At 38.6% G+C, this 70,828-nt stretch overlaps 5 protein-coding genes across 8 annotated transcripts in view; 4 read left to right on the forward strand and 1 right to left on the reverse strand.

The window, feature by feature from the left end:
• The first annotated feature begins 19,351 nt into the window (after positions 1 to 19,351).
• cyp27b1 (cytochrome P450, family 27, subfamily B, polypeptide 1) lies at positions 19,352 to 30,018 on the forward strand. The gene is made up of 9 exons (XM_028001748.1): positions 19,352 to 19,750; positions 22,306 to 22,496; positions 22,834 to 23,024; positions 23,204 to 23,404; positions 23,842 to 24,005; positions 24,099 to 24,265; positions 24,338 to 24,419; positions 25,759 to 25,956; positions 29,055 to 30,018. Exons 1-9 carry the CDS (start codon positions 19,523 to 19,525, stop codon positions 29,166 to 29,168), a joined length of 1,536 nt encoding a protein of 511 aa, XP_027857549.1. The 5' UTR covers positions 19,352 to 19,522; the 3' UTR covers positions 29,169 to 30,018.
• Positions 30,019 to 33,284: 3,266 nt separating this feature from the next.
• mcrs1 (microspherule protein 1) lies at positions 33,285 to 40,672 on the forward strand. Its single transcript, XM_028003812.1, has 14 exons — positions 33,285 to 33,458; positions 34,913 to 35,078; positions 35,166 to 35,304; positions 35,399 to 35,563; positions 35,699 to 35,808; positions 35,897 to 36,005; positions 36,916 to 37,054; positions 37,371 to 37,446; positions 37,559 to 37,587; positions 38,223 to 38,315; positions 38,795 to 38,877; positions 38,953 to 39,040; positions 39,285 to 39,412; positions 40,364 to 40,672. The coding sequence occupies exons 2-14, from the start codon at positions 34,924 to 34,926 to the stop codon at positions 40,448 to 40,450; spliced, it is 1,401 nt and encodes a 466-aa protein (XP_027859613.1). The 5' UTR covers positions 33,285 to 33,458; positions 34,913 to 34,923; the 3' UTR covers positions 40,451 to 40,672.
• A 5,259-nt stretch (positions 40,673 to 45,931) lies between these two features.
• On the forward strand, positions 45,932 to 57,329 carry suox (sulfite oxidase). 2 transcript variants are annotated; one of them, XM_028002351.1, is made up of 5 exons: positions 45,932 to 46,116; positions 49,082 to 49,152; positions 49,317 to 49,488; positions 51,684 to 51,953; positions 53,446 to 57,329. In XM_028002351.1, the coding sequence occupies exons 2-5, from the start codon at positions 49,094 to 49,096 to the stop codon at positions 54,655 to 54,657; spliced, it is 1,713 nt and encodes a 570-aa protein (XP_027858152.1). In that variant the 5' UTR covers positions 45,932 to 46,116; positions 49,082 to 49,093; the 3' UTR covers positions 54,658 to 57,329. The 2 variants fall into 2 exon arrangements, with proteins under 2 accessions (XP_027858152.1, XP_027858153.1); XM_028002352.1 differs by lacking the exon at positions 45,932 to 46,116 and adding an exon at positions 48,373 to 48,954.
• Positions 57,330 to 61,534: 4,205 nt separating this feature from the next.
• On the forward strand, positions 61,535 to 67,589 carry mmp19 (matrix metallopeptidase 19). The gene is made up of 9 exons (XM_028002353.1): positions 61,535 to 61,786; positions 61,881 to 61,966; positions 62,115 to 62,245; positions 63,007 to 63,219; positions 63,347 to 63,592; positions 64,335 to 64,442; positions 64,659 to 64,823; positions 64,927 to 65,054; positions 66,369 to 67,589. The coding sequence occupies exons 1-9, from the start codon at positions 61,697 to 61,699 to the stop codon at positions 66,594 to 66,596; spliced, it is 1,395 nt and encodes a 464-aa protein (XP_027858154.1). The 5' UTR covers positions 61,535 to 61,696; the 3' UTR covers positions 66,597 to 67,589.
• Positions 67,590 to 69,270: 1,681 nt separating this feature from the next.
• LOC114135251 (transmembrane protein 198-like) overlaps positions 69,271 to 70,828 on the reverse strand; it is a 15,897-nt gene continuing 14,339 nt past the window's right edge. The window contains exons 4-5 of one of the 3 annotated variants that reach the window (XM_028002357.1): positions 70,013 to 70,090; positions 69,271 to 69,786 (exon numbers count right to left, since the gene is read on the reverse strand). In XM_028002357.1, coding sequence (XP_027858158.1) covers positions 69,734 to 69,786; positions 70,013 to 70,090 — 131 coding nt within the window. In that variant the 3' untranslated portion in view covers positions 69,271 to 69,733. Of the gene's footprint in view, positions 69,787 to 69,922; positions 70,091 to 70,828 lie in introns of all 3 variants that reach the window. The other 2 variants (XM_028002354.1, XM_028002355.1) reach the window with 2 other exon arrangements.

Here is a 70,828-nt window from a genome sequence, read left to right on the forward strand (position 1 = left end):
CAAACAATGTGCTAAAGGAATGCTGTTCTGCTACATTTTAAGCTAATGTAATAACATCAAATGTTTTTCTTTGATTGAATTTGTTTGTTTATTTGCGTCTTTCAAGGTATTTCTAATATCGCAGCAAAAGGCTTGAATAAAAAATCTGCAGAATGTGCATATATTTATACAATTAATCAATTAATTGTCAGGATAATTGATAGGCTAATCGATTATTAAAATAATCACTAGTTACAGCTTTAAACCATCCACCGGCCACTTTGTTTGGTACACCATCCCAGTACTTGATAACACCTCCTCTTGCATTCACACTCAGAAATTTGTTCTGTATTGACATGATAGTGTCCTAAACAGCACTTTAAAAGTCTGATGTGTTACTATAATGATAGCGTCACACAGATTAGCTGCACATTTGTTAGCGGCTCATCCATGATGCGATGCTATTGGGCTGATCAGTAGATCACCTTTGGATCCATCCTACCACTAAATGTTGCAGCTGAAATCAAGACGGGTAAAACCCAGCAACGTCTTTCCCGTTTGTTATTGTCCAGTTTTGGTGAGTCTGTGTGACCTGTAGCCTGGGTTTCCTGTTTTCAACGAACAGGACGTGGCCTCTGTTGTGGTCTTCTGCTGCTGTAGCTCATCTGCTTCAAGGTTCATCATGCTGACCCCTCAGCGATGCTGATATGATATTCCTTTATCTCAAACCGCTCTGCTCTTTCTCCTCTGACACCAGCAAGGCTTTTAATCCACACAACTGCAGCTCCCCCCTTGTTTCTGGACCGTCTTCTAAAACCCAAGCGACGGCTGTACTTGAACGTCTGTAATATTTTGAAACCAGCCAATCTGACGCCAACAACTGCACCACATTCAGAGTCACTTAAACTCCCTTTCTTCCCCATTCTGATGCTCAGTTTGGACTTGAGCAAGTGGATGTAAACTCCATCTACTTAATAAGGTCATGAAATATCACTAATGAATGGAAACATCAGGATTTTATGCCGTGAGCAGGGATTTCCTGTTTCTTTCAAACATTTAAATGCCACCAGTCACCATATGGTTTGCTAATTACAGGATGTATTCACCAGATTGCTTTTACAATGCGAACATTAATCGCTCCAATAAAGCACTGATGCAGATGAGGACATGCTCTTCTTTATTTCACTTATTGCTACCACGTGGCAACAAAGCCCTTTCAGCGTGCCAAAACGGCATCATGCAGCAACAACACTTAGTCATCACGCAGGATTTTACGGGGCGAACGAGCGAGTGGCGGCTGCGAATGTTGCCTCTGCGGAGAATTCATTACATCTGGATGTCTGAATGTTGTGGAGGTCAGGGGTTAATCCTTCTCTGAATGTGTTGAAAGGTGGCAGCTGCCTGCTGTTATCATTACATAATCATAACAGCTCCACTGTGCCATTTTTTTTACTCCTCAGGTTACCACACATTCTTCGCTGTCCGTGGAAAACCAGCTAACCAAATAGCTTTGTTTTAGCTTGATATTTCTCCCTTGTCTTCACCACAGCTGGGTAAAGTCTGACCTTTTGGAAAATTTGCTTTCATAGTTATTTTTTTATTTTTGGCAAGAGTTGGATAATAATTCATGGGTTTCTTGCACGATCAGCTAAAACTACGTGCCCTTTGTAGTATTTATCTAGCTTCATTTTTAGATTTTAATTGTTTGGAAACAGTAATTTTTTTGGATAATTTAGCATCTTCTTTTATTTTTTTTTTACAGCTTTCAAGATCTGAACATTCTTGGAAATGCACTGCTCTTTTTTCCCACTATGACAGGATTTTTCAGGTTCAGGAACTGTGAAAGTCACAGCGACCTTTTGACTAGAGCTGGTTGGAGAAATAAAGGTTTAATGTCCAGTTCTTCACTGATACAAGTGTGTATGATCAAGATAGGACAGTTTATGATCCTTTATTCATCCAAAAGCAGTAAAAAAAATAGTAACTTAATAAGTGGCTCACTTTGAATATATTATTTTATAATAATATAATATTTATAATATTATTTCAGTTTCCCCCCTTTTAATGTAAAGAGTTTCAGTGAAAACTGCAATGAGGCAGTTCAGCAAAAGAGACACAGGAAGTTAGATCAAACCTTGGTTTCATTTACCTGGAAGTTCAAATGTTGGAAGGAAAAACAGGTCAGTGAATTAAGATTACTCAGAAAAGTGATTCCCCTGAACTGCCGGAACAACCCGACCCAACACTGCGACACAGAGTTGGCCTTTATTTAGTGGTCTTTTCACCTCAATGACTAACAGAGGCTGAGGACAGGATGGGCGTCAATAATATTAAGAAATACACAAAATAAACTTGAGCAGAATTACACGGCTGGCTCCGAAGTTCACTGTCAAATCCTTTTTGCTTCACCAAACGGACCATTAATGGCCCTTCATTGTTGCCATATCAGCAGTCAAGACTTTTGTCACATATCCTAAAATTAAATGAAATCAGTTATAAGATGGAAAATCAAAGATGGAAGATGCAAACCTTATTTCTTTGATGAATAACATTGAAATAATGTCTAACCTAATGACTTTCTGTTCTGTGAAATAAATTATTTAAAATCCTTTTGATGTATTTTTAAATCCTTTCCCAGATTCATAAGTTGCCATGGTTTTTGTGTTTACTTCAACTATAACAATTAAATTATTGTGAGGTTTAAACAGGACAAACCTTGAAAATGTAATTTTTTTATCCATTTACAAACAATGTGATACACTTGTGTGTGATTTTAATCATCGTAAGTTGGACTAAACGTGTGGGCGTCCTAATTTATTCCTCAACAGAAACATTTATTTTTATTTTACTAAAAATGCAGGTCTTCCTTAGTTTAAAATGGTTATAATGCTTAAAGTATTGATCAAATTTATATGTGTGAATCTGTTTTAAAAAAGCACATGACGACCTTTACCGCATGTCTTCCACCCTCCTTCTTGTCTGCCTACTGTACAAAAAATACGAGCCACTAGCGCCGCAAAAACTCTTCGGAGAAAAAAAAAAAAAAAAGCGTATGTGTTTGGTTCCTGGACAGGGCTGACTGACGCTTGGTGGAGACGGCATCCTCTATGCACCGGTGTAGAGCAGTAAGCATGACGCCTTTATATACAAGTCAAGCTTTTGTATAGCACATTTCATGGCATGGCAGTTCAAACTGCTTTACACAACAACAAGAAATAAGCATCACATTTTGTTAAATACCATCATCAACATCATCATTAAACATCAAAAATACTGATCAATGTTCCAGTTGTTGTGAAGCAATGGCAACTATAAGCAGGTGGGGGTTTAGCTTATATTTAAAGGAACTCTGTTTCGGCTATTTTACAGTTTTATGTAAATTTGCTCCAGATTTGTGTTGCATAGAAGCTGAATGCTGCTCCTCCATGTTGGTTCTGAGGAGGCAGTTTGGGCCAGAACCAGAAGACCTGGGTGGTCTGGTCTCGAAGTTTTCCTCTCTGGGTGGAAACACAGAGAATAATCACATGAATTAAATATTAAAATTTTTCATTTTTCTAAAAGTATGTTAAGCAGGTTATCATTATTGTACCATTTTCTAGATTATCCTCATAAAATCGTCTTTATGTGAAGAAAAAAATTTGGCTTTAGCTTCAGAATCCCACAAAACGTCTCCAGTGTCACCATCACCCTCGACTGGAAGTCCTCTCAACCAATTAGGGCTTAATCCTGTTTTACACCAAGCTACTTTTTATCATTTTTTGCTATAAATTTATTTCAAAATACCCAAAATTCTGTCATAATTTAATAAAAATAGTTTTTTGCATGTTGGCTGACATTATAATGTATCTTAAGAAAGACTTAATTCATCTTGATGTTTGGTCAAGACTGTTTGTGATTTATTTAATTAAGACAGATTTAAAGGATCTTTACTGCTCACTTTTTTCAACATAAAAGTAGTAGGAGATATAGAATTAATTGATGATTTGTCCTAGGGGGCAACAATAAGAAATGGGCCCAAAACAGAGTCCTGGGGAAACGGATGATGTGGTTCATTTACTGAATGTGGCTGGTCAAAGGCCTTCACAGGTAGGTGTGGGTGCATAACTCATAAAACATCTTTTGAGGATCCGTGTTCTCTGATGCTGAAAGAAACCATTTCTTATCCTTCACAGCGGGTGAAGACAAGTTGACAAATGATTGCAGAAAATGTCCAGTTTGCCAGCAGCAGAGGAAGTGGTGGGAACTGTGGCTCTAAGAAGACATGGATGGTGGTTGTGTAAAACGAGGGCTGTAGGTGGTGCTGGAGTTTGGAGCGGTAGAGTGAACAGCAGCCAAAAAAAGGAGAGAGGCGTCTATCTGGATGTAAACAGTCGAGGTGGTGAGCAGGATTGTACATCATATCTAATCTCAGCTGTTAGCTTACAGTTAGCAATGCTCTTTAGACAGATGGAGAAAAAATGCTCCGAGATAAAGCTGAATTGTCATTAAACCTGAAGTTGAGAGAGAGAGCAGGTGACTGAAGTGATTAGATCCAAACCTACCAGTGAGATAAAAACAGATATTCTTCTGCTCTGCTGCATGAACAGCAGGGTTGTCTGTATAGATCTGTAAAGGATCTGTGATCAGATCTGGTCCTGACACTTTGGCAGACTGTTTCATCCAGGGTGAGATGATTATGTGTTCAATAACTTTGTATTTTTATGATGTGAAACACCTTGAAATGCCTTGTTGCTGAGATGTGCTACACAAATAAACTTGACTGATTGATTAATTTTCATATTTTGTGACTAGGTTTTCCTTTGTGTCATTTAATTAATGTTTATATATATTGACATTTTGCACAACTCTGTGAATGAGCCATGAGTTTATGACACAGCTCAAATTTTGACCTCTGGCCATTAAGAGCAGAAAATCATCTGGACCATTTCATGTTCAGCCAGTGATAAATCTGAGAGCATCCTGCTCAATTTAGGCAATATTAGCTGTTCCTATTGATCTGTTGGGGGGTTTTACAAATAAAAAAAATGTTAGAAGTTATTTAACATGGTTATTTTGTTTTATCTGAGCATGACTGAGCATACGTAAATCTGAATTGTTTTAATTTTATAAACATGAACACACAGATATACAGATTTATTGGTGATGTTAGAGATGTTTTTTTAAATGCTGAAAAATTCTGTTTATTTTCTGTGTTTTTGCACAGTTTTTGTGTTTTTCTGTGTTTATTCCTTTTTGCACAATTTCTACATAGATCATCCCCACTTCTTCTTGACCATGCAGGTTTTCTGCAGTATTGAGGTCTTAGTGACTAAAATGGCCTTATTTCATTATATCTGGTGAAGCAATTTATCATTATCCAAGAAAAATTGATCAAACTTCAACTTGATGAAGGACAGAAAAGACTCTTTCAAAAACAGTTGCCTGGCATACAGAGAGGAGGATCTACTGGTTGTAATGGAGACGTGTTGATCCAGATATCTCTCTTGGCTGCAGCTCTCCGACAGTGAACTTTGGAAACCTTTTTTTTTAAATCCTGTTCACTGTGTTTGGTCTCGGTGTCAGTGACAAAAGGAAATAGTTGCCATTTTAATACATGTGGGAAGCAGAGAAGTTCATTGACACTCAGCAAAAGCCAACTAAATAAATAAACATGCATTTAAATGATACTTGAGTTGCGTTAGTTTTAAACGTATTGTTGGGTATTTGAGAAATGTGCATGCTTTAAAGGTTTGATTTTTCTGAAACGTTCAGTGCGAGCCACAGTACCGTACCAAAAGATTCATTTATTTTGAGAGTTTTTACTCATCTTTTTTCAGGGTTGCTAACCAATTTATACACATCTGTGAATTATATAATAACATAACATAGTACCTTGTTAAATCTTCCAACTATTACAAAAGTCAAATTTTTTAACACATGCTTTTTCCGCCTGTAGTCAAAAACTCAATATGCTTTTTACACCAGCCTATTCTTAGCTACACTGGTTCATGTCTGGCTGTAAAACAAGAAGTGTTATGTCACAAAGTGTGCCGGTACATAAATGTGTTAAAGCGACGATTAAATTGTGCACAGACGAGCTTTGAATTTAGTCCCAGCCGTTTGATGTCAGGCTCTGTCTTTACGGCTAAAAGTTTAAAGTAGCAGCAGGCTGGAGCACACGCTGTGTGTCGAAGGCTGCAGATTTGGGTTTAGGGCTCAAGGTCGAGGAGCAAATTAGGTGAAGAGACGGTTGTGCAGCAATGAGGCAAAGAATCAGAGAGGATAAAGTCGTCGATGAGCATGAATGTAGTCATAATGATTCAGTGGTGGAATAAATGTTAAATCTTTCCAACTATGCAAGCGGTTCTACGTCAACTAGCCATATAGAACTACATTTTCATGATGTTTTCCCGATGTTTACGATGTTTTCATGTTTCCTAGTTACCCAGTTTAACTCAGTCCATGTCCAGCTGTGTCCAGCTGACACACATCAGGGCAGAAAGTGGCTCCTGTTCTGAAATGTTCATGGTAAATGTTGCTGCTGCACCTATAGGAAGAAGCATCTGTGGGCAGCTTAGTGAATGTTTATACCTGCTGGGCATGACCTCAGTGCTAACAGCATGCATGATCACTGAAACACATGGCCAAGTGGTCATCAGTCATGTCTAGACAGCTGCGTGCTGGTAAAATCTTTATTTAGGCATTTTTTGTGACAAAAACAAAATGTTTGGCCCTAAATGTCTTCTTATGTGTTTTTTTAAATTTTGTTTTATACCTTTTGTGACTTTCTGATGATTCAGAAAGTCCAGATGTGAAATCCTTTCTGTTTTTAGTCGTCCGTACGTTCAGCAGCTGTGTGGTTCTCCAATCAAAAACTGCACATTGAATGTTGCGCTTCTTCTAGCAATGTAATTGAGTTTTTTGGGTGGGGGTCATGGAATATAAAATCTATACAAAAACTAGAAAAACGGTAATAGAAAAACAAAATATATCACCCTAATTATTTCTTTTAAATGAAATTGCCCTTAATTTGAGTACAAGTGATGCGTCTGATATTTAAAAGTTGTGAATCCAGACTATCATGCTTTAGGTCACTATTGACAAGTTATTTTAGGGTTCAGTTTATATAAAGCCCAACTCAATATTCCCACCTTAAACAAATCCGTCACGTTTCACCCACTCTTTTCTGAATTTGATTGATTTACAGTGAATGAAAATGACTGAATCTGAATGTAAATGTATGGCTGTTTGTGATTTAATGCATCGATTTGAGCAGAATATTGAATAAATTGAATTTTACAAGACAATATGTGTAGGTGCTATTTAATTAAACTGAACTGTGTTAAACTGAAGAGTCTCTCCAGTGAGGTCTGGGTTTGCTTCCTGATCAGATGGTTGAGCTGTCTTAAATTAACCTGTTTGTTTTATAGAATATAATCCTTGAGTCACATTCTGGTTCACGCTCCACACCAGTCGGTGGCGGAAAAGCACCAGTTCCTTGTTGGTCAGCTTTCAACATGTCTTCTTTCTAATACAGCTTCAGTTATCAAAACCAAACAAGAGTTGAAGGCACAAAGAAATTTTCAGTTGAGAAGTTTAAGCAAGTTTTTTTTTAATGGAAAGTGGTAAATAAGTGGGCAATAAATACTGTCCAATCATATACAAATTATGGCTAAGAAGTATTGTTACAGAAATTGACCACATTTCAGCTTTTTGAACTAAGATACTCACAGTGTTTCTGGCCTGTTTCCCATTGAATCAATGCTGACGACAAAGAATTATAAATAAAAATAAATTTTTATTTAGTCTCATTAGTTTACATTATTGTAACTCTACAACTTTATACATATGTTTGGTCTTTCAATGTATGTTTTATGACACTAGACTGTTTTACTAACACCTGCTCAGACACTACAGTACAGATGGAAACTAGCTTAAGCTAAATCTGGGGGAAAGCATCTTTTCTTGATGCAGATAGTCTCTGTTTTAAATAAACTAATAAATGAAATTTATCTAAGCCTCCTCAGCATGTCAAATCTCTGCAGAGGCCTGCTAATGAACCATTATTTCATTCAGGTATGTTGAACCAGAAAACAAACTAAAACCTATTGGATACCAGCCTTTGAGGATTGGCTTTGGACACCACTGGCTTACACTAAAATGTGAGTTTATTAATATTTGTATGATAAAATGTTTTAATTATGTTCCAGCTTAGCAGAACATCTTGTTTTCCTCCATTGTGAGCTGTGGTTTTGTTACAACCAGCCAGAACAAAGATGTCTGGACTAATGAGGAGAACAGGCCAATAGCTAAAATTAAATATGTGGTGCTTCATACCTAAAATGCGATGCCATGTCAGGGTTGTACAGGGTTCAAAAAATACAACATACAAGATATTAATTATAATAAATATGAGTAAACCACAGTTAAAGTTGATACATTTGTTCAACCACAGACAATATAGAGGTCAAATATCTGTTCATCCTGTGCAGCTTGGCGAAGAAGGAGAGGATGCTTCAAGTTCATCCACATCTTAGTCTTCTGCCGTTGTGACTCGTTTTCACAGATTTAATTGAAAGGAAGAAAGAATAATTTTCTTTGTGATCACTCCCAGCCTTAGCGGGTTAATGTCTCACGTCAAGCTCAAACGTGAAGACGGATCATTACCCGCTGCACGTGTGCACTCGCTGCAGCACGTCATATAGAACCCAAATGAACAACTCTTTCTCTTATGTCAGACACATCTGCTGCCCAGATGTGTTCTTAGCCCAACAGATGTCTATTTCCACACCTTAAACACCTATTTTACATCCAGTACATGAAAGTGTTATTTTTCTTAACTACACAGTCTTCATGAATTACCACATATGTACCAGTAAAAGTCTTTATTTAGACATTTCATTGCTCTTTTTGTCCCTTTTTGTCTTCATTTCCACATCTTCGTATCCTGTGTGCTCTCAAAACACTGTTGGGCGTTTGGCAAATGGTCAATTTAACTTAATTTATCTGACTGGTTTCAACCGTACGCACGTAAAAGAGCAGAAATGGTTTGCAAAAAGCACAAATGTTGGGAAGAAGTATATTGTACTGGGTAAAATGATACAAAATAGTGAATAGCATGCACTCATAGAGCATAAAGAGAATGGAAAGGAAAAATGCAGTTCACAAATTTTACTGTTTTAACCAATTTAACTTTTCTGCCATCGTGCTGCGCAATACTTTGGAGAAAGCAAACAATCCACTTCACATTGAACACTATCCCCAAGGTGAAACATGGCAGTGGAGGCATCATGCTGTGGGGATGCCATTCTTCAGTGGAGACAGTGAAGGTGGTTGGAGCTGATGGTAAGATGGATGGAGCTAATTCTGGATAAATAAATGTTTGAGTCCACAAGAGACTTTAAACTGGAGGAATAACCCTAAACGAGACAATATAAGACAATAAGATGGAGTTAGATCAAAAAACGTGTGTGAGCCAAGTTAATGTAGTTTATATTTAAAATATTTGTTTTCCTGTAAAGACTTATTTTGCTTAATTAGAAATTTAAGTGAATTCATGCTTTAAATTGGTGCAAAAGTGTTATATACCATTTGTGTTGACTTGATGAACTCTTATTGCGGATACTGTCATGAAACTGCGGTGTGAGGTGGTGAGGCAGACGCAGTGGACCCAGTTGCTGAGAGAAATGATGACGGTGAAGAATGCACAAATAACCTCAAAGTCCAGGCAGCACAGTTTGAGCGGAAAGGCTAAGGCTCACCACTGGTAGCACTGGTAACAAAAACCAAGACACGACAGGAACAAGACAGAATCGACAGCAGACAAGGCGCCAAACGAGACGAGGACCCGACAAAGAACATGCAACACAGGTGACATTAAATAAGACATTAAGAAAAAGTGTAATCAGGGAACGAGACACACCTGGGAACAATCAAGGGGTAGACATGACAACACGGAGACTCAAAAGACACAGGAACCTAAAATAAACACACTGAAAAACTCAAATCCTCACAGATACATTTTCTTTAAAAGTTGGTCTGTAGTTTAAAAAGCCTCTTCGTAGTTTGTTTGTTGTTGAGGAAAACTTAGGCTGGTTGCTCCTGTAAGAAAATGCTGCAAACTGTAGAATAACAACATTTGTTTTGTATGTTTTTATACAGGAGTCCTGTGGAAGTTTTTTCTCCTTGAAAAACACAAGTGAGATTTAGGAAACTAACACAGCATGATCATTTGTTAAACTGACCTAAATCTAGTTGAGAATTTGTTCAAACTTTTGAAATTAATGTCTACAAACACTTTCCATCCAGTCTGGTTGAGCTTGAGGTATTTTACACAGACAAACAAACGACTTAACTTTAGCACATTTACTCTCTGTTTTGGTACGACTCGTTGATAATTTGGCTAGAAACATATTTCAGTGTGGCTTGCTTTAAATGAACTAAAATTTAGTGTTTCAGCCCCAATTTGTCCTCATGTTACCAGGTAACAACAGGTAGAGCAGGAGCTGCAGCAGCCAATACAGTCACTTTTATGACGTCAGTGTCATTATAATATTTGAACAGCTCTTTGTTAGATCAGTAAAATCAGCCACAATACATAAAAAAACAGCATGTGAATAAAATTAGACTGTAATTTAAAAAAAAATAAAACTAGAGAAGTAAACTACTGCATCACCGTTCCCTGGGCGGTGTGGCTGACAAATTCTGCAGAGACTTCAATACAACAAGCAGGAGGAGTCAAGTTAGTGACTAATTTGTACGATTATAAATGCCTTAGTCTGGACTTTAAAGTAAATGAGATATCATGAGATCACCTTCACTTGCGACATTTTTAGTTATTGATCAGGCTTTAAATCAAAAGGCAAGTTTAGGTGAGCTATTTCCTGTCCAAAACTATTCATACCCTTGATAGATTTAAATGTAAAGTTTTTAGGAAATGAGACAGGAATCACTCAAAACACAATGAAACAAAATAAAAAGGTCGTAAATATTATAAAAAAATAATAATTTAGCTATTTTTGTGCAGTTTATTTAATTTCTTTTAATAAATAGAAAAATTGTGTGTCATTATTTCAATCAAACTGTTCTTTTAATTGCTGACCAGCTTTTTGTTTGTTTCCAGTCTGGAATCTATAGACCGCTCCAAAATGGTAATATTACTTCCAGAAGAAATATTGAATTGTATGAAAGTTTGGTTGGTTGTCTTTAAGTAGAGAAAACTTTGGTACATTGACTTAAATTAATTAAATGTGGATTTTATGACAAACAAGTCATTATAGATTGTTAAGCATGACCGTGGAAAATCAAAGTCAATAGGAGAATTTCTCCCAAAAGTTATAGTCACCCTGTCTCTTTTTAAGGTACAAATAAAACACAAACAGCTTACCATAATTTACATTGCTACGTTTTTTTAATGCAATGACGTAGAAATTTATTATATAACTTTTTAGAAACGTTCAACAATAAATGTGGAAGTTGGTGTTAATTCAAACTGCAAAAACCTGCAAACCAACAAATGTAATCTAAACAATGTCTGACAGATTTAATTTGAGACATACATGAACCTAAAAACTGTTCATTTCCAGCCTTGAGGTGAGATTGTCATCAGGTTCACTTGAAGGTGAGTCGAGGTGATTTTCTGACTCCAACCAATCAGTATTGGTGCCTTGAATTAAGAAACCAAATTAGCGCTCCATGTCACCTGTCCACCATCTCAGACGAAGAGAAGCGATTCATTATAAATCCAGTCCCCTCTTTCTCTAAACCCAAACAAGCAAATTTGTTTTCATCCTACATCTGGTTCTCACTCTGGTTTCTCCTATTCTCCCTCCATCCTAAACTTTCCAAAATAAGGTTCTGTCATCATCTGACGTTGGCGTACCAGGGGTTGACATCAGAGCCAAAGGACATCAGTGATGTCGGGAGCTCTGGTTTCCGGGGGAGTTCCTGCCTAATGGAGCAAGACTGGAGGCAAAAACCAGGCCCCTCCAGATGTGTCATTCCAACGTGTTTGTTGCTCGCTGACAGCAGAAAACCTCCTGTAGGCATAGATCTGTGTAGGTGTGTGAAGCTTAATCGAGAGATTAGATAAGTCACCATCTGTGACGTTGTAAAACATTATGTTCTACAACAGGACTGTTAAGAGACACATAAATTAACTAAAAAAAATAATTAATTAATTAAAACCACTGATCTAATGCACGATTGTCTCAGTGCAACCCAAACTCTGCTGCAGCGGCAGAGGAGGTGCAACGGGAGATCCTACGTAGCTCCCCTCAGGACGAGCCTGCAGAGTGAGAAAAAAAGAGACAAATGGACATTCATGTGCACCTGGGAGCACAGACACACATCTCTGTGTGTACAAAGATACTCTTCTCTTGACACTCAGGCATGCAGACTGCAGACATGAACTTTAACACACTAGCCTGAGAGTAAAGCAGACCTCCCCTCAGCCCCCACCCCTGGGCACGCCGCCAATACAGCATGGGGGAAATACCTCTGCCGCACCCTGAAGCATGGCCTACAACACCACTGCATCAATGTACCCCAGCACAATAAAGCCATTATGGAAGAGTATTCATGTTTCTTATAATCAGTACTAAAGACGCCATTTTATTTGCAGGTGAATTAAAATATCAGATTTATTCAGGTTTTTACGTGCCTACAAACTATTTTGTGTTACTTTCAAGAAATGAAAAAAAGAAAGAAAAAAACCTGAACTTTTGCACATTTTCTTCAGCTGCAACCACAAAGTTCAATGTGTGTTATTTGGATTTTATGTGACAGACCAACGCAAAGTCGTGTATTTGAATTCATTCTGCCTGAGTCAGTTGCAAGTGTTTTAGGGTCTACTGTATGTCTAACAGCCTGACACATCCAGAGACTGAAGCTTCGCCAGTTTTTCATTGTAAAACAGCTCAGTCTCACTTACTTTGGATAGAGACCATCTGTGAACCAGGAATTATAGGCCCTGCTACAGATTCTCAATTGAAAATAGGTCTGGGCTTTGACTGGGCCGTTCTAACAAATGAATATGCTTTGATCAAAACCATTAATTTCAGCGCATTTTACTGATGGACATGTCTTTTGCAGCCTCTGTTTTTTTTATTGTTTGTTTATACCAGAGTTGTCCTGTTCTTAGCTCCATTCATTATTAGACATCTTAATAATTGGTGTGGTGTGTTCAGGGTGCAGTGTTAGTTCTTCTCCTCATTCAGCGTTTTCCACGTATGGCAGAAGATCGGCTCTGGTCTGAGCTGACTAGGGAACCTTCTTCCATGCTGTTTCCCCTGCATTACTTTGAGAAATGTGCAAAGAAATTGTTGTTCTGTCAACAGATTTACCCACCTGAGCCGAGGACTTCTGCACATCCTCTAGAGATACAGTGGGCTTCTTGGCTGCTGTAGTTTAGGTGGATGAGTGAGTTTCTAGTCACGTCAGTTTTTCCATCTTCAGACAATGACCAGTGATGTGTTTAGGATGTTGATTTATAGCTTAACCCTGCTTTAAAGGGGCAGTAAAGTGTAAAATTGGCTTTTTGCATCACATTATTCCCTCATCAAAAACATACCTGGAGTGTTGCCTTGATTTTTTCATGCATGTTTGAGAAATCCTTTAGTCTCCATGCCAACCACTGAACTGTGCAAAACGCCGGGTTGGACTTAGCTCCGCCTTTAAGACACAGTTCCTCCTCAGAGCTGCAGTTTTCAAGCTTTCGAACAAAGCGCCCTTCCTTCCACTACTCCCCCACTCAGCTCCTTCAGACTGGCCAGCAGCAATTAGCAAACAGCTGGTGGAACTGAGCATCGTCTGGACTCGTTATAGAAGCTACATCTCAGTGCAACGCTGGTCAAAATGCTGTTAAAGGGTAAAATAATAAAGGAGCCATGTTGTGATGACTTACTGAAGGCAGCGTTTCAGAAAAAGTAGGCGTTTTTAAAGAGACAGAGACCCAATTTCAAGGTTTCAATTTACAAAGTCAAATGTCTTTTAAGTCATATTTGGCATATACAGCATTTTTATAACAACTGAAAGTAAAATAGTTACTTGATTGTGCTATAAAATGACACAATGGACCAGGAAAACACTTTTAAATCTTTCCACATATTTCTCCTTGATCTGGTCTTTCTTGGTCTGTATGATGTTTGTATGGGTGTCAGAGTAAAGCTTACTGTTATAACAAAGAAGGAAAGCTTTAGCAGGACACATTATGGTCATTATTGGAAAGAAATCTGTCTTTATGTTTTAATGGGAGAGTTGTTTTTACTAACAGTTGGTCAACTTGAACTCTTTATCTCCACCTGGTTGTGCACCTTCATGAGTCAGGCAGTTTTAGATCTCCAGGACAATACTCTCAGGTTTGATTTGTTTGCAGTTTGAGTTGTGTAAGACCAGAACAAGTCAAACATTCGAAGATCTTGTTCTAAAAAGTTGTTTATCTGCTGAAGCAATTTCAGAGGTCACCATTTATCTCCTATTCTCTGAGATAGCTATGCATGCGTAGGTATCTTTATGCAGGTTCAATGCAAAAGTCTCACGCATTTTTGTCTCACGTCTATACATAATGTAACGCTGCAGGTGTGATTTCTGGCACACGCTGCACACTTATCCCCCACAACTCCGCAGCAGCTTGCATAAAAGGTTAGGCAGATTCACGTGTTTCAAGGTCAGGTACTTCAAACATTGAGGTCAGACATGCAAGGAGTCACTTCTGCAGCCATCATTCAGTGCTGTAGAAGCTGCATGCAACTCTGCATCGATACTACTGTCTATAATATAACTCTAAGAAAATCTAACTTAATTTCATCATAAAATTTCTGTAATCCATGTTTGCAAATCTTAATGGGTTTTTTTTTCACTATGCTATGGATTGAACAGTGATTGAAATTAATGCGCTTTCTCCCTCTGAAAGCCTGACAAGAAATTACAACATGCATGGTAAGCACAACTGATGTAACCTCGATTGTTGCTCGACCAAAAGAGTGAAGTCTTTATAAAAGTGAACCAAAGTACAAACAGTCCTGCCTGCCAGTCGCATCATTCATCCGACAATATATCTTTTTTTTTAAATCACTAACTACACCAATCACTGTTTCATGTCATATTTTTACATGACTAATACCTTACTACTTAGGGTGTAGAGTTAAAAAAAAACAAGTGATCACATGCATTCTGCCGATTCTGTGTCACTGAGTCATGAATTGAAATGTGCATTCAATCATCGAGGTCAGGTCGCTCATGTTGTGAACAAACAGGTGGCCTTTATCTACAGACCAAGGCAACCAACCAGCGGTCTCAAACTGCTGTCCTCCGGAGCCGGAGTCCCGCAACTTTGAAGGGCAAAACATGTGGAGAAAATTATCTCAAGTGATTTAAAACACGGAACCAAAACCAGAAAGAGGTAAAAAAAAAAAAAAAAAATCCAGAGAACGACTATTTTGAGTGGAAGTAAGTGGCAAAGACTCAGCTGGTGTCCAATGGGTGAGAAAGTCTAAAGTTAGCTAGAGTATGCCTGTGTGAAAAAAAGGAAACCTGCTGAAGAGGTTGCATTTTGCTAAACAACAGGTTTCCTGACCAATAGGAAACTGGTGCAACATTTTTATGAACTGGGGAAAAAAACATTGACAGTTTGTCCAAAAGCCCTCAAACACCACAGCACACTGTTATGCATGGTGGCTCAGGCATCATGGTATGGGAGTCCATTTTATGCTAAGATGTTGGACCTCTTTGTTGCATACAAAAGATTGTGGATCAGTTTAAATACATTCAAATAGTTGAAGAGGTTGTGTTGAGTTTTATCACAGAGGAAATGCCCTCAAAATGTGTTTTTCCAACAAAATAACAACCCTTAACACGCCAGTAAGCAAGTATTGGTTCCAGACCAACGAGATTAACTTTATAGGCAAACCCAGACATTAATGAAACAGAGAAGATTTGTGGGGATGACATTAAACAGGCAGTTTCTCAGGCAAAACCAAGAAGATTAGAGGAAATGTGGAATCTGTTCCAATTGTTCTGGACTGGAAAACCTGCTCACAGGTACCAGAGGATAATTGACTCCATGCGCAGATGTGAAGCGTTTCTCAGAAACAGTGGTTATATAAATAAATATCAGTTCAGAGATTCACAGGAAAGCGAAATCTTTCTGCATTTTTAGGTCATACTGTAAAACGTCGAATTTATTAGGAAAAAAGCAGACGCAGCAAACGTTGCGTTTCCTCACGTTCTGCAGAGTGACCGCAAACACAGAAAAGTTGTAATCTTCCTAACAGAAACTTTAAGCATGTTGAGTTCAACTTTAAAATTGTAGCTATAACTTTAAACACAATTAAACATCACAGTATGCAGAAGAAAAAAAACACGTTGACTCTTTCAGTCATCCTGTCCATTCATGGTGGAGTTCAAACTTCACAGGACAAAGGTCCACATGAGCAGATTACAGTTACTGCAAGTCATTATTTAAGAAGAACGCCATGATTTTTAAAATGGCCTCTTCCACTAAGCTTTAAAGCTTTAAAATGTGCTTCTTCCTGCTTGATGCAGCTCATTTACATGTACATCCTTAACGACTGCAGCATATTTTGTCCATCACTAGAGCTAAAGCCAAGAACTGGGGGACAGGTAGCTCAGAGCAGGATTATACTGTCATACATTTTACATCTCAAAGTGATTCCACAAAAAAAAAAACATCAAAGCAGTGCGACAACATAAACCTCTTTTAGTAATTTAGATTTATGGCACCAAACAGCAAGCTTATGATGGGATGCCAGCTGACACAACATCTTAGTGCTGCATTGGACGCAAGCCGAGGATCTCCAGCTGCTCTTATGCTAACCCAGTCACCCATATACTAAGGATTATGTACATCCACTGGCAAATATGCACGAGCGATCTTTTGAATGCTTTCTATAAATGTGTCAGTCCTTCTTGGTGCTTCCAATGAAAAACAATGTATTAATTTATCTAATTTTAATGTTCCAGGGCATCAGAATAGATTTCAGTAAATTTAATCTGAGCGTACTCTATCTGTAATCAGATGTAATAACAGTTACCGTATTTTTCAGACTATATCCTGCTACTTTTTTCCCCACGCTTTGAACCATGCAGCTTATAGCCCGGTGCGGCTTATATATGTATGTTTCCAGTTTTCAAAAAAAAAAAAAACAAAAAAAACTTTGTGGGTGCGGCTTATAGTAAGGTGCGCTCTATAGTCTGGAAAATACTGCAAATCTATTAATTTAATGTAGGGATGTCCAAAGGAGGAACAAAATGCAACAAATGAGGCCCTACTCTGAGTCTTTGGCATCCACAGTTAGAGCCATCGTCCACAAATAGAGAGAACATGGAGCAGCGGGAAACATTCCCAGCACTGGTCAGCCTACTAAAATTACTCCAAGAGTGCATTGATGGTCTGCATTCATCTAGAAGATGTAAAAACAACCAAGACTACATCTGCAGATGTCACTTGCCTCAGTTAAGGTCAGAGTTCATGGCTCAACAACAAGTAAAGAGAGACCGGGCAAAAATGGCCTCCGTGGAAGAGTTTTTGTGGTTTAATTACAGATTTAAAAGAGCTTTTACCACATCAGCTTGAGAAATAATCAAAGTTATGTTGATCCCTGTTAACCAAAACACCAAAGTCAGATTTTTAATGTTTGGCTGTTTTATCTAAATTTATTTGTTAAGAAGGAAAATGGATCAGTGAAAAGTATGACTGGTGCATGAAATTACAAACATTTAAATTTTTTAGTGTTTGTAGCTCGTATGCAAACATACGACCCATGATGTCCAGTCACCCAGCCACTGAAACACGGTCAGAGGGATTTTAATTAATTACAGCATAGATGGGTTCTAGCAGCTGAACAAGTTAACATTTAGAGCATAGTACCTCAATGTTATGACCAAGTTACAAAATAATCTCCTCCTGAATTTCATGCACTTTGTGGAGAGCTGAATATACGATGCACTGTATCTGTCTGTCACCTGTATGACTGCAGAGATACCAGCAGAATAGAGATCAATCAAATGAAAAGCTTCAATAAGCAATAGAAACAAATGTCCTGCAGTTCAAGTTCTAAAGACTATAATTATCCTCATTACCACTTGTTTCAGCCTCGACATCCACATTAGCATCCAGCATGGCCTGAGAGTCATCAGAGTCATCAGCTCAAATAACGGCGAATGAACTCCATGCAGCCGGACGCTCTCACTGTCCGAGCTTCTTCTGTCTAACTGGGTGGAAATGACCCTGATGAAAAAAAATTGTTGGAAGTTTAGTTCATGAAACTTGTTTTTAAAGTCCCATTGCTTACTACTGCTCTCGCTTTTATACTTCAGTTGTTCTATTTTACTAAAGTCCTGCATAAAAAATTTATATGTTTTATTATTATTTTTATGTTATTGGATTCTAAGGTAGCTCAATAGTAAGGAAATGCACCGCTAAGCATTTAATCTCCTGCCCACTTTCCTGCTGGATTTTGTGTTTACATACAAATTACAGTTGACTTTATCTTTCGACATCCAGTCAGGTAGAGCACAGCAGCTCAATCAGTAAACTGAGCAGAGACCAGCAAAATAAAAAAATAAGTTAACATTTTTCAGATTTGGGTGGGAATTAGACAAGAATTTTACCAGCTGGAGGATAATAAAGACTAGCAGAAGTAAAGGGATGTGAAAAATTTGACTTCATGTATCCTACACAGATCGGTGCCAAGCTGCAACCGTCATCCCATGAAGGGTGCAGATGTCGCCTCCACAGCCTCACGCTCTCATCATGTTCCGCGTGACTTTATCACTCCCGAATCTGACAGTCAGCGCACTGCGTTTCTCTGAAACTGGGTGATCTAAGATTTCTGGTGAATCAGATGTCAGAGCAGATTCTGACTACAGGACCCCGGGGACAGTTACTTCACCATCACCACGCATTGTGTGCACTTTGGGCAAATTCCAGTGCAAATGAATTCAGGTCAAGATTGTCTCCCTCACCAGGAAACTCAGTGATTCAGCGCCACAGAAGGCTGCAGATTAGTTCATCAAGCAAAACCAGCTCCGGTTGGTCAAGCAACCTATTTCATCTCTGTTGTTTTAGACACTGGGTTTTGCAGAATTTATATTTATCCAGTTAACAATTTGGAGAGAAATCCACCTGATTTCCACCTTAAGACAGTTTGCCCTAACAGTGGCCTTGGAAGGAGGGTGGGTCGCCAGAAAAGTGTCAATTTTTAGGAATATTGGAGAACAAAGTGTCTCCCAAGGGTAGAGATAAGCCTGGGCGATTACAGAAGTCATGCATTATTTATCCAGGTTATCCACGTGTGCTGTTTCTGGGCTGGTCTGACTTAAGCCCTCTGATTGGACACACCTCCTTCCCCCAGCAGCAGTCTCAATCCAGGCGGGGCGGGACCAGACCAGCCTTCACACCCATGATTGGTCTATAATAAGAAAATTTACATCTTTTTCTGACTGGGTTCCAGAAGCACCTTGTGCGTTATAAATACAGCCTGCAGCCGGGAAAACAAAATGAGCATCGACACCCAAGGGATCCGCAAACAGACACCAGCGCTCCATGATCTTTGTGAGGAGGATGGTGCAGCAAGCGCTTCGACTGTCCGTCCGCAACGCCTTCCCCCTGGTCAAGTGGATGGAGAGGTGGGCCGAGAGCGCAGCAGCGCCTCCGCTGGGGAGCGACCAGCAGGCGGTGAGGACCCTGGACGACATGCCCGGACCGACGGCCGCCAGCTTCGCCTGGGACCTGTTTGCCAGGGGGGGTCTGTCCCGGCTGCATGAGTTACAGGTAAGGAGGTGAGGCTGAAAAGGTGCCGGGAGGGCTGGGCGCTCCGAGGGGGGGACCCATCTTCAGCTCACCGTTTATCCCTGCAGGGGTTTTTTTTCTTTCTGGCAGCACATTTTAGTCAGTGGCGGTGCTTGCTTTAATGGTGCCCTGGGAGAGTCCCTCCTTCTGCGCCCTCAATCCTTCCCAACACACTCTGGGTTTATATTCTGCATTTTAATGATTTGAATATTAGATAATTGACTGGTAATTGTCATTTTATTCAGGCGTGAAGGTCAGAAACAATGATGGAGACGAATCTGGCTCCAAACAAAACAGCATTTCTTTGACATTCATTTTCAAAGGAAACCGTTAAATCCTGACATAAGACTGTTAATGACTCTGCAGCTTGATCAGCTGCTTACTACAGGGGTCTCAAACTCCAGTCCTGGAGGGCCGCAGTCCTGCAACTTCTAGACGTGCCTCTGCTGCTCCACACCTGAATAAAATAATTAGGTCATTAGCAAAGCTGTGGAGAACTGATCTACACAAGGAGGAGGTAATTAAGCCATTTCATTCCAGTGTTTTGTACCTGTGGCACATCTAAAAACTGTAGGACACCAGCCCTTGAGGACTGGAGTTTGACAACACTGTCTTACTATGTATATATTTCTTGAATCTTAAAATGTGTTTAGAAGGATCTCTGTTTAACTTAAACCAGTCCTGAAGGCTTCTCCAACACACCTGAATAAGATTAATGGCTGCTGATAAGGGAGTTCAGCCATTTGATGCAGGTGTGTTGGAGCAGGGATGCCTCTAAAAGTAGCTCTTTAAGGATTGGACCTTGCATCCTCTGGTGTAGAATAACTCAAATAGGGATTGACCAGTTTGAGTATTTTGGAGTTTGAACTTGAAATAATAAAATGCAACAAACCTTTCTTAACAAAAATTCACAATTATCCTTTAATTTAACCCCAAATTGGAAGCTGTGAAGCAGACACCAAATGTTATGTAATTAACCATCCTCAGAAATATTTTGTTATAGTGCTTTTTGTTGTCCTAGTCTTCCTGGTGCTACACAACAGGCTTCACCTGTGAATCTGGAGATTTTCACATGGGGGTCAAAGAAGAGGCAAAGAATGTAGCTTTGCTCACCAAGATGTAAATGGAGCCAATAGAATATCCACAAAAATGCTTTTAAGTTTTTTTTTAATGTATAATTTTTTTCCAAGAAATCAAAGACATTTTAGGTACATGACAAATTTCAGCCATGGCTTTCTTTCTGTGCAGCTAAACAGTTTCATCCTGCAAATATTCATTCATTCCTGTTGCTTTGGCACACTGCTTCGCTATGCTAAAGTTAGCTAGAGCTGAGATGAAAGCAGGTGATTTTATTTTTTTAAAAGAAAATTTCTTGGAAAAACTCCTCTCACAGTCCGTGGTACCCATAGGCAAAACGATAGTGATGTTTCACAAGAGAAATTGTTAAAAGAAAACCTTAAAAGGTTCCAGGAATGTCACAAACTCTATCAGACTGGATGGGCACACTTTGTTATTTTCTCTTTCTTACCAGACATTTCATTGCACAGTCCATCTCATTTTCCAAGTGTTGCAAACAACTGCACTGCAAACAAAACTTCACCCTTTAAGAAGTCATTGTTTAATGGGTGTAGTGCTTGTATCCCCCATCACCTCACAGCAGTTTGACAAGCATCCATCTCAGCCATCACTGGGTCTAGAACAGGAAGGAATATACTGACTCTAAAGGCATCTTGCAGAAAGTAAAGGCATTTTACAGCTTACCTTTTTAAAATCAACTAGAAGTGATCCAATTAAAGTACATGTATAGGGATGGACTCAAACTATCATTTACTTCCTGCTGGTTAGACAGATAGTTCTTTCCACACAGTGTTTCTTTTAACATTGTTTTTATTCACTGACCAAAACGTTGTCTTTGTTTTGTCATACTGCACGAGTTCTGATTTAGTTTGCAGTCAGTTTTCATGAGAAGGTAAGAAATAAAAGGTTGTTGACCAACTCAGGGGAGTGTCCAGAAAATGCTGAAAAGGTGACGCAACTCGGCTGCTGACAGACATAGCTATAGATAAATTGATTATATTGTTTATTCATAAAAATAACTTTGCATATTGGACTGTTTGTGCACAAGGCTGACCAAATTTATAGAGGGTGCCACTCTCCCCTCTGATCCCCCTTTATTCGCAACCCTGGATGCTTAAGAGCATTTTATTCAGAGCAGAGAAATACAATTTTTTTCTGTAATGTCATAATCCAAGATATATTCAGTGTATGTTTCAGTATTTGTGTGTGTAAGCTCAATATTTCAACCCCCATCTGTTCATTCAGAATTATGCCTAAGACGCCATGCATTTTTAATGCAAACTATTTCATTTTAGCCCAATTTTTTTTTTTTTTTTCCCACCAAAGCCCTCCAGGCATCCCATTTTCTGTTCTGCTTTAATCCAACAGAGACTGCAAATCAAAAGAGAGCGGATGAAGAAACGAAGCCAGTTATCTCGTAGCCTGCAGGGTTTTCATAAGCTTCTCTGTCTCTTTCCCAGCTGGAAGGAGTGCAGCGCTATGGGCCCGTGTGGAAGGCGAGCTTTGGCCCCATCCTGACGGTCCACGTAGCAGATCCGGCCCTCATAGAGCAGGTCCTGAGGCAGGAGGGCCAGCACCCAATGAGATCGAACCTTTCATCCTGGAAGGACTACAGGAAGCTGAGAGGACATAACTTTGGACTTTTGACTGCGTAAGTGTTGCTGCCTCCATAAACGCCAATGATTCCAGTTCAATGACTGGCTACAAGAAAAGAGCAGCCAGTTAGTGAAAAAATAAGCTGTTCAGACATAGGTGGTCGATCTAAAAATGTTACATGGTTCAACAGTTAGTGATGTTAAATCTCAGCAACCATTAAAAAAAGGCCTCTATTTTTAGAGGCCAGAAATGTGAAAATGATCCATAGAGAAAATATTCAATGGATGGCACAACGGCTCCATGTTACTTGCCCATACGTTTGATGCATGACCCACATGATGACTTGGATTTAGTCCATTGGTTATTAGTAACATCACTATTTATGCCCACAGCGAGGGAGAGGAGTGGCAGGAAGTGAGAAGTCTCTTGGGGAAGCACATGCTGCGACCGAAGGCTGTGGAAGTTTACGACCAGACCCTGAACAACGTCGTCAGCGATCTGATTACCAAACTTCGCCTTTGCCGGTCTTCCCAAGGCCTCGTAACTGACATCACCAGCGAGTTCTACCGCTTTGGCCTCGAGGGTAAGGCACCGCGTTGTCTGAGGAGCAAATCCACAAAAACCAACCTGGATAACCAAAATAGCCTCTCGCTGTCTCGCATGGCATTAAAATTAAAATATTTCCTACAAGACCCCAAAAACGTAGCTGTTATGGAGTTAATTATTTTCTTCACCTCCTCTATTGTCTTCTTTTTTTCTCAGGTATCTCCTCTGTGCTGTTTGAGTCCAGAATCGGATGCCTGGACCCAGTTATTCCTGAGGAAACGGAGCGCTTCATCAAGTCCATCAACACCATGTTTGTGATGACTCTCCTCACCATGGCCATGCCCAGCTGGCTGCACCAGCTATACCCTAAACCCTGGAAAACCTTCTGCGACTGCTGGGACTATATGTTTGAATTTGGTAGGCGAAGCAAACAGAGCCACAAACCAGAACAACGTATCTTAAATATTTCTTTAAAACAATCGGCACGCAAAGAGGCTTGAACTGATTCTTGAGGATATTTTAAAGAAGGATCTAGATGAGCTCCAGATTGAAGGGCAACATCTAAACATAAGCGAATAAATAAGTACAGCGTGTTGAATGTACTTTTCTTCTGATCTCCCATTGGTCGTTGAAGACTTGCACAGGACTTATGAGAAGCTGAGGCATCAAACATGTTTAAAATAATCAGCCTCGATCGAGAATTGACAGATTAAAGTCTTTAACCCTCACGCACTGCAAGCTCCTCTGCCCTGAAGGTTAAGCGTGTTCTCAGGATAACTTTATATGGCTTACCATCAAGACTTGAATAGATCTGCAACATCCTTGCCTTATTGGCCTTTGATCTCCTTTTACAGCCAAAGGTCACATCGACCAGCGCTTGTTGGCCGAAGCCAACAAGATTGCCAAAGGGGAGAAAGTCGAGGGCCGTTATCTCACCTACTTCCTCTCACAGACGGGGCTGCCGATGAAGACTGTCTACAGCAATGTCACAGAGCTGCTTCTGGCTGGAGTCGACACAGTAAGACAGAGTTTTTTTTTTTTCTCCTGGCGGATTTTACTTGGCTCAGAGTCCAGAAGTGGGTTAAAGCAGTCCTGTTGGTTTTTGCCTCAGATCTCCAGCACTATGTCCTGGACTCTGTACGAGCTCTCCCGTCACCCAGAGATCCAGGATGTACTCAGGGAGGAGGTGTTGACCGTACTGGAGGGTCGAAGGATACCAGACAACACAGACGTGGCCCGTTTGCCCCTCATGAAGGCCACAGTGAAGGAAGTCCTCAGGTATAACTCGGTTATATTGATTTATCTGCCGTTTACATGTTTCACTCTGTCTGACATTTTATTTTTTTCCAGGCTATACCCAGTTATTCCTGCCAATGCGCGGGTCATTTCAGAGAAAGACATTGAGGTGGGAGGCTACCTCGTTCCTAAAAATGTGAGTCAAAGCAACATGTGAAAATACTTCTAGTTGTCAAACAAACTGGATCACCATCTAGATCAACTTTAGTCCATGAGGTCCAGAGTCCTGAAACTTTTTGATGCATTCCTGATCTAACACAACCAAATCCAAAAGATGAATTACCTCTTTGGCATTTTAAGCTTTACAAAGTCTTGATAATGGACAGACTATTCAGTTCCACTATGTTGAAGCAGATGCACATCTAAAACTGACTGTGATATGAGACCCCTAGTCGAGATCAAAGGTGGACAGTCTTCCTCCTTTTGGACTAAGGTCCTGCATGTCTTAGATGAAGCTTTGCCCCATGTTTTTGGGATCCATTCATTTGAATCAAGTGTGTTCATGCGGGGTTATAAGACATAAAACATGCAGGATAGGACTGGAATTTCTCATCCTGATGTAGCTTCAGTTTCTGTCCCGCAACACAAATATTTTTGCATTTTGCAATCCATTTGAAAGTCTTTTAGAGGAAAAACCTGCTTTAAAAGTGTAGGGTTTTTTTTTATGTACAGCTTTCACTGGGAGTCCAGGGATTTTTAAAAAAGTAATAACTAATGCTTTGATTCCACTGTTGTAAAATTTTATGGTCAAGACAGTATTTTCACCACCAATTGGATTCTTGCTGAGCAGACTGGGTTAAGCCCAAATGCCCAATATGACGTCATATTAGTCCAATGACAAACATAATGCATTATTATGTCTCAGGCTTGTTGCAAGCAGTGACTTTTTTCTGTCTTCCAATAAATGGATTGACGCCAGCAGCTCCACCCTAGCCGTACCATTGTCCTATGGACTTGCAGCTGGAGGAAGCCCAGAAATAGTGCGGTACTGGTCAATTGTATGGGCCGCTTTTACAATGGAAACAGACAAAATAGTGTACGGAACCACACCGAGCCGGGCCGTTCCTCTCAGTGGAAACCCACTTTTCACATTCCCAATTTGGGTTTCTGTTCTAAAAAACAATAACAGCATGAAAGCAGTTATTACGGGACTTTTCCCTCATCTGTTTTTCTGTGTCTGGACTCTGATTCCTTTGAACTTGTGAACTGAAGACATTCATGTCAGGGATGAAAGACTTACTTGTGTCAAACAAAAAACAGTGGCTACAGTTGCTTTGGGAGGATAAGTAGCCTAGCATTGGTTTAGTCATGCTCTGAATGATCTACTGAATCTTGATGTAATTTCTGTTAATATTAATGGTTCATATATCAACATGCTGGCAAAGCAACTTTCTAGATATATGTAGCTAAAAATCCATTTTCAAAAATCTAGAATGGTCTCACTATACATCTGACTAGAACTTCTTCTCCAACAGACCTTGATCACTTTGTGCCAGTTTGCCACATCCCGGGACCCGACTGTGTTTCAGAATCCAGATGATTTCCATCCCCATCGCTGGTTTAACAAAGACGAGGCTCATCACCCCTACGCCTCAGTTCCCTTTGGCGTGGGAAAACGCAGCTGCATAGGTCGCCGGATTGCAGAACTGGAGCTCTACCTCGCTCTATCTCGGGTAAGTTAACTTAACTTAATCCTTTGTTTTTCTGGCATTGAGAACAGGTGACTTGGTATGACCCTTTGACCTGCTGAAAAGTCTTCACTTGCAATGCACAGCTTCACCAATCAGTTCTGTATCTTATGAAGGTATTTAACAAGAATCTAAGGGGAAATGTGCAGTATTCAGTTTACAGGGATTACAGCATAAGGCTGAAACTATGTGACATTAATCAGATGAATTTCTAACTAACAGCAGGTTTAACTGAATGTAACAACTGTAAAATATGATGTAAAGATTCGGTTTTACCCTTGACCTATTTTCTGGGAACAGATGAACTGTGCTAATATGCTGCTTTAAAGTATACGAGCATCGTAACTCCTTTTAAAGCTGCTACCAGCTAACAAATTCAGTGTTACAATTTTGTTTTGATAAATTTGAACTGAAATCTTATCAAACTTGCATCTACATTTACAGGTAAAAGCCAGTAAATTAGAATATTTTGAAAAACTTGATTTATTACAGTAATTGCATTCAAAAGGTGTAACTTGTACATTATATTTATTCATTGCACAAAGACTGATGCATTCAAATGTTTATTTCATTTAATTTTGATGATTTGAAGTGGCAACAAATGAAAATCCAAAATTCCGTGTGTCACAAAATTAGAATATTACTTAAGGCTAATACAAAAAAGGGATTTTTTAGAAATGTTGGCCAACTGAAAAGTATGAAAATGAAAAATATGAGCATGTACAATACTCAATACTTGGTTGGAGCTCCTTTTGCCTCAATTACTGCATTAATGCGGCGTGGCATGGAGTCGATGAGTTTCTGGCACTGCTCAGGTGTTATGAGAGCCCAGGTTGCTCTGATAGTGGCCTTCAACTCTTCTGCGTTTTTGGGTCTGGCATTCTGCATCTTCCTTTTCACAATACCCCACAGATTTTCTATGGGGCTAAGGTCAGGGGAGTTGGCTGGCCAATTTAGAACAGAAATACCATGGTCCGTAAACCAGGCACGGGTAGATTTTGCGCTGTGTGCAGGCGCCAAGTCCTGTTGGAACCTGAAATCTCCATCTCCATAGAGCAGGTCAGCAGCAGGAAGCATGAAGTGCTCTAAAACTTGCTGGTAGACGGCTGCGTTGACCCTGGATCTCAGGAAACAGAGTGGACCGACACCAGCAGATGACATGGCACCCCAAACCATCACTGATGGTGGAAACTTTACACTAGACTTCAGGCAACGTGGATCCTGTGCCTCTCCTGTCTTCCTCCAGACTCTGGGACCTCGATTTCCAAAGGAAATGCAAAATTTGCTTTCGTCAGAAAACATGACCCAGGTGAGACGCTTTTCACGCTGTTTCTTGGTCAACAGTGGCTTGACACAAGGTATGCGGCAGTTGAAACCCATGTCTTTCAAGCGTCTCTTGGTGGTGGATCTTGAAGCACTGACTCCAGCAGCTGTCCACTCCTTGTGAATCTCCCCCACATTTTTGAATGGGTTTTTTTTCACAATCTTGATTAGGGCGCGGCGATCCCTATCGCTTGTACACTTTTTCTGACCACAGTTTTTCCTTCCCTTTGCCTCTCTATTAATGTGTTTGGACACAGAGCTCTGAGAACAGCCAGCCTCTTCAGCAATAACCTTTTGTGTCTTTCCCTCCTTGTGCAATGTGTCGATGGTCGCCTTTTGGACAGCTCTCAAATCTGAAGTCTTCCCCATGTTTGTGTAGGCTTCAGAACTGGACTGAGAGACCATTTAAAGCCCTTTGCAGGTGTTTTGAGTTAATCAGCTGATTAGTTTGTGGCACCAGGTGTCTTCAAAATTTAACCCTTACACAATATTCTAATTTTGTGACACACGGAATTTTGGATTTTCATTTGTTGCCACTTCAAATCATCAAAATTAAATGAAATAAACATTTGAATGCATCAGTCTGTGTGCAATGAATAAATATAATGTACAAGTTACACCTTTTGAATGCAATTACTGAAATAAATCAAGTTTTTCAAAATATTCTAATTTACTGGCTTTTACCTGTATATCTGAGATAAAGGTTTGTCTCTTTAGCTGCCTAATAATGACACAATTGCTGATTCTGCTTCCTAGCAGAATTAGCAAGGAAGCTAGCTGGTGTCTTTTCCTTAAAGGCACCAGCTAAATGTTGGAAAAGCTAAGAAAAAGCTTTATCTGGTTTTCTTTTTCATGCTAAAAATAGCTGTTTAGTCACTTAATCAGAAACTATTAAGTGATTTGGATGCCTTAAAGGTGCCTCACTTCATTTTGAAGTTGAATTTATGTTGTATTAAGACTTTAAAACCTATTTTGCACTTTTAGCTAAGCTTATTTCTGCTCCAGAGAAAAGATTTTCTCTTGAAACTAGGTCAACTCTTACTTGAAAGACTGGGCCTACTTTGGGTCACTTGGTAGTTGCATATCTAAGCAAACAAAAATTACATGTGGAGTACCTCAAGGCTCCATTCTTAGGCAACATTTAATTAGCGTTGTCACACTCTCTCTTGCTCACATTATAAAGTATTAATTTTTTTTTGCCTATTTTTATGTGGGAAGACAGGCATCTTTATTTTACTGTGTCACCCCATGGCCATAGTCCATTACTGTCATTGAGTCAGGTTTTCTGTCATATCAGTGAGAGAGAGGCAGACAATACAGAAGTCAGGGATTTTGGTTCCAAAAGTACAACATTAAAGATCGGGAATCGAGAACCAAATCAGGAAACAGTAAACCAGGAAAATGGTTCATATCACCTCAGTCCTTTAATCAATGTCGTGGCTCCAGAAACAGTTGGTGTTGCAATATTTTACAGTTTTGTATTAGTACCTTGTCAGCTATTTTCTACAGAGTTTATTTCTGAGAGTTGTCTCTGACGACATTAATATTTCTAATGACGTTTACTAGCTGTTAACTCAATGTTTAGGCAAAACGAATAAGAGCCCAAATTGCAATTAGAGGACTAAAGTAATTAAGCAAATCTCATTCCTTATAAATTAACTGGATTATGTGGCCGAGGGATTTCCCATAACGGCCCAGGTCTTTCTTACTTATTTGTGTATTAATTTCGAGTTGCTGTGTTGTGTTCCTGCTCTCGTCAGATCCTGATAGAGTTTGAGGTGAAGCCAGACGCTGAGGGTAATTCTGTGAAGCCCATGACTCGGACGCTCCTCGTTCCTGAAAATGCCATCAACCTGCAGTTTGTTGAACGATGAACTCCTCTTCTGATCCTGATGGGTGAACGTGAGCTGTCCCCCGCTGCCACCCAGGCTGCCCTTTACTCGGGCCGTGTGAGGTGGAGAGAACAGGCAGGGCAGCGTTATCGCATGCACCACGAGGCTGCTCAGGCGCAGCGGTTCATGTCAAAGCGGGTCTTCGACCTTTGACACAGTTGGGAGAAAAGCCCACCTAATCTGCAGCCCGGCGCTTGCTGGCCAGCACATAACGATGGAGAGAAAAAAACCCGGCAGTCTTAACGGCACATTTAATGCTGAGAAAGATGTGACGGAGAAAACATGAGTTACCTGTCTGCACTGTTTCTAGAGAAAAATCTTGAGAATTTCATGTTGGACTCATTAGATCAGTTCAAGTTTCGAATGAATGCAAGCTTTGCTATAATTAAGTGGATTTGTTATTTTTTTTAATCTTGTAAAACCTATGAATTAGAAATCTTGCACTATTAAGCACATTTACTGTGTCCTGAATATGTGAACATTTTGTGTTGAATCGTTGGAGCTGATTGTAGTGCAGTAAGAAAGCTGTGCAGGTGTAATGATTAACATAGTGGGACCAGTACGTTTTGTCAGGGAAAATGTTTTAAAAGGCAGCTATTGAGAACATACCTGTGTGATGTCACTGAATTCACAGATGTAATGTCCTGTAACAGGAAGTACAGTGTCAGGTCATCTAAATGTCCAAGTTACTGATGTGGCATTATTCTGCAGATTCTTATGGATTTCACCATTGTATTTATTCCAGTGTGACACAATATGATGCTGCTACAGTAAACGTCAATAAATGCGTATCAATAATTGACGCTTAAGTCAATTAAAAATTTTAAATCTGTCCTGTCCATGATTTATTTATGTATCTATCCATCCATTCATTTATGTCTGCAAAAAGGGGTAAAAGCAGCATTTTGACATGGAAACGCTCCCAAAACATCACAACCTTAATGGTGAAATGAATAACTTGCAAAAATATCCATTTGAATCTCACACATTTCAATAGATTTTACCTGGATTTTCTAGGAAGGACAAGTTGGTGCTTATATGTGAAGTGGAAGTAAAATGTTGCATGGTTGTCAATATTTTTTGCAAATAAAAGTAGGAGAAATGTGGCAAGCATCTTTATTGAGGACGGACCTGTGCAGATCCGTCCTGTGCTGCATTTCAGCTGGAGGTCTTTGCTTGTTTCTCTTTCAGCTTTCAACTTCTAGAGAATCAGAAGTTTAAAATGTTGCACATTTGTGAATTTTTACGCATTCTTCTTCGCAAATTAGTTCAAGCAGATTGGATGGAGAGCATCTGTGAACATCATTTTTTAAGTCTTTCCACAGATTGTGGATCCTTAGACTTATATGTGTACTTTGACTATGCCATTCTAATAGATGCATTTGCTTTGATTGAAGCCATTGTGTCTTTGGTTGTTCTGCAAGAAAGCCAAAAAGTTACATTTTGGTCTCATCTGACCAGATCACTTTCTCTCACATTTTTGCAGAAGATATTTAATGGAGATCTTCATGACATTTTCTCTACCCTTAGACAACCCTTAGAGCCACCCTGTCATATTCTTCCACCTGATCTGTAGATCCATGCAGCTCCTCCAGAGCTACCATAAGTTGCTTTTCTGATGCACATGCTCCTTGTCCAGCCTATTACCGTCTTCAGTCATGTCCTGGTAGTTTGCAGTTTATTTTTGAAAAATGGATTAAGATGAGCTCTATGGGATGAAATCTTGTAGAGAACTTCAGTTTTTACTTTACTCATACCTACGTGCTGTGATCATTTTTTAAAATTACATCTTGTTCAGGGATGTTTTTGAACCAACCTAACATCTCAATTTATACTGGCATTAAATTACACATAGAGGGAATCTGTTTACCAATTTGGTGACTTGTAAAAGCAATTTCTCACTCTAGATTTTAGTTTTGGGGACCAGTGAGCAGGGACTGAAAATGGATTCTTGCCACTTTTCAGATTTTACTTTTTAAAATGTCCTGAAGTTTAGTGGCGGCTCGAGGGATTGATTGGGGTGTTATAGCTCTCCCTGGATCAGACACCAAAAACACCCCACAAAAAATGACAATTTCAAAAACGGGAAATGATTGTTGACCAAGACCTAATTTCACATCCTATAAACCAGTGGATGGCAGAGCAGGATTACTTAGTCATTATGCAGGTAGAAGGGTCAATTCTGCAGCAAAATGTTTGACGCTCCACTGAGAAGTTTCAGAAACAATTATCAAAAAAACAGATTATGCTAATATCACATGACTATGTAGTCAGCAAAGAGAACTAGGAGGCAGAGCTTATATATCATGCAGCATTACAAAGACGCATTTCTAGAGTTATACAACTTGATACCTGTGTCTTTGACATTTTATGTTCATCAGTGCACTGTGAACACAATTTATGTTTGTTTAATTGGAAAAAAATACTACGGAACCAGAGCCGCCTGTTCAACCGCTGACCAGAAAAAAATCTTGAGGATCTCGATCAAGACATGGACTTTCCCTTTCTACTACAACAACAGGTACATGTTCCTGTGGCAATGACATCTGAGAGGAAAAAATGCCCCCATCTTTTGGCTGCTACTGCTAAATAAACACTTTGATGGTCTTCTGAAATTGCAACAAATACAGGAATATGATGCCACAGACTATTTGTTTACACACAGAATATTTATTTTAATCTTCTTTCAAATGGCTTATGGCCCTATTTCAAAATGAAAAACTTGGGATTTTGTTTTTGAATCTTAAAAAGTGTTTGCGCCAAGTCTAAACCAAACATTTGACATGTTTTATTTGAATCTGAAGGTTTTATGTAAAAACCAAGTGACATATGCATACTTTAACAATATATGCTAAAGCTGTACTTCCTTCCATTGATGCAGTAAAACAGTACAAAAATAGCTATGGCAATATTTTACTCAGACTTGAAAATTTTATGCTTAATGGCATTGCTTAAAATGATGTCTGCAGGGGCGTGCTGTGGTGGCGTAGTGGTTAGCGCGACCCATGTTTAGAGGCCTTGAGTCCTCGTCGCAGGTTCGACTCCCGGACCCGGCGACATTTGCCGCATGTCAGCCTACTTTCAAAAATTAAGGGACACCAGAGCCCACAAAAGACTCCCTGGTGGGGTACAAAAAGTATATATATATATAAAAAAAGGATCTCTGCAGATCTTTGACAATAGATTTTGGCCATTCCAGTTTGCTCTGGTAATCTTCAAGAAATTATTAATTTATTGTCTCCAAGTTTTCCTGCAATCAGTGCAGCGTTCTTCTGTACAACTTGAACATTTTCCTTCCTTCAAACGCAATTGAAGGAAGAATTTGATTATAACAATACAAATATAGAGAGAACAAAGTAAAACAGGAATGTACTCAAGAAATGAGTACATTCAGCTGAATCAGCTTTGTGTGATGAATCGTAGACATGGGCGCTTGAAAACCTGTTCAAATAAGGAGACGTTGCAGTAAAATAACAAAACACATTGAAAAACTAACTGTGGCACATGGGAGTATGTAATTATAAGTATCTTTTAACAAGACTGTTCTTCATTTTAACTCTCCAAAGTCATTTTTAAAACTTTTGCAAATAACTGCTCTTTCTCCTATTTTTGTTTTTTTCAAGTCTTTTAAGCTAAACCTGTATTTCTTCATGAGTTTTGTCCTATGCAATTTCACTTCTATTTTCCTTTCTATTATTCTTTAATTCCCTCATGTTCTAATTATTTCAATTTTTCATGTATGCTTTTCATGTAGAATATATTTTTTGTGTACTTTAATTCTACTACTACTTTAATTTGTTTTTGAGAAGGAGAAGTACAAAAATGTGATTTTTTTACTTAAAAATAAAAAATTAAGTAAAAGAGTAAAAACACTGGAAAATATCTTGAGGAATAAAATAAAGAGGGTTTCGAACCATTTGGAAACAAAATTTAGCCAACTTACAACAAATATAACTTTCATGTTTATATATACATATATTTTTATTATTTTACAACAAATTACACAAACATTTATTATGTGTATTGTGAAACCATAAAGCAGCCCGGGTCTGTTTCGGTCCGGTCCGCAAGGTGGCGGTAGTGCATCGTAAGGCTGTTTGCCAAACCGTTTCTCCAAATAGAAAACCAGGAAGAAAACATGAATGTAGCCGAGCGGCTAATGCTAACTAGTTGGACGTTAAATGTTTCAAGGTAGTTCTGAAAAAGAGAATTAATTAAGAATAAATTGAACTTGGGATTTATAAGGGACTGACACCGAGCTACATATAAAAGGTGAGTGATAGGATAGCAGAGCTAGCCTTCCTAGCTTGGAAAGAAGCGCTAGTTGCCGCACGATGACTGTGTTAGCTTAGCTAACATGATCCGTTAAAAAGAACCACTATGGTGTTTTTGTTGTGTAGCCAAACAGACTGTTGTTAAATGTTGTCCTCGGTTAACATTCTGGTTTTTTATGTTATTGTGTAACTTTACGCCACATTTGAAAAAAAAAAAAAATAAAACTGAAAAAGGCGTCAAACTAGCATCGCATGTAAACAAAGGAAGTACAAAGCTACAAACATCTCGTCAATTAATTATTGTGAATAAAAAGTTATTAACTATAAGTTCACAAAAGACACCTTCAACTTATATGCAATTTCTACTCTTGTTATTTCGCTAGTTTTCAGTTCTTAGTTTGAACATTCATCTGCAAAATATGAATTTGCAGTGTAAAAACTGTAAACAGTGGTACTCCTTTGTATAGAATTTCAAATTATATAAAATATATTCTTATCCGACCTGTATTTGTAATATTACTTCACCGTGTAGGATAAGTTGAAAGTCGGGGCTCCAGAGCTAGATGGGAATCTTTATTCCTTTTACACTGGTAATAATCACTTTGACCAAAAATAAATAGGAATTACCCGTAATAAAACGACACTACAGGGGATGTTTTTTTGTTTTGTTTTTTGACCCCTTTTCGGTCATCAAGCTACAAATGTGTGCTAAATGTAGAAATTACTCAACTGGCCTTGATATGCACAATAAAGTATCTCATTCTCTTGTTACAAAAGTTTACAAAAATTAATATAAAAAATCAACATTGTGATTTTTTTTCTCTTTTCATAAAACAGCAGTACCAATGAAACAAAATGAATAAATCAACCAAACAAGTTCAACTGGTTTTGCAGCTGTAGATTAATTGTATTTAATAGGAGCGAGGGCAGAAATGTCCTTCTGATAAAATAACCATAAATGGTTTATTTTACATTTTAAATGGGAATTAAACATTTGTCTAAAAATAAATAAATAAATCACATTTTTAAAAATTGGTCTAAAAATGTAAAACCTGTCTAAAAAATCTTTGTTTAAAATCTACAACTCCGATTCGGAAGAAGTTTGTGCAAGGTGGAAAATGTCAATGAAAAAAAGAATGTTGTGATATTTAAATGCCATAAACTCATTTTATACACAATGGGACATATAATTTTCTATTTGATTTGACAACAAAAATCTGTAAAATCAAGGGATATGAATTAAGAATAAAATGCAGTGTAGAAACAGAACATCTTTAAGAGGATAAATCACCAAGATATAAAAATTAGCAAAGATTTCATTCTGAAAACAGTTACAACTATAAAATAATGCTCAGCACAAAATTGGGAAAACTCCGAATATCCTCTCATCTGCAGTACAGTACAGTGTATTTACCGAAATGCTGCATCAGATTTCCAATATGCTTCCTTCAGTGAATGAAGAGATGCAGGCTGGTGACCCAGGGGTCGGCGCATCAGTGGGGGCGTCTGGTGTTCAGAGCCGGTCGGAGGATGAAGAGTCGCTTGGTGTGAAAGATGTGAAAAGGACAGCAACGCAAGCGTTTGGAGTCGGTGTTCCCAAGAGGAGAAGTTCATCCAGGTACTGTTACGTTACACAGAAATGATGCTATCATGCTACATTTAAAAAGAATGTTTCTATTTCTCATTAATGTTTCTGCAACCAAAGGTCAATAAAAAGAAAGAAGTTTGATGATGAGCTGGTGGAGAGCAGCCTGGTGAAGTCGTCCAGTCGAGTCAAAGGGCCTCCTGTCATGGAGCCTATTCGCTGTTTGGGCAGTGAACCTTCACCTATAGAAAAGAAAAGGGTACAAAATTTTAGATTGTCAAGAGAGAGAGCATAATTAAAACTATGAAATAAATTTACATACTGAAGTATTTTTATTTTTCTTTTTTTTTAAGGTGACAAAATCAGGAACTGCTCTCACTCCGCCTCTCGCCGTGATGTTAAACCCCTCACCTCTGCCCAAAAGAGTGAAGAAAACCAAGCAGCCTTTAAATATGACTAAAGATCTGGGACGCTGGAAACCCACAGATGACCTTCTGCTAATAAATGCTGTGCTGCAGGTGAGCGCAAAAAACTTTGTTCAGAACTAATAAGCTCTCCTGTATGATTGTTTTTTTAGTAATTTTCTGTTATGATGTGACACTGGTGAGTGAAACACTTCATCATTATGTCTGTGTGTCGTCCCTTGTTTCCAGACTAGTGATCTAACTTCAGTTCATCTGGGGGTGAAGTTCAGCTGCCGCTTCACCTTGAGGGAAATTAAAGAGAGGTGGTACGCTTTGCTGTACGACCCCGTCATCTCCAAGTAAGAGCTTTGTTTGGCTCTGTGTTTTTATTCTTTCTTCCTCATGGACTTTTCTAAGCACGCTGCTGATTTTGCGTCTTTCCATCAGGTTGGCATGGCAGGCCATGCGGCAGCTTCACCCAGAGGCAATCGCAGCAATCCAAAGCAAAGCTCTGTTCAGTCAGGGGGAACAGGCGCTGCTGGCCAAGATTGGCTCTGTAAGTAACAAATTACTTGTTTTGTGACTGCTCAGTTTTTATTTTGGGTTGTCTGAAACTTAAGGAATATGAAATGTGTTTGAAGTTTCATAATAGATTTCTGATTACGGAGCTCTGACCTGCTTAGCTGGATTATAGTCCATTCTTATTTCTCTGTTGAAGCTATTAATAACTAAAGATTGTGTTCCACTTTCAGGATGAGTTCAAAATGTGACGGCTTTAATAAAACGTTTAATAAAGTGAAACAATTTCTATCTCCGCATCAGTGAAAAACAAAATAGCAGTAAACCCATTTGGATTATGGGATGGCTGGATCTATAAATAAAACAAAAAACATTTTTCTACTCTATGTCAAATTTACTACTTTACAAGACAGGTTTGTTTTATAAACCTCAAAATGTAAAAGTTTTGTACATCACAAGATATTCTATTATCCTCTATTAGTTAACCTCAAAATAAACAACAGTGTCCAGTTTGATGTATAAAAGTAAAGAAAACTGAGTTTAACTGTTTGAATCATTTACTAATTCAGTGCAATTACAAACACTAACAGCAGTGTGTATTTTCTACAGAATAAAAAGCCTTTATCTCCAGATGGGAGATCTTTAAAAGGCTGCCAACATTTCCTAATCCTGGCAGGGATCTCTTGTTAATTTAGTGAATTTCTTGCTAATTAAACATGAACATTTTTCAGTAGAAATGTTCTCGTATGTTGGCAGTTTTAAGGTAACATTTATGTGATTGTTAAACTTGCAAAATCGTGCCGTAGCCGTCAGATTATGGATCCTGCAGGCTGCAACCAATCAATCTTTCACAGATTAGAACCGCTGATCATTTGTTTACCTGCAGAAACAAAGGCTTCTGATTTTAGATTTTATGTTTTATTCACATGCCGCTTCTTTCTAAACAGACCAGTCAGCCTAAAATGGACGTTTTCCAGGAGGTTCTGAGCAAACACCCGGGCATCTTTCACCCCTCTCGCACCCCCAAGAGCCTGATGGTTCACTGGCAGCTGCTGAAGCAGTACTACCTGCTAGACGACCAGAGCGGTGAGTTCGGTCAGCCGATCATTTCGATCAAATACGTTCAAATTCTGGTTTTTAAGTGGAGATTTGTATGAAATCTCCACTTGGTTGTTGATTCTGCTCGACTCATGCAGCGATGCTTCGCTGTCCAAACTGAGCCAGATGTAGAAAAGTTGTGACATTAACCAAATAAGGAACAATGCAAACTGTTGTCTTCGCTGATATTATTTTAATGGACAGTATGATGTCTTAAGACATAATAAATCTAAGAGAATTATTATCAGAACTTGTTAATTTCAGTGAAACACTCGAGCTAAATCGTCTGATTTTGGTCTTGCAGTTCAGCCCCTTCCTAAAGGTGACCAAGTCCTTAACTTCTCTGATGCAGAGCAGATGGTTGATGATGTGAAATTAAAGTGAGTGTGTTTTTAAATGCAGAAATTAAAATGACTTTTTTAAATGTAATATACTTCCCCGGGTGCTGCTTTACTTCTGCTACTAAAAGCTGCTGTTTTTGCTTTCATGCAGGGACAGCAGAGACGAGGTGTTGGAACACGGTAAGCTGCTCAGTTCAGCTAACATTGTAGCCGGAGAGGTAAAATATTGGTTTTTGTCAAAGGTTTTCTTGTCTAACGTTACGTCAGTCCAAGCCATTTCTTCACTTTCTTGATAAGGAAGTAAATATTTGCGCCTCTCTGCTGACAGCAGCTATTGACAGATGCTTTGTGTTCCTCGCTTGTTCAATTGTACGTCTCTCATGTTCTCACAAACGCAATATTTGTTTTGACCCTATTCAGAAATTTTAGCTTTGGTACATTTCTTCTCTTGTAATTAACTTCTGTATATTTTGATGTTGCTCTGATCTGTGCTTGGATACTCAGTTGTTTTCAGGGTTCCTGAGTTTTATTTCAACATGTTCCAAGTCTGGGAAAGTACAGAAAGAAAATATGAAAATATTTATATTTCTAGAGAATATCCTAGGTCCCATTGTTGTCTGTTCTTCATTCCAGTTTGTTTTTGCACATTACATCTTCAAAGCCCACCTGCTGTCAAAATGATTGTTATAAATTTAAAGAGAACTCTAATATTTTATATATTGAACGGAAAGCAGATGACTGAGATGTTTGGAAAGCTGTGTGTAGTTGAGATGATTCTCCTTTGTGAAGTTGTTTACGTTGTTGTTTCCCTTCAGAGCTGATGATTTCAGACCGTCACCAGAAACGGGAGATTAGGCAGCTGGAGCAGGAGTTGCCTCGGTGGCAGGTTCTAGTGGACAGCATCACAGGTAGGTGACTTTTGGTGAGATTTTATATTTAAAACTATCAAAATAAAGCATAGTGATGGAGTGAAAGGAAGGAGATGCACCAAGTGAGGCCAGCATCAGCTGAAGTTTTGATTACGTATCATTTGAGCGACCAGCCAGCAGCAGAACCAGAAACAAGTCTCAGAAATCATCGTGGGAAATAAAAAATAAAATAAAATATAGTTTTGAATTTGATTAAAAATGCTCATCCAACTTTTCAGACTTTAGTTTGTTAAAGTTTTGAAAGCTATGTATAATTTTTCTTTCTCTTAACCATTATACTTTGTGTTAGTCTATCGCATAAAATCCCAATAAAATGCATTGAATTTTTTGATTGTAAAGTTACAGAGTTACACATTCAAGGGTTTTGGTTGCCTTTACAAAGAAGAAGAAAGATGTAAATGCTAAATTGCATTGATTAATCTAAACGCACAGAACTCGTTTTTGTCCTTCACGTCCAGGGATGAGCATGCCCGACTTCGACAATCAGACACTGGCAGCGTTACGAGGAAGAATGGTGCGATACCTCATGAGATCAAGAGAGGTGGGAAGACGTTTCTGAAAGCTCTTGTTGTTATAAGTTCTTATGCTGTGAGACTTAAGAACTGTGTTCGTTCAGATTACACTGGGCAGAGCGACGAAGGACAAGCAGATAGATGTAGATCTGTCACTAGAGGGACCCGCTTGGAAAATATCCAGAAAGCAAGGTGAGTAATCTCTACTTGTTGTTATACCAGAAACGATAAAAATGTTTGTTGGTTGCTAGAAACGACAGAAAGAATGGAAAAAAGTTAAAAGATCAATGGTCATTTGTGCTGCAGGTAAAAATACTGCACCTAAATATGAGCATAATTTGTTTAATGTGGATTTGAACATAAATGATGTGAAAATATAACTTTTTTTCTTAAAGGTCATGGTGACAGAGCTAACAGCGACTGTTTGTCTTGACAGGAATAATTAAACTGAAGAATAATGGAGACTTCTTCATAGCTAACGAGGGCAGGCGACCCATTTACATCGACGGCAGACCGGTGCTGTCAGGCAACAAGTGGAAGCTAAACAACAACTCAGTGGTGGAGGTGTGTAAAGAGCCTTACACCGCGCCCTGCAGATTTATTGCTACTAGATGAGTATAAAGTATTTCACAATCATAGAGATTTACGGAAAATCAACAGAGCCCTGCATTTTTTTTCATGCATAACTGTGAGTTTTCTAGCAGATTTTCCTCAAAAACTGTGAAAAACATTGAGTTTAAATGACGTCTAACTCCCACCTGCAGGTGGCAGTATTTTCTACTTCTTCTACAATTCTGCCTCTGCCTTACTTGATATGAAGTGATAGTTGTGATCAATATGGAAAATAACAAAAATTTGCATTTTCCTTTATTTATAGGTGCATATTTCACAAAATTCCTTGCAAATATTTCTAAACAATTTTCAATTCGCATTGCAAAAAAAATCACAAAAACAATCGCAAAATCCTGGATGGACTGATAAATCCTTCAGTTACATAATATACACCATATTATACAAAATGGATTGATTATATATATTTAATTAATCCATGTTGTCCTGTTTCCATGGGACATAACGACAACTTAAAACAGAGGTCCAGTTTGTTTTAGCCACTCTTCAAAATGGAAAACACAAGAGAACATGCCATTCAAGTAAGTCTGTTGACATTTTAAAGTCCATAATTGGATACATAGATTATATATATACACACACACACACGCAGACTAGAGAAAGAATCTCTTTAAAACGATTAATTGTCACAAACAAGGCTAAATAAGCGCCCAGGTTGTTTTGCTACCACAGGCAGTGAAAATGTTAATCGAAGAAGTTGATCTCCAAACTTCAGCTGCAGCTGATTTATGAGTGTGAAATGCTACTGTAATAAAATGTGACTTTATTTTAAGGTTGTTGTTTTATTCACATCAGGTGAGTAATAAACATGAAGGGGGCTGAACTGCCAGGTCATGTTTAATTAAAGCTGAATGAGAAATATCTCTAATGAATTTGTTTCTTCAGATCGCAGGCCTTCGCTTCGTCTTCCTAATAAACCTGGAGCTCATCTCACTGATCAAAGCTGAAGCTGCTAAGATGACACAGCAGTGAAAGGCCAAGAAGAAAAGGACTCACAATAGCCGTGACCCTCAGTGCGACTCTTTAACAGACTAAATCCTGGAGCAACATGTTTAATGTGCTGTGTGGATATTTTATTTGTAATGCTGACACTCACGGTTCAGTCCTGCTGTGTCCAGTTTTTCAGAACGTTGTATTTAAATTCTCACACCAAGCTTTTTAAAAAAATAATAAACTTGTTTACCGTATGTCCTAGTTTGTATTTTAGTGCATTTAAGAGTCAAATCTGCATCTGAAAGAATAATTTCTTTGTGTTTGCTCAGTTTACCTCATATCACAGTTTAGTGGTAAGAATTTCTAAATAGTTGACTACTCTTTACGTTGTTCACACAATATAAATAGAAATAATCAGGACTCAAAAATTATCCAAAGGTCTTAATAGGAGCAAAAATAAGAACCTTTCCAGCTACAAGCCGTCGTTAGTTGAAACAAATCCCAATTTTGCCCTAATTAGAGCCTTTGGAGATTTTTGGAGCACTAGTTTATTTCCATTTATTGTGATTCTTCAGAAACAGGTAATCATTCACTCTTCTTTCTTTTTATCACATTGGAGTTGTGTGCACTGCCCCCCTCTTGTTCATACAATATTAGCAATCATATTTCCTTTGTTAGTTTACTGTTTCCCTAACTACTCTAACTATAACAACTAGTCTGATCTGGAGCTAAAGGATTGCTCGTTTAAGAGTAGCAAGACTTTCTGCTAACCATCAAAAAACATTTTCAAAATTTAGGTTTAAGATATGTTATTTCTTTATTTGTCCCGTTGATATATAATCAAATCCCTTTTCCCTGTCACTGGAAACATTTGTGCCTCTTGTGTAATTATCATGAGAACCTGGCTTCAGGTCACTTATGCACTTCACCACTTGGGGGCGCCAAAGAGACTAAGAGAAAATGGTTGAAGGTACCGTCATAGTTTAAATCCCAGGTTTTAATGTGCAGGTTGGGACATTTCTCTGCATAATTTATTTATTTTACTTTGAAGGTAAAATGAACCCATTCTAGCTTTAAATATAACTATTTTGTAACCTGAGTGCTTTACAAACTAATATTTATAGACTAAATTGGAATAATACACACCTCAATGGGAGAAATGTATTATGATTTGTAAATAAACATATTTTCTCTTAATTTGATCTTTAGCTTTTTGGTACATCCTTTATTTATAGCTGCATCTCAATGAATTAGAATACCATCAAAAAGTTAATTTATTTTAGTAAATTGGATAAAAATGTGAAACTAACATGCTGATTTTGTTGTTTGTGGAGTGACATGTTAGAAGTATTTATTTTTACTTTCTTTATGGTTATGAGTAAATTAAGAATAAAGTTTCACAGAAAATCACAGTACACTTCATTAATTTTTTTTTTTTTAAATTAAGATGTTTATTATAGGAACGTTGACTGATTTTTAAACAACTCCAGAGTAAATGTTACAAATTTAAATTAGCTTGTTAAAACCAGTCAATAATTATTTAAGTTTCTATGATTCTTCAAACTGTAGTAGGGCAAAAAATAAATAAATACAAATTAAAGACAAAACAATAACAAGACGAAAAGTTTTTGTGTAAATTATAAAGAAATCCATAATGTTTGTGATGTTAAAGAAAAAATATCTTTAATCAGAGATGACAAGATTTCTTCATATCTCAGGATTTTATTGGCACTCGGGATCAGTGGTGCATTTTATTACTGTCCAAATTTATCTGCACAAATATGAAGCTAATAAAAAATCCCTGTGGGAGAGCTTCTGCTTCTTAACAAGTTTCAGTGGAGACTGATAATGAGAATGAGAAATAATTCTGCACAAGTACAGAAATTTTCAGATAATTACTTTTTTTTTTAAAAAAATAAATGTTTGTTTTTTCGTTTATTCTGGAAAATCCAATCATATTTAATAATGTATTCAAAAGGCTCATTTTACCTTCTAAATAGCAATCTATAAACAGGAACTAAACATAACTTTTCAGTAAGCCCACTTTTCTGTCTTCATTTTATTTATTGGTCTGATATAATATTTTAGTCTTAAATGTGTTTTCATTAGCTTTACTGCTAATTATTATCATACTTAACTCTAATAAATGCTTAAAAATATCAGTTTGTGCAATTTATTTCTATCGCCTGTTTCACTTTGTGATGGAGTTACTGAGATAAATGAACTTATCAATAATAATTTAATTCATGGATTATGGGTGTAATTATTAATTCCCTCTAATATGCTAAATATTTTAGTTTCCTTTAGTTTTAGAAAGGAAATAGTACAGAAGAAAAACATTACTTTCAGCCATATTAATATTTGGCTTTTTAGGCTACTTTATAATTAATTTAAAACCAGCAAATGCCAGATCATTTGTACATTTACACTCCAAGAATTGACAAGAGCAAAGATATAAGCAACAAGGCCAAATGTGGCCATAAATGTTATGTAATTATTTAGTTAAATAAATCATTTTCTGCCTCGGTGCTTGTAAAGAGATACATAATTTTCTACAATATATTTAATTAATATCTAAACTTTACAACTGCAGGTTGCATTTCTAAGTTCATAGAGGCTTTTCATCTAATTTGCATGAGCTTCTGGTATTTTGCAAAAAATAATCGGTAAGATGTGCCAAGCTGCTAGAGACACAAAGCAAAAGACTTAAAGCTGTGACTGTGTGAAAGATAAACCTACAGAGTATTGACTCAGGAGACTGAAGTGAAATGTTTGCTGCTCTTTGGGTTTGTGTTTACTTTATAGTTTAGAAATGTGAAACACTTCAAGTGTTATGAATATTCTTTCCCGGTATTGTAACTAAACTGCGAGTCACAGAAGAAAAACACAAACAATCCAATTTGCTGTAAAATCACAGAGGAATAATTTGGGTTAAGATCTAAGAAACAAAGTCTTCATGTTTTCTCCCAGCAGTCAAATCATGTGTCTCTCAGCTGAGAGACAGCAGACCACCACCTGAGGGGAAAACTGACGCTTTTATTGACCATATTGCAAACAGACCAACATTTTAGGCTTTAAAATCAATCAGTGAGCTCGCTGCCACCTTTATTCATAGAGAACAGTAAATCAGAGCGCCGTCTGGCGAATCCCCTGTTGCCATGTCAACAGTCTTCAGACCTGTTTTGACTGGGTTCATCAAACGTGGCACAGCTTAGCCCGGCTAAGTCAAACAATGGAAACAGGCAACCCTGAGCCACAGTTTACGCAACAGCGCGGTCCGATCTGGACACACATAGTTGTCATTTTTTCTTCTCAGATGTGTGTCATTCCAAATCACTAAACCTTCAGAAATGAGCCCTGAAACAGAGGGCACAGAGACAGCGGGATATGTTGGTTTAGTGGTAATAAAACAAATTTATGACCTCCTTTCATAGTATGAATATTTATCTTAGGTACATTTTTTATTTTATAAATACTGTAATAGTAAATAATTGTGTTTCAAACTGCTTTTCACTGCTACTCTTTTCTGTCTTTTTATGTAAGTTGAGATTAATGTAATAAATCCAGTTAATCCTTTCTGCTATTATGCTAAGAAATTACAATATTGCAGCTGATCTGCGGGAGCTGCTCCATGTGGTTAGGTTAAAGTTTTTAAAGTTTTTATCTCAGAGAGCTTTCTCTGTGAACAAAAACTTTTATATATTTTATTTAGTCACATTACAACTCCAAACCTAAATATATTTTACTGTGATTTTATGTGATAAAAGGAAAATAATATGTGATTTTCACCTTTTTCATGTACAAATCTGAAGAATATGACCTGCGGTGGTTTGAAGCAACTTCTTTGTTGCTGTAGCAACAGGTGTTAGTTTCTACCAGCTTTGACTGAAATGTTGCCAGTTTTAATTTATTTTTTTTGCAAAGTAGCTGAAACTCAGCCAGATTGGAAATGGAGTGTCTGTAAACAAAAGTTTTCAAGTCTTGCCATAGATTTTCAACTGGATTTAGGTCTGTGCTTTGACTGGGCCGTTCTGGCATTGATAACTTTACTATCAGACTGAAGGCTGCAGTTAAGCTGCTGCCGCCGTTTGAACCTTCATAGAGCTCCAACTTTATGCTTAAGGTTGTTTTTCTGCTTCAGGACTGACAACGACTGACGATGACTGACAATGATGTCCTGCAGCTTCTTTGTTACCTTTGTGCCAGAAGGTGAACTTCCATCTCAGTCTCAAGTCTTTTACAACCTCTGACAGGTTTTCTAACTCTGCATTTATCTCCATCAATCTTCCGGTCAATCCTGACCAGGTTTCTTGTCCTTGTTTAAAAAATAAAAAATCTTCTCACAGCATGCTATTGCCACTACTCACTATGTAGGTTTTCCTCCACACATAGTTGTATGATTGTAGATGAAAAGGTTACATTTTAGATGCACCTTTTCCTCACTCAGTTTTTCTGTGTCTCCCGTGATTCGGAAAATTACAAACACAACTGGGATTTCTGTCAGGTATGGTTTCTTTCCTTCCAATCTGCATAAAGACCAGATTTGTGGAGTGCAAACCCAATTAAACACATAGAAAATTGTGGTTATGCATAAAAGTTAAAAGGTACGAATGTATAGGCTTTATTTATTTATTTATTTTGTAATTATTTCCTCCATTTTGTCTCTGTCTCAATCAAATGGACATCAATGCATGTAGCATGCTTAAAATATAAGAAGTTAAGAAAAAGTTAGAGTTGCATGCTGCAGTTTAAAGTTCATGGAGGGTTTTTTTTATCTACTTTTTCTTAAAAAATGTGCTTTCTCTGTAAGAAAAATTACATTTGTGGGTTGAACAGCAGAGTCATGTCTGACATCTTTACCTCTTTTCCAGGTAAATATGTTATATATGTTGTGGTACATGATGAGTATTTCCAGAAACCTACTCATCTGTGTTGAGTACGTTGCATATAGGTTGCATATTTGCATATAGGATAAACAAATATGTGTGATATGATCTATTCTAATCTTTTATATTAATGTCACCTTATTTAATAATAGAATAGAATAGAATTCAACTTTATTGTCATTGCACTGTCACAAGTACAAGCAACGAGATGTAGTTTGCATCTATCCAGAAGTGCTCTACGAGATATAAATATTTATTTACAGGTGTACAAGACTATGTATGTATGGACTATAAGGGGTTGTAGCAAAAGATATAGATATTGTTTATAAATATAAATATAAATATGGGAGCTAGCCAGAATAAGTTGGCTCTACACAGTAATAAGCGCTAAAATAAGTGCCCTACTTTCTCAGCCTTGTATCATCACAAAGTCATACATACTTATTCTGGGGAATAAAACAAAATTAAAATGTTTTGTTTTATGTAAAACAGAAGAGTCTGCTCAATTAGAACCGCTCTGGGATCAGCTGTGCCAAAAAACTTGCCACCTCATTCATGCTACCTGTATTTTACAAGGCACAGCGTTATAGCTGATCTGGGGTCAGTTTTACCGGTGTTCTCAGGCTGCGTCATTAATCAGTCTGTGCCAAGTCGCCGCGCGCCGTGGCTGTTCTGAGATCAGCTGTACCGGTATCTAAGCCTCCTCGTGCTTCGCTTTTAGTGTTCATGAAACGCTCAGTCTGAGAAGAAGGGGTCACTTCGGTGGAGCTTCGTGGAAAACATCTGTGAAGAAGCAGGCGACAGGCTGACCACTGAGCAGTGAGTGTCCCGCTGTGGGTGGAGGAAGCTGGAGTTAGCCGTTTGGTTAACGGCAAGGATGAAGCGGCTAGTTTTAACGTTAGCTTAGTTAGCTATGTCAGTGAGGATGTTTACTCTCCATCTCCAAACCAGGAACCGCCTGGTTTATATTTATGATTAGCAAAAGAGAAATCATCAATGCAGACAGTTCATATTTGTATTGATATTTATTTGGTTTGAGGCAGTTTGTAGTTAAAATAATGCTCCAAAATTAATCAGTGTACGCACAGCTGAGGCGTGTTGCTGTGATTGTTGCTGTTATATATTCAATAATATTCTGCTCAAGATACACAAATTAACAAAAAACACACAAGTTTAAAATTCTTGATATACTAATCAGTACATTTGTGTTTTTAACAACAATGCTTCTTGGTAATAAACAGGAGAGTAATGTCTGACATCCTCTCCGTCAATGCCAAGCAGCTTTTGGTAGAGGCAGTGTGATGATGTGGGCTGACTAGACATTGACAGAAACAAGGCTCTTCATCACTGGAGGCAATCTCAGTCCATAGAGATGTCTGGATATGATTTTGTAACCAGCGGAAATCTCAATTATATCCTAACACCTCCCACAGAGGCGGATTTATCTCAAACCTCCAGAATTGGGGAGGAAAGATGATTGCATTGCTTTCTTGCAGTTCTGACCTCAACCGCAGTGCTGCTAACTTTAGTCATTTAAAAAAATCACACCAAACAAGAGTCGGTAGCGGAACAAGCTGTCTGGCAGGATCAGGCAAGTATCTCCTCCACTCAGCCCATTAAATGTCTTGTTGGAAGTTGCAGAGCAAAACACATTTTTTGCAGCCATTAACGTGCTTGTGGCTTAAATATGGCTGGATATTTGATCAATCTTCTCTGCAGAATTGGAAGAGTTCATTGAATACCCAGCAAGGTTGAGGTTAAGGTTACTTTATGTAACCACTACCATATAAGTAGTGTTCTTTGCTTTGAAAGTCAAATTTTTCTTGTCATGTTGTTTAAATACATCAATATTTGACTTGTCTTGAAAACTTTTGGTTTTTCCATGAGAGCCTAAAAGTGTTGATCATCTTTGTTGTGAAGGAGCTACTGTTTTTTGTCAGGACTAGCCTCTCTGTGGTGTCATAGTTATTTAGAAATGGGGCTGGATGATATGGCTGAAAAACACCGCACGATACAAGCATGTTATATCAGTCGATATTGATAATTATTGATTAGTTGTTTTGTTTTAAATATCCGACTTGCTTCCAAACCTTTGGCATGACCTTTCCTTTTTTATCCAACATTTTCCATCGAGCTGTTGTACTCAGTTTCACCTTTCACTCACCGGCGTTCTTTCTATTTTTAAAGACTTATGAGACAAAGTGGCAAAACCTGAAACTGCTGCTCTAAGTTACTCAACAGCTTGTTGCTAGGTAACCACAAGTTACTCAACAGGTTGTTGCTAGGTAACCAAAGAGCGGGTGAGTTAGTTGAAGCCACCCACCTAGCTTAGCTCACCACGAGGGGTTGAGCAGCTAAAGTTTTCCCTCTGCCTACATCCCCCAGAATGCTGTGCAGTTCTGGATTGGAGTTCAGTGAAAATAGTGAACATTGTGTCAGATGTATTTTCTATTGATATTCATTGTGTGTTTATTGCAATATATGTTATTGATTTATTGTCCAGCTGTGTTTAAAAATAGCTGAAAAATACTTTTCTGACTTTGTAAATCCATAATCTTCCTTCTTATATCTTCACTGAATGCATGCTGTTACCAAATCTTTTTTTAAAATTTTACTAAACAAGTTGATATGCCATTAAAGACTTTCCAAACAATCTGCACCACTTATTAAGAGATCATCTGAGAGTCTGCACATGTTGTTGCAAAGAAACTGAAGGATTTTCCTAACCTATTATTGTTGAGTAATTTTAATGTCCTTAATCATTACAGTTCTGAATGTTCGCTGGGCATTAACAGGCATGTAGATGAACTGGATCAGTCAGTGTTCAGCCTTCACCTTTTAGTCTTTCTGAGGTTCACAATGTGGGTAATAACAGGTAGCTGCACATTATCATGCTTGCTGTAAAAAGAATATAGTTTTCCAGGTATAAAGTTGCAGACGGATGTGTTATCTCAGTGAAAACTGCTTCAAGATAACCCTGTCTAATCTTAACAGGCCTTGCAGACAGTGATAAGACATGTGTGACTGACTGATAAAGCAGAGCTTCTCTTTTATCTGCTTTATGAGCCTAAAGAGAGAGTGCTGGTTTTCACAAAGTTTGTGCTTCCAGTTCCAGAGAAAAGCAGGAAAACAGGTTCATTCCTCCTGTTCGCCACAGATTTTTTTTTTTAATCTTAAAACGGCTCTGTTCACTTTATTATGGATGTTAAAGTACAAATTAAATTAGAGTTACTAGTTTGTGTAGTCCCGTTTTGTTTACTGTAAATTATGTGCATAACGCTTCCTCTGTCTTTGCTGCTCACTCCCCTTCAGCTGGTTGGCTCGTCTAGCTGGTTAAGGTAACAGCTGATTGGTCAGGTTAGTAGGAGGTAAAGGTTTAAAGGTTCAGTTTGATTGATAATAAAAGCACATTTTTGCTGAAAAGGTGAATAAAGTGTTCCTGAGCAAAGCCTTAGTCAGAATTTAAATGCTGATTTGAAAACCAAACGTTCAAAACCGAACGTTGTGTACGCAAGTGTAAAGGTTTAAAGTCAAACACTACGCTTTCATCTTTTTTTTACTCCTGCTTGGTTGACTATTGCATCACGAGAAAACTCAATCATCTTCAAACTTCTCTGTGTTGTGGACAGTTCTTCTTCCCAGTGGAGATCATTTTGTGTAAAATCTTTAAATGAGATTGTTTTGAGCTGAGCAGAGATTATATATAATTCTCTAAAACAAAGGATATTATGTGAGTGTGTATCTTGTTTTTTCTCTGAACTTAATTAATTGAATGTTTTCTCAGGACATCAATGCAATGCTGCTTCTCAGGCACTGCCAGAGCCTGACTCGACTTGGTGCCGTCGGCACTCTAAGGTATGCAGCAGCAACCCTGCGGTCAGCTGTTTTCATTACATTTTATCTTGGCTTTGTAAAATGTGGCTTTACACATACATTTTTTAAAATCAAGTATAAGTAATAGGAGAGGCTAGTTCAATCCTTATTGAGACATATTGTATTTTTGTTATTTTTTTTATTAGGTATCAGGCGGCTCCTTGTTTTGCATCTCGTGCAGTTCGTCTCTGTAGCAGCAGCAGGGAGGATCAGAGATCATACCAGCGTGCCAACTGGAGTGCCAACTGGAAACGTATTGTTGCTGGGGTGCTGACTGGTACCGGGGCTGTACTGACCTATGGTCTACTCTACCAAGAGGTCAGAAATGCGTTGTACAGTAGCTTAAAAAAACAATTTGTTTTGTGGTTGGTACCAGGTTTTGCATTCACAGTTTTTTTCCGAGCTTTTCTGCCATTAGAGGTCATTAATTATTTCTAATTTGTCTTCCATCTGTCCATTGCTTGTCCCTCTCCAGGCAATAGACACTCAGGATAAACAACACTCTCATTACATTCAGAGCAACCAATGAATCAATTAACATGCATGTTTTTGAAGGAAGCTGGAGTATCCAGAGAGAACCCACACACACGTGGGGAGAATATCCTAGCTCCATGCACAAAGACAATACATCTAACCTTCCTGTTATCTGCTGTTTTAATACTCATTTAAAAGTTTTGCCCTGACTGAAGTGATGGATGCTGGCGCGTCTTTGTAGTTGATATATTTTCCTTTTACATTTATTTTTACACATACTGTGTTTTTTCCTGACAAGATTTGCAGCAAAAAAAAAAAAACCCTGCTTTTCTGTCAATAATAACTTCTACACTGAAGACTGTTTTTTAGCATAAACTACTGGCTCTTATTTGTGATGGATTCAGACGAGGATCAAGGTGTGCATCCACTGATCAGATTTGATCAGGCTGAAAATTGGCCTGATCACCAGCAGATTTCTTGGTGGGACTTTCACCAGTCCACTTGTCTGTTTTTTGGTTAAATCATTTTAACCATGTTTTTATCTGCTGCCCAGCTAGATAGTAAACACTCTCACAGGGTTTGTGCACAATCTGTTAAAGCCTAGGAAGGTGTGCTATTGCTGAAATATAGTTTTTTGTTTTTTTTAAAAGTTTGTATTTTCAGATTTTATTCTTTGCCATACTGTTTCATTCCTTGTGTCCTCCCTTCTTTCAATTTTTTCTTTGCTTTCCTGAGTCTTTCCTCCTCATCTTATCCACCTTTTTTCTTATTATTGTAAATTCTTTTCTCTCTTCTATCTTTCTATACCTTATTCTATGTGACCTTCCAATCTTCTTTATACTTTGCTTCTTTTGTTTAATGTCTTTGTTTTCTTCTTTCTCTTTCCCTTCCTGGCTATTATTGATTTTTTTTTTATCCTTATATTCTCTCTGCTGTCTTTTCTTGTCTCCTTCCTTTGTTCTTTGCGTCCTTCTTTGTTCTCTCCCTTTCCTCATGTCTTGCCTTCTTTCTTTCCATTTTTCTTTCTTTCCTTGCTCCATTCTGGGCTGTGTTTTCCATATTTAAAGCCTGCTCACTGTTAAAATACTTGTTACAGATTTATGCTGAAATTTTGTGTATGTAAAGTAGAATTTTGGCCTAAAGGTTAAAGATGTCTAGAAATGGGAAAACTTGTGCATTGTAACGATTCAAAGAGGTCAAAATTTTCCTCATAGTAAACTGAACAGCTTTTCTGTTTACAGAGCTTTTTGTTGTAGCATCACTAATCCTGGTAAATTATGCGTTTGTTAATGTGCTCGTTTACCTTGTGTTCCTTCAGGGATTATGACAGTTTCAGAGAAGTAGATGAAACATTAATCACTCTCAAGTTTGAATCTGCTTGAAGACTAAAGTGATCATGTAGTTGTGATTGACTCAGCATTAGTATTAGCAGTACGTCAATAACAGTCTATAAGAACAAACAAGTGGTTAATATCAATAGATAATACATCTAATATAACTTTCAATAATTTCACTGAATGTCACTCCAACCCCTCTCATGGCTTGCTAAGCAAAGTGCGTGGCTTCAACTAACTCACTCACTCTTTGGTTGCCTAGCAACAAGCTGTTGAGTAACTGGCACAGCAGCAGTTAAAGGTTTTGCCACTGTGCCTCATAACTGCTTAAAAATAAAACAACGGTGTGGAGTGAAAGGAGACAAGAAGTACAAAAGCTCGAGGGGAAACTGTGGATAAGTTTGACACTATTTCAGATATTTAAAACAAAAATCTAATATCCTTATATATATTGTGAAACATTTTTCAGCCATATGTTTTACTATGAACCACTTATGCAAATGGTCTTGGCTAGTAAAGTTAAAAGTACATTTAGTTTGCAAGTAAATTTAAACATGAAATGTGTTTCAGTATAGATTTACATGTTAGATATTACCAGTGTGCGTCACTATGTACTGAAATTAGCAGCTCGTCAAGTCCAAGCTGACATTTCTGAGCGTTTGTATCACTTTTAAGGAAAGTGATGTCGGCTCTGTCCCTGTTCAGGTTGAGCAAGCAGACGCTGGCTTGCCCACCACAGAGAAGCGCTCCTCTCTTCCTGTCTTCAGCCACGATGAAATCTCCAAGCACCGCTCTCTGGAAGACGGCGTGTGGGTCACGTACAAGGGAGGCGTCTATGACATCACCGAGTTTGTGCCGATGCACCCTGGTGGGAATAAAATCTTGCTAGCAGCAGGTGGTGCCCTTGAACCTTTCTGGGCCCTGTATGCTGTTCATGACCAGGAGTATGTATTGGAGATCCTCTCACAATATAAGGTTAGACACATCTGTGTTGGTTTTCTTTTCAAAATTTAAAATGCCACAGATTATTTGAAACTTAATTTTACTTTAAAACCATGCAGGTGCAGTGATCATGCAACAAAATTGTCAGTTTTAAAAGGCATAATTTTGTCAATCTATACAGAAAAAATTATACATACATTTTCAAATAAATACAGTTTAGACCAGATATTTACAGAACCTGTCTGAAAAGTCACAACTTTCTTTCTCACTATTTGACATTAAATCAGACCAATCTTGCTTTAGGTCTGTTAATATGATCAAAACTAATTTGCTGAAAGTTTGTGAATGAAGCAGAATTCACAGTAAATTCAGACTTGTGTTCCTAGTCATGTTTACAAAGTTAATTGAGCCATCAAAATGACAAAATTGTTCAATTCCTTCAGTAACATACCAAAATTAATGACACTCAGAGCCATGCTGATTGTATGGAAACATCTGACCAGTACTGTAGGCCAGACCCAACAATGACTAATTTGACATTTATCAGAAATAACTTTATAACCATTTTCTATTTAGTGAAGAAAATATATTTGAATGAAAAATGAAAGTGCAGAAACCTGCAAACTCCACTAAAGAGGGTATATTTTCAAGTAATGTTACGAAAAAGTTGCATATATCAAAAATAACTTGAAATAAATTTGACTTTGCGTCATAAGGCAGCAAAGATTCGATGAATTCTCAAACATGCATGAATGAAACAAAGCCAGTCGGGGTGTGATTTTCATGAAGAAATAACATTATAACATCATATATACATCATATATATATATATATATATATATACATCAAAAAAGTTGATCTCACATAATGCCTCTGTTTAAAAAATTAAAAATTGATGTCAAAATCTGTTGCTTGGAGTTGGAGCATCTGTTTGTGCCAGTTAGAGGGGAAGTTCACCTGAAATGCCTGTTGGTTCCTGTAGTTGTTAAAACCGTCACTATGTCATGAAGGTATGATACGAAAGAGATAATCTGTGAAAAAAATTGAGCTCCTCTGCCTTTTCCCTGCTTCTCCTTATGTAGAAACAAAAAATTAGAGTGAGGAGGAGGGCCTTAGGGCTGTCAATCACCCTCCTTGTAGTGCTGCTCATGCTCCCTTCCCTCGATTCCCTTTGCGTTGCAGCTAGCATAGCATGTTGTGATTACTCAGGCCAGTTAGCTTGGCCACCGATGATGGTGGATAAATGTTTTTTTTTTTTTTGCATCATTAAATTGTTTCTCTGTCAGTTGATTGACAACGCTAAGACCCTCCTCCTGACTCTGATTGGTTGTTTTTGGTCGGGAGTTGTGCATTTCTTCAGACTGCAGTAGCAGCTCAGGGAGGAGCTGGAGGAGAATGATCTCACAGATTATCTGTCTCATAACAAACTGTCACAACATGGAGACAGTTTGAACAAATATGTAAAAATAATTTTTTATTAAAGTTACGTACTGCAGCTTTAATGTAACCTTCTGTTAATACAAAGGTTGGTGAGCTGAGTGTAGAGGACCTGAAGAAGCAGCACAATGCCAAAGCGTCGGACCCCTACTCTTCGGACCCCGAACGCCACCCGGTGCTCCGGGTCAACAGCAAGAAGCCTTTCAATGCCGAGCCTCCTCCTGAGATCCTGACGGAGAACTACATCACTCCCCATGTGTTGTTCTTCAAGCGGAACCACCTGCCGGTTCCTCAGGTGGACCCGGTTTCATATCGCCTCCAGGTGGAGGGCCTGCCCAAGGGAGCGCTGACTCTGTCGTTAAAGGATTTGAAGACCCGGTTCCCCAAACACACCGTCACGGCTACGCTGCAGTGCGCCGGGAACCGCCGCAGTGACATGAACAAGGTAAAGCAGGTGAAAGGACTGAACTGGGGCATTTCTGCTATTGGGAATGCCAAATGGAGCGGAGCGCGGCTCAGAGACGTTCTACTGGCTGCTGGGTTTGGCCCAGAAGTGGCCAAATGGGCCCGCCACGTTCACTTTGAAGGACTGGATAAAGATGTGTCGGGGTCAGCATATGGAACCTCGATCCCCATCAACAAGGCCATGAACGAGGACGGCGACGTGCTGCTGGCGTATGAAATGAACGGCGAGGATATTCCCGCTGATCACGGCTTCCCGGTGCGGGTCGTGGTTCCGGGTGTGGTGGGAGCGCGCAACGTGAAGTGGCTGGGGCGGATCGTGGTCAGCACAGAGGAGAGCAGCAGCCACTGGCAGCAGCTCGACTACAAAGGCTTCTCCCCGGGGACGGACTGGAGCAAGGTCGACCACGCGTCCTCTCCGGCCATCCAGGAGCTGCCCGTTCAGTCCGCCATCACCATCCCGGCAGACGGAGCCGAGATCGACCGCAGCGACGAAACGCTGACCGTCAAGGGCTACGCATGGAGCGGCGGCGGCAGAGAGGTAGTGCGGGTCGACGTCTCCCTGGATGGAGGGAAGACATGGCAGGTGGCTCAGCTGAGGAGCGGGGACAAAGGTCAACCGGACGAGCCTTCGCCTCCTCCGGGTCGAGCCTGGGCCTGGAAGCTGTGGGAGCTGACTGCTCCACTTCCTCCTGACGCTGACGAGCTGGAGATTATCTGCAAGGCGGTGGATAACAGCTACAACGTGCAGCCGGACTCAATCCCGCCCATCTGGAACCTGAGAGGCCTGCTGAGCAACGCCTGGCACAGAGTGAAGGTCAAGGTGACCGAGGATTAGAGGGAGGCCCGGCCCAAAACTCATCATCAAGGAGGGAGCTTTGTTTTGTGTCGATCTGCGCGGTTAACAGATTCTGTCTAAAGTTTACAAAGTATTTATGTGATCTTGTTGCTTGGGAGATTTGAAAAATGAAAGTTTTATATGAATAAAGTCAAACATCTCAACGGTATCTGCCGTGCCACACAGGAGGTTCAGGGTGATGAAGGGACTAGAGATACACCGATCAGGCTTTTCCTGATCAATACTGATATCTGGGTCTCTGACGTCTAACCTGCAGATTCAGACTTTTTTTTTATTTTTTTTTTTTAAATGTAACCAAGAAAATAAAATATTTATGTAGATTCTTTGATAGCAGTAGTTAGGCTCTTTATAAATATATATTTTTATATATGAAAGATTTTATATGAAAATACATGCCGTTTGTCGACGAGGGTGAATCAGAGACTACTGAAAGTCTTTAATTTTTAACAAGTGATGGTACTGATTGTATTGTGATCAACTTTAGCAACAAGTGGGAGAAAATACAATTCCTTACATCTCTTTATTTAGTTAAAAAAGGAAAATAAAAAAAATAAATACAGCACATAATTTACAACATCACAGCATAAAATAACTGAGCAAGAAAAAATACCAATTGTGTATAAATTTGTTTGGGATTTTCTCTGCTGATGTTGGAAAACTGGAATTTCTTAGTGCCTCTCTTTGTAACATAACAGCTAATTTCTTAATTTGTTAGAGCCGTTGTACAGGGGCCAAAGAGCTATTGGTTGGACCATAAATATAGTCATAATAGAAAATGGTGAGAGATCTTGGTTTTGACACAGTGACTAAACAAAAAGAAACAAATCAGCCGATCAATACACAATTGTCTTAATTTGTTTCTTTGATCAGAGCATCATAAGAAGTGATTTTCTCAGCAATTGTGATTGAACCTTTATTTTTGAACATGTGTGCGGTTATATATTTAAATCTCTGTAATTAGGAACATTTTAAGGACATATTTTATTTAGTGTTACTGTTCCCATTACAGTTTATTTGAAGGTACAAATTTAGTGGAGTTGTTACTTTAAAGGTAATCTCTACAAAAGTAGCGAAGGCAAAGTCTCCAGCTCAAAGTTTTGTTCACTGAATTTATATATAGGTTTAAATGTTTTTGATGCATCCATTGATGAGTAGAAAGTCAGGTGAAAGAGTGACTTGGAGACCCAACAAACCGACACCCTAGGCAAGGTTGTAAAAGCTCGTTGTCACGGATGTAGTCTCCCTGTAATTCACCACAGTGGATGGGGCAGAAGACTGGTTGTGCCTAAACTGATGCAGTATTCAGGTTGGTGTTTTAATCCAGTATCGTTACTTTGAGCACTTGCATTCATCAGCATGCCTCTCTTAGTAAGTGTCATCAGACAATGCACACTTCGTTAGCCATGCAGTGGTTGTGCAAGTCTCACTTTTTTCCACATAATCAGCCTGTTTTCAATGTGTTTTGAGGTTTAATTGCACCAAAGCAATGTGCGGGGTTCAGAGGCCTGGCTACCAAAGACTGTTTTCTGTTGTAAAGTGATTTTAAAATTACTTATTACTTTTCTGTTTTAGAAAACAAATGAAAAGACAATTCCCACTTATTTATGTTTCATACTAGGTTATAAACTGCCACTGAAGAAAATCTCTGCCCAAGATTTATCAAAATCGGGGGGAAATGAGCACTAACAATTAAAAAGTACTTCATGTTTCAGTATAGAAGGACATTACACAAGAGACCAGTTAATAAACTTGTTCTTGTTTTTAATGAGAGTATTTCAGGTCATTCATTGTCAACACACCAGGAGGGACGCCTTTAGCCAACACTGTGTTGATGTCATAGCTAAAAGTGTTAAGTCATGTAAGGTACAACACCCTGATGTGGTTGTCGTGTGTTTATGACGCAGCACTAATGGAAACAAGTGTTGGTTTAAAGAAAGATGACAGAATTAAAACTGTTTTTGACTTGGCAATGAAGAACATTTTGACCAGGGCCTGAAGTTTTGAGCCAAATATGCAGTTTTTAGAAAATATTTCCAAGAAGGGAGCTAATTTTCATGACACTGGATGTGTTTTTGTTCTGTTAAATCAGATTTATAAATGGTTACCTACTGATGTGTCATATCCAGCAGTGCTTTTAAAATTCGTACTGTGCATTTATAGACTTCTAACCTGACTCTGACTTCCTTCTGCTGATGTTGTTGCTGCTCAGTGTGAAACTGTCAGGATGCCAAACTACACAGCACCTCCTGGATTCTCACTCTTGTTTTATATACCAAGTACATTTTATTTTTCATCATTTCTCACAGTAATGTAAGCTTAATGTTTTCTGTAATGTTTTAATGTTTCATTTTCTTTAATGTTAACTTTTAACCCTAACACTTTAGAATGGAAGTATATTTTGCTATGCAGTCATAATCTTTTTATTCACTTATTCATAAAAAAAATTTATTTTTTGATTTGTTTTGTTGCATTTGTGCACAAACATCTAATCTTTAAAAAATTTAAAATGTGTCCACTTGAAAATACACCTAGCACATGTTTACAATAAAATATAGTCAGGATTTTGTTTATTCCTTCATGAGACCATTTGTAGTTAAAAAAAAATGTTTCTGAATATCTGGGAATGAGATAAACTGGATTTGAAACCTAAACAGCCTCTCGGTGTGTTTGATGTTGGGCAGGAGGCAAGAAGGAAAGTTCCTTAAAACTCGTGATCTTTTATGTAAGAAAAGCCAGCGCACATTGTGTGTGCATATTTACAAGACCGGTAACTGATGACCAAGGCCGTTGTGTTATCTGTGTGATGCCTGAGTTTGCTTTTCGGCTTGGACATGATTCAGTCCAGATGTTCTCTCGTGAGCCTGGGACTGGTAGAGACTCAGAAAACGGAATAAATCAGAAAACGTTCAGGAAGTTCTGTGATGCATCTTTGTGTGACTCATACAGAAGTAATGTTTGGATGAGCAGAAATGTTCTGCAGATAACCAAGAGAGATTCTGGTGATTTATGCTGGTATTCATGCTGGACCGTATGGTCCTTCTCTGCTCTTTAAAACTTTGAGATAAATGGGAAAACTGGAAATCAAATATAAAATTATACAGTTTCGTTTTTTGTGTGTGTGTCACCATTCCAGGAAGAACGTCTTTTTGTACATTTTTCTTTAATTACCAGTTTGCTTCCATAAAAATGACAAATACAGGAAACGGAAAGCTGACTGTTCTCTAAATAAAGCAAGTGTGCCACTTTACTAGTGAATTAAAACTTGTAAATGTTTTTCAGTGACTGAAGTTGTAAGAAACAAATGTGGGAGTCAATTAGTTGTTAAAATTGGGTAAGAAGGTTTTCTCGTTTTACCAGAACGTTGGAGTCCTTTAAAGAAGCAGTATTATGTGTTTTCCAGGCACATAGTGCCATTTTATAGCACAATCAAGTAACCGTGTCACCTGCCGTTGTTATAAAAATCCTGCTTACGTCAAATATGACTTAAAATAAATTTTACTTCCTAATTTAACGACTTGAAATTGGACTGTTGTTTCTTTAAAAACTCTTTCTGAAAGAAAGTCATCACCTCTCTTCTATTAACCCTTTAACAACATTTTTACGAGCGTTGCAATGATAAGTAGCTGATATGAGCTCAGCAGGTGAGCAGTTCCACCAGGTGTTTGCTAATTGCTGCTGGCTAGTCTGAAGGAGCTCAGTGGGGGTGCACTGCAGCTCTGAGGAAAAGGATAACACTGCCTTTTTATAAATTTTATGAGCGCCATTAGGTTTGCTTATAGGTGGCAGATATTTATAGCTTGAGACCAGAAACGTTGCTTTTCTTGGGTTTAGTCCCTTTGCTGCTTTATACTAGAAAAGTGTGAAGATGAGTTGATGCATTTATTAGCTTTAGATATTAAGATCCACCTTCTCCATTTTACCTTGTTATTGAGCAAAGTATGGCATAACGTGAAGAGACTTAAAATTTATGTAGACAGGCCTGGACTGTTTGCTAAGTGCTAAGTGTTTGCTAAGCAGGTAGCATGCTTGCTAATTTCCTATTTTAATGTAAGATGGGATGTTTGTCATGACCTTAAACAGTTTCATGCTTTGAATCACATCCAGCCAAATGTCACAAAGGCTGATTGATCAAATATTGCTACAATTGCAATACTGTGCATTATTTTTCAATTGTTAGTGAATATTTATTGCTACTTAGTTAGGTTTTTGATCATTTCCTAAAGCAACAGGAAGTGTTAATAGGTCTAAGTGAGCGTGTAAAATTTAAAATAGATCTTTCTAATTTATAGAAATAGTCACAAAATTTGGATGTAAAGCAGATGAGTGCAAAAACATGCAACTGAGTGACCAGGAAGACACAAAAAAGAATATTTATAATAACTTCTTGAAGTTAAAAAAAACTTTTTACATACATATTCTCAAAAAAAAAAAAATAATTTCAATCAAGGCCAGAAATGTGTCCTAGATTCTTTGAAAATGTAAAATGTAATGTGTGTGTGGGCGGGTAGGGTGGGGGTGTGTGTGTGTGTGTGTGTGTGGGGGGGGGGGGGGGGGGGGGGTGCAGGTGAATGTGTTACTGTCCTACTCACCAAGATGTAGAGAAATAGAAAAACATTAAGCTTTCCTGTTTCATATCAGAGACATAAAATCATGTTTCTGCTTTTTTGTTAACGCCACAAATCTGTTGTAACACAGACAGACACAGGAAACATAAAGCTGACTTCTCCAAGTCACATAAATGTGTCATTAGAGTGGTTTATTCAAACTTGCAAATGTTTTTCAGTGACGTGTGGTTTCTGTACACTGTGGCATAAAATGAGTTAAGAACCGCAGGTCCCTTACTCTGAGGACTTTAGAGATATCACACAGTGGTAATGTGATACCTCCAACTACAAAGGCGTTTTGAAGGAGGAAAGGTTGGTAACTTTGATTTGACGTCACAAGACGCACAAGAATTAGGCCGGTCAGATGACATTAGTTAACAACACTATGGTAGAAAGAAATTTTTGTCAGATTTGAACATAGATACAGTAACATTCAAGCTGCAGGAGAAATCTGAAACAAAGAGTGAAGATGATAATCATCTTTAATCGATTCTGTTTAATATTCCTTGTTGAATTTCTCCGTCTGGTGGCTTTCGGTGCATATTTGCTGATTATAAAAGGAGTAAATATCGTATGCTTCTTTTCTCACCTTAATAGTTATGCTTTAGTCTGCCTGTTTAGTGATTGTGTTCGGTGGAAGTGATCCTGCACTTTTGCAGGACGTATTGTTGGTACTTAGAAACTCATCAACCAGGACATGTGGTTTTTATAACAGCGTGGCTTCCTGTTAATGCTTTAAAATCTTAGCAAATAAAAACCAGCCTACACCGGTCCTCTTTAGAAACCACTTCCATGTGTTTTATTGTTGCCCAGTCGTTCAGCTCAAATATGTTTTGCTGCTGCTGTAAAGAAAACAAGTCATCTCTTGATGATGGTCTGGAAAAGTAAACAACGATTTACAAATTAAATAGCAAAACAGCCTTAAAACTTCACCATTTAGGGAAAACATCTAAAGCTATTTGGATTTATTGTACAGAAAATTCTGGCTGGTAACTTTAAAATGGACAATGCCAAAAAGACTCAACATCCAGATGCATAACATTATGAAGTAAAATGAGAAATATACATTGTTTTCAAAATTTCACTGGCATCCATTTGTATTCAGCCCTCTTTACTTTGATACCCTTAAACAAAATCTAGTAAAACAAACTGCTTTAGGAACTACTTTCCCAATATCCCAAGCGTTAGACATCTTTCGGAGAACTGTTCAATCTTTCATCTGAAAATGGAGGATAACTCAAACTCCTACCACAGTTATTCAATATACCTGTGTAAAGTTTTAGGAGACACAGAAAACATGTGGAAAAGTGCTAAACAAGAACAAAAGTGAACTTTTTGACCTATAAGCAAAAGATTATGCAGAGGAAAACTAACCCTGCACATCGATCTGAACATCTGGGCGACACATGGTGGTGGCAGTATCATGCTGTTTAGAGGCTATTCTTCAACAGGGACAGAGAAGCTGCTTAGACTTTTTAGGAAAAATACAGGGAATCTTGTAAGAAAACATGTTAGATATGCTGAATATTGATGCAGAAAATAGTTAGTTTTTTAATTGGAGAAAAATGTTGAAAATCATCAATCGTATTCAGTTCTTTTAACAATTGTGCATTGCTTTGTGTTGGCATATCTGCTTACATACGTTGATGTTTGTGTTTTGTAACATGTTAATATGTACAAAAGCTCCAGAAGTAAAACAAAATACAGATGCAATTCAATTCAAATGTTGTGAAAAATGTAAGTTTTGACCCCCTTGGGAGCAAATCCTGGCACATTTTGTACTTTTTTAGCTGCATTTCTAAATGTAGATGAATCCCACCTTAATTATACCAAATACTTTTATTGTAAAGTTGTGTTTACGCATGGTGCAAGTACGTCACAAATCTATATAAAAAAGCGAGAACACTGTTCTTTGTCAACAATAGAAGTAATGCTTTGTCCCAGATGTTTGGGCTGAAACAGGAACGTGGGAGACAGAAGGTGAGTCTCACCCTGTGTTTTAGGCCCATCATTATCTGAGATACACAGCATATCCAGGACAACAGGGAATAAACACAAACCCTGTCATCCTGGAGATTATGTTGCTTGTTTAGCTGTATTCGGGAAGAACTCCCCTCTAAACGGAGCTCAAACTCAAACAACTGGGTCAACTGTGAAGCGAGGAGAAGCTCTCTGAACATCTGTACAGTTTAACTGCACACATGTTGGCTGAGGTCAGCTGGCCGCTCTTTGTAATTCTCATTCCTCTGAGGTGGATCATCGCAGCCGCGGGGCTGACTCATGCCCGGCTGAGTTAAAACTGCTGCAGCGCCTGGGAACACAAAGAGTCTGCTGTGAGCCTCTGCTGAACACTTCTCACTCCATAAAGCGCCAGCTGTGGATCCGCGGGGACCGGACCTGTGGATGAGAACCTGATGATGGACGGATCAGGACTCCTGCTGCTGCTGCTCAGCCTCAGAGCTGCACTGTGTGAGGTGGAGTGGACAGAGCTAAACGAAGCAGAGGTAAAGTCAGCTTCATCACACTTACTTACCTTCATCTTCCAAGTGTAGAAATTACTTCTTGTGAAATGAGTGTATCTTTTTGTTCTGCGTACAGGCGTATTTAAAGCAGTACGGCTACTTAAATGACCCAGCTGACCCACAGGACCCTTCTTACCTGGAGGAGGTCATTGAAGCACTGAGGTGACTTTATTGTTGCTTTTCTTTTAATCAAGCAAACGTAGACTAAACTTAAAGGTGCCTGCTGTTGCAAACAGGCATTTCCAAACAATAAATGTGTCAATCAAGCATCAGTTTGCAGATGTTTAATTGTCTTAAATTGTCTGGTCAGAGTCTTCCAGGGGGTGAATGAGCTGCCCCCTACTGGAGAGTTAGATGAAGCCACGCTTGGAGTGATGAGGCAGCCCCGCTGCGGCTTGGAGGATCCGTTCAACAAGAAGTTACACAAGTACAAAGTGATGGGTGAGTCAGAAAATGTAGATATAAATGTTTCGTTTTAGCCTGAAAACTTCAGTAGCTTTTCTAGCAACCAGCCGTCTGTGTGAGAGGTAGAAATACCATGTAGTTTTACACAAGGGTGTAAATCCCATCTCATTATTGGGGGGGGACCATAAACAGGAAAATTTCTTAAGACCAATTTATAATAGTAAAATAATAAATAATAATAATTCTAGACTTTTCCAAACCTATTTAAAGCCAAATTAGCTTTCTCGTGGCAGGTCTTGATATGGGGATTGTTTTCGTCATCCGACAGTGAAGCAGAGTTCGTGGAGTTCAACACAGGACAAGGAAACGTGTTAGAGACAGTCAGATAAGTCAGAGAGGTGCTAAAATGGTCCAGTCAAAGTCCAGATCTAAATCTTTTTGAGATTCACTCCACTCTGACTTGAAAGAACAGGCAGAGATTTCAGTTCCAGATGTGCAAAGCTGGTGGAGACATAACACAAATGTTCTGCAGATGTAATTTCGAGAGTGATGACTCAAAAGGCCTGGATCCAAATGCATCACACACTTTTTAGGTTTCACTATGTAAACATGTGAAAACTATGTATCATTTCCTTCTCCTACTAAACTGTGCACTACTTTTGCGCTTGAGTCCCATAAAATCCTAATGAAATACTGTGAGGTTTGGAAATGTGTCGCTGCAAAACATGACAAGGTTTGACTTCCTTAAAATGTGGTTTTAATGGCGACTCACAGTAAAGGATTCTTGTCTTTCTCAGGTCGTTGGAGGAGGAAGAGACTCACCTACCGCATCCACAACTACACACCTGACATGGTGAGGTCGGAGGTCAGGAAGGCCCTCCGCTCTGCCTTTAAGTACTGGAGCGATGCGGCTGATCTGACGTTCACAGAGATCGACTTTGGCAGAGCAGACATCAAGATCTCTTTTCATAAGAAAGATGGCTTCTGCCCAGTCCCGTTTGACGGCCGGGGTTTGTTCCCTTTCCAAATCCACTCGCTGTTCCCCACACAAGCCATTTAGCAGGAGTGTAATCCTGCTGTGTGTGTGTGTGTGTGTGTGTGTGTGTGTGTGTGTGTGTGTGTGGATGCTCTTTGCAGGTCACGTGCTGGCTCATGCTGAGTCACCAGAATCTGGGATCGTCCATTTTGATGAAGACGAGTTCTGGACGGAGGCATCATACTACGGCACTAACCTGCGTATCGTTGCTGCCCATGAAATAGGACACGCACTGGGACTGGGTCACTCCCAGTTCAGAAGCGCTCTGATGGCACCAGTTTATGCTGGTTATCGCATCAACTTCAGGCTGCATTCAGACGATGTTAACGGCATTCAGACACTTTACGGTAAGTGCAGTAAGAAAAGTTCCTGTGATGGTTCATGATAATTATTATGATCCTGACAAAGTGAATCAACCTTGATATTATTCCTTTTTATAAACTTGAGTGCCATCCCATTCTTAATCCACAGAGTTTAAACTCTTCTGGGAAGGCAGAATTATATAAAGTTGACTTCTTTGAGCTTTACATGATGTCATCATGTTATTCACACATCAAAAACACACCTGGATTCTTTCATGCATGTTTGAGAAAATCCATTTTATCTAACCTTTTGATTAAAGTAGTCATGTTTATGGACACAAACTAAACAAATAATAATGATGGAAAAGGTGACATGTAGAAAATGTTGAGTAATTATGCTCAGATTTGCATAAACTTGAATTCATAAATTGCAGGAATCTAAGAATCTAATGTTTCCATTCTTTGAAGTCTGTTTCTTTAAATGTGAAATCAATGTACTCAAGGAAGAGTAGGTTGATTAACACTCAAGTAAAAGTGCAAATATTATTATGTTTTTCCCCCAAAACTGTTACTCAAGTAAAGGCAACCAGTACTCCTTGTCTCTGAACATAGATAACAAAATTATTTTGCTCACAAGCTTAACGGAAAATCGACAGTAAGCATTTAAATGAGCAGCAAAACGTATCCCAACTCAAGAGAGCAAATCATTTACTTTTATGTTCCAAGATGTCAAAAAAAGGGAAACATTTATGATTCCTCAAACTTTAGATTTCAATTTGTGTTGCAGGCAAACCCATCAGCACCATAACGTCCAGTACACCGACCCTGGGCAGCCCGGTGGAGAGCAGCTCCATACCGGACCCCTGCACTGCGGACCTGGACGCCATCATGTTGGGTTTGTTACCCGACACCTTGCTGCAGGCATTCTGACCATTTAAAAGAGAAAATAACCAGAACCATACTAAATTTTCCTTCCATTTTCAAAGTACAGTATATGCATAAATGAAATCTACAAAACAAACACCGTTGACTAGATCGAAAGAGATTGTTAATTGATTTATACATAAATGTTTAATAGATTCTAGAATAATATCAAAATCTGTCTATTCAGGACCGTGGGACAAAACCTTTGCCTTTAGTGGGGACTATGTGTGGACTATCTCTGATATGGGCCACAACAGTCCAATAAGGATCAACAGACTGTGGTGGGAACTCCCGGGAAGCCTGAATGCTGCTGTCCACTCACAGAGAACCAACAAGACGTACTTTTTTAAAGGTACAACCATTTCTGTTTCATGGCGCTGAGCCTCTGTTGGATTTCTTCTGCTCTGCAGCTGCTGCTTCTAAACATTAAACATCTGGACTCTTTCTGGTCACAGGCAGTAAAGTGTGGAGGTACACGAGGTTCATGCTTGACTACGGCTACCCCAAACAGGTCAAACGCGCCCCGCCTAACATCGACGCAGCCTTATACCTGCAGATTAACCAGAAGCTTGTTTTCATAAAGGTAGGCATAAAGCAAAGCAGCATCTCAGTAAATGAATACTTTAAAAATGTTTTAGTCATTTTTAAAGAAAAAGGTCACAGGACAAAGTTTTAAAGTGCTTATTTATGTTGATTTTTGTTAATTATTTGCTTATAGCAAATAAAAATCCATCAATACTCTGCAATAAAGCATAAAGTTCTTTGTTAGTGCCTACCTCAGCCCAGGTAAAACTCCTGAAGTTGTATCTGTATTGAGTTGTATTGAGGACTAGCTTAACTAGTTAGTCGTTAAACTAGCTTAACTAACTGCATTTCCATTGACCACAGAGTTAAGCTAATTTAAATTACGAAAATAAATTAACTTAATGGAAACATGTAAAAAAAAATTTTTTAAATCTCATGTTTTTTGTAAAAAGTTTTGTTTGTGTGTGTGTGTGTGTGTGTGTGTGTGTGTGTGTGTGTGTGTGTGTGTGTGTGTGTGTGTGCGTGCTAAGATGAAGTAGTTTTTTCGGCCGTATCAAAATTTGTGTATTTGGTAAAACTGCAATGGAAACATTTTTTCACATCACTCCGGTGACGTGTTCAACAGCCGGACGTTACCACCGGTGCAAAGGACGAAGAAGACAGCAGGAAGTAGTTTTCTCTCACAGCATCGCACAGTTCATAAAAAAGTTGTCTGTCATTCCAACATGTTGAATCCATAATCCTTCTGTAAAATCACTGAATTATGGCTGAATTTTTAATATAATCTCATGTCACTCTTGACATATGTGGCTACCATTATTTTTATTGAGTTATCATTAAAACTCATTAAAAATAAATTGTTTATGTGTGATTTTGATTTAATTTCTTATTTAATGAAAACACTGCAATTGCAAAATTGTGTTTTTTGACATTAGCAGAGTAGTGACTAAGATTTATGCACATTTGTAATGAAAACGCCGCTACGCAAATTCCTTTGAATGGATTTTGCCCATAGTCCTCTACAGGGTACCTGTTGCTTGTCTGACATTTGCTTCGCCACATTTTTTTGTTCCACTAAACTTTCCATTATTAAGCCCAGGTAAAACACTCCCCGAACAGTCAGTTTCTCCAGCTCTTTGTAGATGACTCTCCTTTTGAATGGAGTCAGTGACTGAGTCAAGTCAACAGTCTTCCCCTTGATTTTGTAGATATTTTTATGAGAAACTGTATTTGAGAACTTCATTAGCTGTAGGCTATCATTCTGAAATAACCCAGAAGGTATTTATTGAGATGCACCTGCCTTCATGTTTAACGATCTCAACTGGTAATTATATTTTTTTTAATCTCAACTCTTTGCTCCTTATCTATGCAGGGATCGGACCACTGGCAGTTTGATGAGGTGAAACCCAATTTTTCTTTCTACCCTAAGCCGCTGAGCAAGCTCGTTAGCGGGTTGCCGTCCTCTCCTGACGCAGCCTTCACCTGGAACAATGGAAAGATCTTTTTCTTCAAGGGCGACAACTACTGGAGAGTGAACGAGCAGCTGAAAGTGGACAGCTGGTACCCGCAGAGCAAGGCGAAGCGATGGATGGGATGCTAGCGACCCACCACCAGGGGGCAGCAGCAACCAGACGACGGGATTCTGACTCCAATCCCGAGGGCATTGACTAATGAACCTCAACATCAGTGATTAATTGTGAATTGGTGAAAAATAGCGAGAGACTGACTGACTTAACTTCACTGGATTTTATTACTGTTGAGCCCCTTCAGGCTGATTTGTGGAGAGTAGAAAGTCTCCACAGGCTGATGAATTATGTAAGCTTCAGTATAATTTTGGAGAGAAATCGAGGCCATCTGTTTTTCTTTTTTCTTCCACATATGTGTTGGATTATGTGTTGCAACACTTTTGTTAAGATGTTACATTATGGCTTTTTTCTTGCATGTTGTGCATGTTCTGTATCTGATTTTTTTTTTTTTTAAGAGAAAATGTGAGATTTTATAAAATAAAAAGACATTGTCAACAATGCAAACGTTTTGCTCTGTCAGCAGAAGAAGCTGTTCATAATTACATAAAAATCAGATAACTATGCTACGTTCATAGTGATGAAAGAACGGTCTGTCCTGCATTGTGCTATCTGCACAAAAAAAGAGAAGAAAAAAATTTGGAGGCGCCATGGCAACGCCAACCAATCAGAGGGTAGGAAATCCTCCCCATGACCTCTTTATTGTGGATGAAAAATCCAGTGAGTAATGCTGCTGGAGTTGCTGAGAACCAGAGGAGACAAACAGTGCTGCACAGTCGAGCCAAATTTTGAGTTAAAACTGTTTTTTTTATTAAAATCTGTGAAAACTATTAACAAGTATTTACACATTCAGGCAACAAGTGTGCTGTTTTTGAAAAACAACAAACGAAACGTTAAATCTTTAAACACAACCTACAAAAAAAAGGGCAACAAAAAAACCCTCAAACATGCAGTTTTGTTCTTTTTTTAAACACTACCAGGTACTGGATTATCACATAAATTACGTTTATAAAACATTAGCATACATCTTTTACTGACTGTGTTCTGACCAAAGCTATGAAGTAAAAAAACAAACAGATCTACGGTAGATCTAAAACAGATCCTGGAGGCTCCAGCAGAGAACATTGAAGAACAGTTTCTCTGCAGATTTACTTTACATTGTCAGACGCCATGAACTCACATCACATCTCACCGTTTATCCACACAGAAAACAAATAGAGATGCACCAATCAATTGGCCAGGTATCGGAAAGGAGCTAATTTTCCCTCACTGAGCTCTGATCAGTAATTCTGAACAATCAAACCATTTATTCACCACATGCATTTTTCAGTGAATAACCCTTGTTGGATTAAAAACACTGTTTATATAGTAATTTATTGCTAATACACTGGCACAGATAAAGATGAAACAGAACATTATTTACATTCTGATGTGTAAATGTGATTTAATCTTCTCAAAACTTTGTGGATCAGTGTTTTCTAGTATTTCAGTAAAATGTTAAACCAAATTCAAAAAAGAGAATGCGAACGTAGGAAAGGTCCAATATTTCCAACAAATTTTTTTTTTATCATACCAACTTTTTGTATAATTTCTAAATATGATTTAAATGTCTAAAAAATCATCTAAAGATCACAATCAAGTCAATTTTTCTTGATCAGCTCAAATACTGAGGCAATTTTTACAATTTAATAAATGGATAAAGAAATACCACCGTGAAAGGATAATTTTTTCCAGTAAAATCTCTTTTCTGGATGGTAAATATTTACCGGTTAAGGTGCCGGCCAATCACCCTTAATCCACCACATTTTGCTGAGAAATATTTTTTTTTTTTGTAAGTTAAGTGGAAAAGAACTGAACATAATGAAGCCTAGGCGCAAATTCAAACTGGAAGACTCTTTTTTTCCCCACCGGGACCCGTTAATTGAAGCGACCCGCCCACAATCGTCGACCTATCAACGCCGGACCAAGCCACGTCACGTCCAATCATCGACCAAGTCCCAGCTGATAAGGACCTTCATTCATGGCGTCCTTCGCTCTCCAGCCGAGCTCAACCCACCACCACCCCTTCTCCTCCATTTGCCCGGTCCTGAGGCCCGCACCCTTCTTCAACCTCCACCACCAGTGCCGGGCCCTGGGGGATGACGTTCCTAACAGCATCGGGGATGCTCATCTGAAGCCTATCGCTAACGCTGCCATAACCGTTATCCCCAGCCGGGGCCCGAGCGCCAAAGACTTTAAATTCTGTTTGTCAATAAACTCTTCTAATTGTCTTCTCATCTCCGTCTGAGTCTCTCCAGATTGAATTTACATTTTAATGCTGTAAGTTAAACAAAACCAACAGCAGGTACCTTGATGTGTTTTTCACTGAACCTCAGATAAAGGTTAGGGAGTTCAGAATAGTTCAGATAAATATTAGGGGAAGTGCTGTGATGAATAAATGGGGATGTTTTTGCTGTTCATTTTATATTAAATTCAACACTAGAACGTCTACTGAGGAACCTGCAGCACATGTTTTACAGAAACTCAAACACTAATCTGCTCAGACCTCAAAGACGTTTTGAAAATCAGCAGAAAAACAAAAGATTGGTGCAAATCTAAAAATAAAAGAAGTACATAAAATCAAATGCATTACTTCATCAAATCCTACAACCACCCAACTAGCATGTAAGACGTGTAATACTAAAACTCTTCATGGTAATGGCTAACTTCTGAAGTACAGTACACTAAATGCAGAGATACGTCTGTTTCTGAGGCTTCCAGTTGTTGCTGTGTATCAAATACACAATAAGTGGAAATGGGAGACCTTTTTCTGTTAGTATCGACTGGATACTGTTTCTCTGAGAAACACAGTGGTCATAGTGGTTTTAACACCATCAAAACAGAGTTCGATGCTTGTTATCCCTCAGTGGCATTCTGTTTGACACACAGGACTCACCGCAAAACAAACAAAAAAAAAAACACATCCTCGCTACCAGATCTACTTCACAGCAATTAGAGACACTAGAGCAGTTGGCATGAACTGCTCTGCGTGAGGAAAACCCCCTAACCAAAGGAATCTCCTGATGAAGATACCTCCCACCAGGAATCAGGAAGTCCTGCCTTTTTGCTCTGCGTTGGTCAGACCCTGACGACTGGAGTCGTGGCTGTGAGGGGAACCATGGATCCGGTCTCGCAGTCCATGTCGACCATGGTCGGGTTGGTGGTGCCGAGGCTGCTAAGGGAAGTACCTGTTCCCATCTGCCGATCTCGCAGACTTTGCAGGTAGCTCTGAGAAGACGAACGGCAAACACAGAGAGACACGAGTTATGGAGGGGAAGTAAGGTAGAAAACATTACCCACTCAGAAAGACGTTTGCTCGTATTTAAATAAATAAGAATAGAAAAGAAGTCACTACAGCACACGCCTTGTTGGGAGACACTGACCGGTGCCAGTAGATCCCCAGCGTAGCGTTTCACTGGGGTGGCTTTACGGCGGTATGTGCCTTCCTGCCCACCTGCCTGCTGTCGCTTCTTGGTGTCCTTCTCTCGAATCCGCATCAGTTGAACCCGCTTCTGTCTCCGGCTGATGACAACTGCAAGAGAAAGGGCAATTTGAAACCAGCCTTTGGAAACTGATCGTGTCTGTGAAACGCTGACCAAAACATCGATCATGAATACTTTCAGCAAACTGTCTGACTTTAAGCGAACAGGCAGCATTTTGAAGGAATAATTCAAATTTCTGACAAGAGATTTTTGCTCTGGCCTGAAATTAGCTTATTCTTTAGAGATCCTTCAATATCTTGTTAAGACAATAATTCATGTGATAAAATTCTCATTCTTTACTTGGATATTAAATAAGTTTTAATCTCAGGGTTTCTAGTGCGAAGAGAGCTTGTGAGTTTAGGAGAAAAAGTTTTGTGTCATCAAAATATTTCTGTTTGAGGTTTTGAGCAACATCTAAAAAGTGGCAACTGAAAAAATTTCAGCAATTTGTCAAGTGTGAAAAATGTAACTTTAAAGTGTTTCATGAAAGAACATGACAGATTTTCTTTTTTTTATTGTAAATCTATCTAGTAACATTGTAGACAAACTCAAGTGTTCAACTGTCCCAAAAACAGTGTGATCTAAAAATCCTTCACTTCTCTAAAACTCGACTTTCAGCTCTCGGTTCAACTATCTACAAATTAAATGTTTCTTCTTCAGTCAGAAGATGAACACTTAAAGTGTAACTAAACCCAAATCAACTATTTTTGTTCATAAAACTACTAAATAGGTTATTTAGAGTCCTATCTTATGTTTCTTTGCAAATGTTGACATTTTCATGTTCATTT

Source organism: Xiphophorus couchianus, chromosome 20 (assembly GCF_001444195.1).
Source record: "Xiphophorus couchianus chromosome 20, X_couchianus-1.0, whole genome shotgun sequence".
Taxonomy (NCBI): Eukaryota; Metazoa; Chordata; class Actinopteri; order Cyprinodontiformes; family Poeciliidae; genus Xiphophorus; species Xiphophorus couchianus.

Coding starts and splice junctions, on each gene's coding strand:
- cyp27b1 (XM_028001748.1), top strand. CDS start 19,523: ATGATCTTTGTGAGGAGGATGGTGCAGCAAGCGCTTCGACTGTCCGTC. Junction 23,025..23,203: donor CTACCGCTTTGGCCTCGAGG/GTAAGGCACCGC, acceptor TTTTTTTCTCAG/GTATCTCCTCTGTGCTGTTT. Junction 24,006..24,098: donor TTCTGGCTGGAGTCGACACA/GTAAGACAGAGT, acceptor TTTTTGCCTCAG/ATCTCCAGCACTATGTCCTG.
- mcrs1 (XM_028003812.1), top strand. CDS start 34,924: ATGCAGGCTGGTGACCCAGGGGTCGGCGCATCAGTGGGGGCGTCTGGT. Junction 35,079..35,165: donor AAGAGGAGAAGTTCATCCAG/GTACTGTTACGT, acceptor CTGCAACCAAAG/GTCAATAAAAAGAAAGAAGT. Junction 39,041..39,284: donor GAAAATATCCAGAAAGCAAG/GTGAGTAATCTC, acceptor TTGTCTTGACAG/GAATAATTAAACTGAAGAAT.
- suox (XM_028002351.1), top strand. CDS start 49,094: ATGCTGCTTCTCAGGCACTGCCAGAGCCTGACTCGACTTGGTGCCGTC. Junction 49,153..49,316: donor GGTGCCGTCGGCACTCTAAG/GTATGCAGCAGC, acceptor TTTTTTTATTAG/GTATCAGGCGGCTCCTTGTT. Junction 49,489..51,683: donor ATGGTCTACTCTACCAAGAG/GTCAGAAATGCG, acceptor GTCCCTGTTCAG/GTTGAGCAAGCAGACGCTGG.
- mmp19 (XM_028002353.1), top strand. CDS start 61,697: ATGATGGACGGATCAGGACTCCTGCTGCTGCTGCTCAGCCTCAGAGCT. Junction 61,787..61,880: donor CAGAGCTAAACGAAGCAGAG/GTAAAGTCAGCT, acceptor TTCTGCGTACAG/GCGTATTTAAAGCAGTACGG. Junction 62,246..63,006: donor ACACAAGTACAAAGTGATGG/GTGAGTCAGAAA, acceptor TGTCTTTCTCAG/GTCGTTGGAGGAGGAAGAGA.